Source organism: Haliotis rubra, unplaced genomic scaffold, assembly GCF_003918875.1.
Source record: "Haliotis rubra isolate DU_JTF1 unplaced genomic scaffold, ASM391887v1 Scf80, whole genome shotgun sequence".
Taxonomy (NCBI): Eukaryota; Metazoa; Mollusca; class Gastropoda; order Lepetellida; family Haliotidae; genus Haliotis; species Haliotis rubra.
The window spans coordinates 510265-582353 of NW_025767524.1; the positions used below are offsets into that span (position 1 = coordinate 510265).

Consider the following 72089-nt stretch of genomic DNA (forward strand, 5'->3'; position numbering starts at 1 on the left):
CATCGTATCCCAATTGCGTAGTTCGATACTCATGCTGTTGATCCCTGGATTGTCTGGTCCAGACTCGATTATTTACAGACCACCGCCATATAGCTGGAACATTGCGGAGTGCGGCATAAAACTAAACTCACTCACTCACACTTATATTATTCCATCATTCAGTAAACCATATACATGTATATGTTTTTTGCTGGGAGGACAGCTTTAAACACTGACAAATTTTGAATTGATGACTATCATTAACAAACACTTTAAATGTATACATTTACAACAAAGATCAGTAGATCAATTATCAACTTTGAACAACAATGTAAGAATGTTTTTAATTGGTTGATGATCTTCCAGCTTTTGATCCAGTCGTTTAGCCTAGGACATCTCAACTCAGTCGCCCATGCTAAATGACTTGTACATCCCAAGGAAAATATAAGACAGTTTTATGCATGAACACTATATTAAGTTGATGTGAACATGGACGTGTGAATTCACGTTTTTATCGTTTCGTCAAACCTGAATTGTGTTGTCTATACGGAGCCTTTTGGCGCAAAATATCAAGTATATCTTAATAACGGTTTGAATGTCTGCATTATGCATAATTCCATCATAGCAAGTTCTGAACACAGTTACTTCATGGAAGAAAGTTTACGTACGCTTCAGAAGACTCCTGAAGAAATAACTGAAATGCTTCCCTACCCACCCGATCCAGGAAATATTACCTACTACTAGCAGGTCTTTGTTAGCAACTGTTAGCTGCTACTAGCAGTTTCAAAGACAGCCGTTCCGCCCCTGGAGACTAATCCTACCCCACCGCCCGGGGACACCACAAAACGGCTTCACAAACTGAACCCTTGTCGGGAAACGAACCCGGGACTTCGGCGTATGGAGCGAAAGCCTTACCACTGTGCCACCCCACCTCCCTGTAACTTGTACATGTGGTTACCTGGTGGCGAGGGGATGGTTGATTACGGCTAAAAAGATCCTAATATTAAGTGATAAAATGCTGTGCTGGACAATGACGGGACAAATGATCGCTGATGCACATTGATTACATACAGCATGTGGGGCAGTCGGGCAGCCTTGTGGTTAAAGCATTCACTCGTCACGCCGAATACCAGGGTTCGATTCCCTACATTGGTACAATATATGTGTGAAGCCCATTACATTTCTGGTGATATTGCTGGAATATTGCTAAAAGCGGTGTAAAACTAAACTCATTCACTCACATACAGCATGTGAACTAGTCTGGGTTTCCCATGCAACTCAACAATGTGTACTGACATGAAGTAGTCCAAAGGCTATAATTCATAAATAAGATGATACATTGTCATTAGAGACTGCTCTTGGTCCTTTATAGAAGGTAGTCTTTGTTTTGTATGTATGGGTTTTTTTCACTATTTTTTCAAGTGTCTTATCGCTGTTCAGCTGTTTTTAAAGGTATAGGCCTACTAAGTCAGACTTATGTGGAAATGAAGATTCTCATGATTCATTAGCTATCGCTTACGAAGTTTTGCACCAGACAAAAGCCCAACCGATGTCCTATAGTTTGCGTTTTCTACATATTTCGATGGTGCAAAATGCAAATTATTTTAAGCATTGATGTCGTGTTCTAATAAAAAGCTTTAGTCATGCCAACGTTTATGTGTTTATGACACAGATCTTTGAATATTAATCTTAACAGTTACAGTTACTTAGCTGTACGATTTTTGTCAAATTCTTGAAGATACTTTAATCCACATTTACCTACTCGTGACCATGCTTGTTTGCTAGGTATGTAATACGATACGTTGTTGTGCTATCGCTAGCATCATATTTGTGAAAAAAGCCTGATCATTTTGGATACGGAAGTTGTAATGGTATTTTTATAAAAAAAATAGTTTTAAATTATAAATTTGAACATTATTTAGTTTGGGCATGAAAATATATTACATAATTCAGAGACCTTATACCTGTAATAAATTTCAGTGGGTGTGGCGCATCAGTATTTTCGTCTTGGAAGTTTAAATAGTTTAGATATAATGTGAAGAGCTACACAAAGTCGTGCAAAAAGTATTCGGACACTTGAACTAATTTCCATAGACTTACATGTTAATTTAGTTTAGCATAAATAATTTTCATGAATTTAATTTTTGTAAGATCCAAGTCAAATTTTGCACATTGTGAGGAATCATCTTACCTACAATCACGGCCTGTGGGATTGTGCATTGTGGAACCGTACGTAAGTTGATAAATGTGATGTCATTAGTTAAATAGTAGTCGTAACATTTTACTGAAATTATGCGCGCAGAGCAGAGATGATTTCAAATTTGCCTGTCAAATTTGTACAAAGATCCACCCTAAACTCACCTTATGCAAATTATTGATGCTACACTGAAATAACATGTAGGTCTATGGAAATTGTGTCCGAATACTTTTTGCACGGGTCTGTAAATTATCAGCTTCGTTTTTACCAAATGCTGACATGATCCAAATGAAAAAACCTTCAATAATGGACACGCATTGGTTTATCGGTGCTTACGCGTTGTTTCATCATGGCATCGTGGGAAAACATGAGTTGATGACGAAATGAACGCGCAATGAACAACAATATCTTTCTCCACATGCAACAGCAGTCGCCGGCATGCAAGGATATCGACAGCGCTGTTTACGGAAATACCCGAACTTGTCAAATGTTTTCATCACTTCCGGTGCCTGTAACTTTAAGAAGGTTGTGTCTGATTCTGCTCTGACAAATCCCGCTGATTGGTGCATGATGACACTCAAGGTGGTCATAAGCAAAGACAAGCCAGCTGCAGGTAACACACATACTCAATTCGGTTAAATTATTGAATAGCTCTGTATGAACCGGCGAGATGTCATCCGAATGGGCACGTGGTCTTTCATGTCAACCTATTGTTCGGTTTTCGATCACAATGTTTTTACAGTTAAAGAGGCTAATAAACACCCGCGATTTGTATTTGTAAGACTTCCATTCTGTTGTGTGTCCTCATTCTCTAAAATAAAGACGTATATCAGACGGGTAAATGAGCGGAGATAGCAAACAGGACGATATTTTCAAGTTGTAGGCTAGTGTGAGGTTGATTGGTTTTGGCGTTGTTTATGCCCTGCCAGCCAGCAATCTCGAAGATGAGTAGACATTTGCCAAATATGGACTACATTAGTTTAGCTGGCTGAACTAGGACTACACATGCTGCCTGCAGTTGTCATATAATGTCTTATCATCATAAAAACAATGCAGGGATGTTTGAGCAGCCAAAATATCTACCTACCAGTTACAGCATGGTCGATCAAACTACAGAATGGCGAATGGCATTTATGCCACAATAGCTGAATCTTACCTGTACAACAGCCCTGTTGAGAATGTTGCTGCTGCACTTACAGTTTTGAATCAGATAATGATATGTGACCTGGTCTCTGGTTACTTATTCTGGTGCAAGGTGAGGTGATGGAGGGGGAGGAAAGATTGGTATTACCTACTGTATCATGGATCATGCACAGCTACCTTATTTATTATTTCATAAACAAATACATGTATTGCTACAGCTTTAATAAAACTGCACTCATTCCATGCCCTTTACCATGAAGCTGATGAAGTATATACTTATAAGTAGTAGTTTAGTGGTTAAGGCTATTGCTCATTATGCTGAAAACCATGGGCACAATGAGTGAAGCACATTTCTGGTTCCCCTTTTGTAATGATGCTCGAATAATGCTTAAAGTGACATAAAACCCAACTCACTCACTAAATCACTCACTAAATCACATCAGGCTTTCCTCCCACATTAAGGTGACCGCCTCCGTGGTGTAGTGGTTAGAGCGTCTGCCCGGAGAGCGGAAGGTCGCGGGTTCGATCCCCCACCGCGTCATACCAAAAGACATTAAAATATGGTACTTGTTGGTCCCTGCCTGGCGCACAACAAGGACTGGTCGGCTCGGAGTCAGTATAATGTGTCTGAGTGGGGTATTCATGCTTCACTGTGGCATGGTATCTCAGTGAGCTAGCACTATAAAACCAGCTTCAGTCTGGGCTAGTACAAGCAGCCGCGCATACACATACACACACATGCATGTCGTCATATGAGCGAAATATTCTCAAGCACGACGTTAAACCCAATTTCACCTCGCCTCACCCCACATTAAGGTGATTAAAGGGACACTGATCCAGAGCACTTCCCCGGGAATCGTCCCCCGCGACTACCCAGATGATATCCCAGAATTCTTGACTGGGTTGCGATCTCTGCTGCACCACCTGCAAGCTCAATTTGTAGTTAATGTGTAATATGTATATCCTTACATTGATCAATAAAGATGAAATAGTTTCATTTTGGAATTAATCTGAAAATGTAGTCATCTTTTTTACTCATTAATGTTTCCATCTTCATTAGTAAGATAACAAATGAAAACATTTTGAATTTTAACTTTATCTACTAGTGATAAAAAAATTTAGGACTGAAAAAATTCCCAAAGTCAATGTATATCTAGTGAATCTATAACCTGTCTGTAATATCTAGACATTTTATAGATTGCCAAGGTGAATCATATTTCACAGACATGCCCTAAATGCGACCTAGTGTATGTTATAACTAGTGATAGTTTCACAACTGGTCACATGACTGTTATAGGTTTTTCACATTGGCGTATAGTCTCATTGGTCACCCAAGATAGCACACCTGACAACTGTTTGTATGATGTCCACGTTTCTTTAAAAATATAATTTAGTTAGACAGCAGACAATCAACGTTTTGGTGGTTAAACCTTTGAAGGAAGGACATTGTTGTCACACAGGCACTTTACGACAGAATATGGGTGTATTCAGGGTATGTTAGTAAATATACATACATAAATGCTACCTTTTGACAAATCTGACTGTGCAAGAAAAAAAGTAAATTGATCAATCAGCATGTTACCAATTAATCCTTTGAACAATGTTTTTTTTTTAACTGAGCTGATAATTCCTCTCGCTGCACTTCCATGCACATATTACATAATATGTAATGCATTTGCCACATCAGACCTCAATTTATATACCTGTGAAGGTCCGGGTTAGAATCGATCTTCAGCAACCCATGCTTGTCGTAAAGGCGACTAATGGGATCGGGTGGTCAGGCTCGCTGACTTGGTTGACACATGTCATTGTATCCCCATTGCGTAGATCGATGCTCATGTTGTTGGTCACTGGATTGTCTGGTCCAGACTTGATTAAATACAGACCGGCGTCATATGGCTGGAATATTGCTGAGTGCGACGTAAAACTAAACTCACTCACTCACTCAATTTATAATATTGAGTATTTACTCCAGACACGAGAAATGCTAAGTGGGAACCTTTGTTGGGTAATAATATTAGTGGTGACCATAGCTTTACTGTTATGGAGAATGGAGAGGAGAAGGTCCATGGTTCAATCCCCAGCTATACCAAATGAAGGTCCAGGTTAGAATTGATTTTCAGTAACCCATGCTTGTTGTTTGAGGCGACTAACCGGGATTGGGTGGTCAGACTCGCTGACTAAGTTTACACATGTCATAGTATACAAATTGCGAAGATCGATGCTCATGCTGTTGATCACTGGATTGTGTTGTCCAGACTTGATTATTTACAGACCACCACCATATAGCTGGAATACTGCTGAGTGCAGCGTTAAACAACAAACCAAGCAATTATATTGTCAGTCCTTAGTCAGCACAAACCCTTCGTTAGCACTGGGTCATCAAGGTCATTTTTAGCACTATGCAGTAAATGAGCCGAGTCAGCAAGTCTGATATTGTGACCAGCCCCATGATGCTGGGATCAGGTCATCATTCAGCTGTTTCACTGACACCAGGGCACCTGTTTGACAGGGTGCAACTGCACTGTAGCAGGTTTAAAGTTTGTATGTGCCTCCAAAGTTTGAGCTGACTACTCTTGAGTGCAGTAGGTGAAATATTCCACCTTCGCTTCAAATTCATACCATAAATACAACATCTAAACATAAAAATTACTTTCATTTTGCAGCATGTCCTCTTTGTATACATTATCATTGTTACAGATCATCCATCTTTGCAATATAAACATAGAATTTCAAGTTAACTATGTGCAGCCAGTTTACCTGTTGTGCAGTCAGTTAGCCACCCCCACATACTAGGTGCAGTGAAATCAAAGCACATACACACGCGCGCATGCACGCACACACACAATATTAATGTCCGATCATCAGTCACTGTAAATTGAATGAATCAACTGGTAACTACAAATATTCAGATTCTACTCTCATTATTGTTTTCACTGACCGTTTTACTCTTGTATTTTATTTTAGAATTCTAAGAGTTCTTTGCTATTTGCGGTGGGGTAGCCTAGTGGTTAAAGTGGTGGCTCATCACGCCAAAGACCCGGGTTCGATTCCCCACATTGGTAGAATGTGTGAAGCCCATTTCTGATATTACTGGAACATTGCTAAAAGCGGCGTTAAACCATACATACTCACTCACTCACTCACTCACTCACTCTAATTTACCGTTTTAAAGTTGGTCCAATAGTCAAAGGTTTCATATCGATGGATTTTTGTACTTCGTCCAAGTCAGATGTACTAACTGACATATTGCATACAGGGCAAATATTTTAACTCAAGCCTAATTTAGAAGATATGTAATGTTAGAAGAGCCCAATGCAACATGTGGTTTACTTATCATGTTTATCGTTAGATTTCAATCACAAATAACTTCCTCACTCATGCATTGTAGGGCTGGTTGTTATCAAACATATGGGGAGAAATAGCTGGAAATTATCAGACATGTATCAAGATTGATGCAGAAATAAGTGTCATCAACAGCATCTGTCACATGCATTAGTCATCAGTTATATTTATGGTCACTGTCATTATCATACTGGAATGTAAGTTTTTGGTGTAAAACTTGAAAATGACATGCAAATGTGTGTCCAGTGGGCACAAATGTAGAAAATCGACGCAGAAAAAAATTCACTGTGTCCTGGAAATGCACAATATTATTCATTGTACCTATAACACATCCATGACTTTGATAAGTGTTTAGCTGTTATTTTCAGAGCAGTTGCTTGCATCATTTCACCCATCAGTCCATATGATCAGCGATTTATTCCAGGGCCTAAAGAAATTCACAGGACCCTCACATTGCCTGCAAGGACCCCTAAAATGTATAATTGGGGGTTCCTGGGACCCCCATGTTTGTGAGTCAAGGTAAATCCCTGAACTATGCTTTCTGTAATTTCAGCTGCAATCCTTGCTGTTGAGTATTTGAAGGCAAAGGGTGAAGACGTAAACTGGGAGTTCGGTTCATCCAACAGCCTCGCAGTCAACAAGTAAGTAGTACTGTCTAGTCGCTTGTGTAAGTGTTAATTTAAAGGCATTTGATTGGTTTAAATTTTGTGACATAAACATGGTAATGTTAGAAGAAATATGCGAGTCAGTCGTTTCTTATGCTGTCAACCTCTAGTCTCTCTGACCCAAATTTAACTGTTTTCCATCAACTGGCAATTCAGTGATTGATATTATGAACAATGATCTATGTAATTGGTTCTATATGACGTGCATCAAGAGTCAGCAAGCCTGTTTGTCTCCTTATAATAAGCATGGGTTGCTGATGATCCTGATTTTCGGATATACTGGTAGCTTTGATAATGCTGTGGCATAAAGCCACAATCACTCACTCACTCACTCGCTCACCCACTCACCCATCCACCCACACAGCATTATTTGTATTGGTCCTAGTCTTAATAGTTCTCGCAGAAAAATGTGAAGTGAAATATTGCAAAATGTCTTCATTTTGTTTTCAGAGATGTGAATTTCACTTTCTGCCCCTCCATTTGTCGCTATCTGGCCAGGGCTTTCCCCGCAGCTGGACTCCATGGGGCAGCTGTTCTGGAGAAAACTGAGGTAGAATTTCTTTTGAATTCATAATTTTGTATGTATTATCAGCGTTCAAAATGCCTGCCTGAAAGACCGTTCAGGATGGGTTATTTTCAACACGGACTGCCAGATTTTCCAATTCACCTGCCCGACTGTCGATTAAACTTGATACTGTAGGATGTATATGAAGATATTTTGTGGGCAGGTACGTTTTGGTCAGGGATGGCAAGTTTTACATCTAACCAGCCCTGTGGTCTTGCTGAAATTTTTGGGAGTTTCATACCCTGCAGGGTGGAGGTGTACTGAGAATTTTGAAGGAGTACTGACATGTTTTTGTGTGAGGGAGTTGGTGATGTGGTTTGTCTGGACGATTCATCGATCACTATTTCCAACCATGTATTTGTATTTGAAGACGCGTGAGAAATAACTGAGCGACCGTGTGATGCGCGAAATATCAGGTCCGACTGGATATAAATAGGAACAGTGTAGTTTTTAGCCAATCGAAAAATAGTGACGCATATCGTTGCAAGGCAACGCAAGTGATTCCTACTGTCGGGGTTTCCTCATGTGTCAAATCGTGTTACGCAAAAGAAACTTGACAAGTATTTATCCAAAATACATTTCCATTTGCACGATACGCACAGAAATTAAATGTTAGACGTACAAAGGTATTTATGTGCGTACACAATACGCTTGAAATCTTATATTATGTCGTACTTAATTGATTTTGAGGCATACATTACGCCTGTACGCCCCTTATCTGTAGCCCTGCCCTGGTATTATAGTGAGTGATTTAACATTTTATTGGCATTATTTTAGTTGTATTGCCACAGTGTAATAATCCTAGTGATCATGATTCACCAACATGTAGTGATTACTCAACTCACAATACAATGCTCCTATTAATATTATCAATTCTACACATAATGTGTTGGAAGGTTTGCAATAACTCAGGACTGATAACAGCTCAGACTTGAGTATAGCAATCTAAGTAGAAATGCTAACGTCTTGATTAACAGGGTTTCACAGCACTGTTGTAACTGATGACATTGTTCGTATTGTCCAGGTTGACCACTGGATACAGTTTGCTGGAGGTCAGCTGTCATGTGCGTCAGATTTCGCTGATGCCATCCAGTACCTTGACAACGTCCTTGGCTCCATCACCTTCCTGGTTGGCCATGACTTCACCATCGCTGACTTCATTGTATGGGAGGCCCTGCAGAGTAAGAAGATTTTCTTGCACTTAGATGTCTTTGGTTGTGTGTGATTGATCAACTTTTCACATTACAAAACATAACTATTTTAATTATCTGCTCTATGACTGCCTGACTGACTGAGTTTAGATTTACGCCGCTTTTAGCAATATTCCAGCAATATCACGGCGGGGGACACCAGAAATGGGCTTCACACATTGTGCCCATGTGGGGAATCGAACCCGGGTCTTTGGCGTGACGAGCCAACGCTTTAACTACTAGGCTACCCCACCGCCCCCTGCTCTATGACAAATTGATAATCATCTGGGGTATCATTTTGGACTCAGACCCGTGAAGATCCGGGTTAGAATCGGTCTTCAGCAATCCATGCTTGTCGTAAGAGGCGACTAACGGGATCGGGTGGTCAGGCTTGCTGACTAGGTTGACACATGTCATCGGTGCCCATTTGCGTAGATCGATGCTCATGCTGTTGATCACTGGATTGTCTGGTCCAGACTTCATTATTTACAGACCGCAGCCATATAGCTGGAATATCGCTGAGTGTGTCATTAAACAACCAACAAACCAATTTTGGACTCACCTCTGACAAAGCGGCCATGTAGTCTGTATTCCATGATCTGTTTTCTTCATTTCTCACAGCTGATCCAACCAAAGATGTCATGCACTTACTGCCTAGACAATCCACTCAGTTACAAATGGTGGTGGGGTAGCCTAGTGGTTAAAGCATTTGCTTGTCACGCCGAAGATCTGGGTTCATTTCCCAGCATGGGTACAATGTAGGAAGCCTATTTGGGGTGCTCCCCACGTGATATACCTGGAATATTGCTAAAAGTGGAAAAAGCCTTGCTCACTCATAGGCTAAAAGTGGAAAAAGCCTTGCTCACTCATAGATTTGGGCAGGGGGTCAGTCTTCTTATGTGCATTAATTTGCAGTGCAGAGTTACATCCCCATGAATGATGTTGAAACATGTGATCATGGGTTTGAATCCCAGTTTGTCCCAGTTATGTTTCCAGGTTTGTCAGTATCAAACCGTCTCAAAAGTGGTAGTTGTCAGAGACCTGCATCATGTTGGACGGACCGCCTCCGTTGGTGTAGTGGTTAGACCGATCCCCAACTGCGTCATACCAAAAGGCGTTAAAATATGGTACTTGTTGGTCCCTGCCTGGCGCCGGTATAATGGGTACAACAAAGGACTGGTCAGCTTCGAGTCAGTATGATGTGTCTGAGTGGGTAGTCATGCTTCACTATCACAGTGGGCTAGCACTATAAAACCAGCTTCAGTCTGGGCTAGTACAAGCAACCGCGACATACACATACACATGCATGCATCGGCCATATGAGCGAAATATTCTCAAGCATGGCGTTAAACCCAATTCCACCACCACCACCACATGTTGGACGCTTAAGTTTATGGAAGTTGTTATAACAGCATTAAACCCAGCTAAACCTCTACCTTTAGCGGGTGGGGTAGCCTAGTGGTTAAAGCATTGTGTTCACTGGTCACACCGAAGACCTGGGTTCGATTCCACACATGGGTACATTGTGTGAAGTCCATTTTGGTGTCCGTCGCTGTGATATTACTGGAATATTGCTAGAAAAGGCGTGAAACTAAACTCACTCATTCTATCACTCTACCTTTAACAATTTACCTTTGTACTTAAGGGTTATATAATTTTGATTCAGCTAATGGCCAGTGGCTGTCTATGCTGGAGAAAGGGAATGCTCCTCCTCATATCAAGCTGCTACTCAACTTCCTGTCATCAGAGGCCATATTTGCATTGACAATTAGCAAGCTTCCAAAGGTGGAGATCAAGGGAGATAAAGCGAGGAGAGACGGAGTTGTAAGTTTTCTGCCATTACAATGATATAGCACTCTCCAGAGCTTTATCAGTGTGTTAAATTAGCAGAGGGGTAAATCTGTTGCCAAAATATCAGAAAGTCAGATTTGAGCTATCAAATCGTGTCAGTTTTAGTGTTGATTTCTAAGTTACTATGACATTAATGCCAATGTTATCTTTGTGACAATAATGCACTAATTGTTGTCTCACTATGGTGCCACTCAGTTACATTTCGACAATAATGCCATTGTTGTCTCCAGGAATGCGATGGTGAAATGGTGCTGTTACCTGAGCAATAATGCCATTGTTGTCTCAATCCTATGAGGCCACTGTTACCCTGACAATAATGCCACTGTTGTCTCACATTAAAGTCATGGTGCCACTGATACCTGACAATAATGCCATTGTTGTCTCACTATGGTGCCACTGTTACCTGACAATAATGCCATTGTTGTCTCACAATGATGCCACTGTTACCTGACAATAATGCCACTGTTGTCTCACTATGATGCCACTGTTACCTGACAATAATGCCTCTTGTTGTCTCCACAATGATGAGCCACTGTTACCTACACAATAATGCCATTGTTGTCTGACAATGATGCCTCTGTTACCTGACAATGATGCCTCTGTTACCTGACAATGATGCCTCTGTTACCTGACAATGATGCCTCTGTTACCTGACAATGATGCATCTGTTACCTGGCAATGATGCATCTGTTACCTGACAATGATGCCTCTGTTACCTGACATTGATGCCTCTGTTACCTGACAATGATGCATCTGTTACCTGTTCACTGGGTGTTCCCAACAATGACTTCTGTTACCTAACAATGGTTTGATTTATTATCCCCCGCATTACATGCCGGGGATATAGTCGACGCCATCCGCCTGTCCGGTCTCAGACCACGAGCTCGAGCATAACATCGGAAACAGTTCAATATCTTCGCAAGACTTGGTAGATATATCATCTCGAACCTTTTAGTTAGTTTAGCCATTGTTCAAAAATGCATTTGAATTCATTGATGGATTAGAGTGCTCTTTGTTCCATGGCTTGTAATAAGTTTTGATATATTTCATATCAGCCCTATTTCAGTGTGAAAGAAGCACTAATTGTACCTGCTGTATGGGTTTCAGATGAAGAAAGAGGAGGGAAAGTATGTTGATCTGCCAGGGGCTGAGTTGGGGAAAGTGGTCGTCAGATTCCCCCCAGAGGCCAGTGGGTATGTTGAAGCAATCCTCTTTCAGATGTTTCTAAAAATCTGTCAATAATGTTGCTGTGTACTGTTACCTGACATTAAAGTCATGGTATTTCACAATGATGCCACCAATTACTAACAAAAATGTCTCTTTGTCTCACTATGGTGCCACTGTTACCTTACAATAATGCCATTGTTGTCTCACAATGATGTCACTGTTACCTAACAATAATGCCATTGTTGTCTCACTATGGTGCCACTGTTACCTGACAATAATGCCATTGTTGTCTCACTATGGTGCCACTGTTACCTGACAATAATGCCATTGTTGTCTCACAATGGTGCCACTGTTACCTGACAATAATGCCTCTGTTACCTAACAATAATGCCATCGTTGTCTCACTATGGTGCCACTGTTACCTTACAATAATGCCACTGTTGCCTATCAATGAGGCCACTGTTACCTGACAATGGTACGATTTATTTGACAAAAATGTACCCTGACAATGAGGCTTTGGAACCAAACATTGAAGTAACCTGGCAATGATGTTAGCATTGATAATAAGGCTGTTTTCTTTACAGCTCCATCTAAGAAAACTGTTCCCTCCTGTAGGCATGATTGAGATGTCTGTGTGTTTCAGGTACCTGCATATCGGTCACGCCAAGGCAGCACTACTCAACCAGTACTACGCCGAGGCCTTCAAGGGTAAACTCATCATGAGATTTGACGACACAAACCCAGCCAAAGAGAATAAAGAGTATGAAAAGGTATGACCCATAGAAATAACTGTTGGTATCCTTGGCTTCAAGCATACACTGATCCCAGATTGCCCTCGAATAATATCATGATACTGATAACGTTATGGCAATATCTTGCAATGTGATCATTCTGCAAATTCATAGCCATGGTCAGTTAGCAAGCTATTTTTAGGTGGTGGCCTAATGGTTAAAGCATCAGCTTGATATGCTGAAGGCCCAGGTTCGATTCCCCACATGGGTACATTGTGTGAAGCCCATTTCTGGTGTACATTGCTGTGATATTGCTGGAATATTGCTAAAAGCGGCATCTAAGACAGCTCACTCACTCACCATATCTTGACATGCAGGATGCACCAGATTTGTGGACATATGGCCTGAATGACTTTTATCAAAATATCTGTGACCATTGTTGTTGACATGCTGTTTAAAACTGGTTAAACCCAACCTTCTGTATACGATGATGACAATAACTCTCTGGTTTCTGTGTCATCAGGTTATTCTAGAGGACCTGAAAATGCTGGGGGTCAAGTACGACATCTTCAGTCACTCTTCTGACCACTTTGACCGTCTGATGGGCCTTTGTGAGAAGCTGATCCGTGACCAGAAGGCATACGTGGATGACACAGACCCCGAGACCATGAAGAAGGAGAGAGAAGAGAGGAAGGAGTCCAAGAACAGAAAAAACAGTAAGTACTGAAGATGTTGGGAAGATGGTGACTGAATATGGTGTTACGTTGCTTTTAGCACTATACCAGCCATATTGAGGCGAGAACACCGGAAATGAGCTTCACACCTGAGCTTCAAACCCGGGTCTTTGGTGTGATGAGCAAACACTGTAACCATTGGGCTACCCCACTTCTGCTTGGGAAGATCTTGGTATTGCTGGGGTTTGACATTGTGGCAATATGGCCTCCTAAGACCATGATAATCTGGAAAATGAAAAATTGAATCAAATGTTTGGCCTTTGGAAAAACCCTTTCAGATCAAGGATGATGTTATTGATGTTTACACTGGATTAGATTCAGTTAATGTCCAATAGTGTTAGTCTTCTCAGTTCTATGCACTCATTCAAGAATAGCCCAATAATTCACTTGAATCCTTCATTTTTCAACACCATTCCCACGATCCAAGGTTGCACCAAAGCAGTAAGCTTCTATTATGTGTGTCATTTTTTATTTTCCTCCAACATAAATTCGATATATCTGAAACACTGTTCACATAGGATCAAACCATGCAGACTTAATTGCCATGTAAATGTGTCTGTCTGTGGCCAGGTGTGGACAAGAACCTCAGCATGTGGCAGGAGATGGTCAATGCCACCCCATTCGGCCAGCGCTGTGCTGTTCGTGCCAAGATCAGCATGGCATCAGACAACGGGTGTATGCGAGACCCAACCATCTACCGGTGCAAGAATGAGCCTCATGTCCGGACAGGGACTAAATACAAGTGAGTTTCACAGGGGAACAATATTTGCTGTATTAAATGCTCTGCTGCAATAAGTGTCACTAACGTCAAGGCTGTAAGTAGGCCATTAAGTGCCCAATAAGTCCAATTTTCCAACAGATATTCCATATTTTACAGTTCTTTTAAAATGGAAGAGCAGTTCTAAAGGGTATATTATTCCTAAGTGCTCATTGGCTTCACCAGAAAGGTAATAACAATCATTTTCAACCAGGATTATGCAATCTTCATCTGCCCCTCAGGTCCATAACATAAGCACAGTTTCAGCCGGTGTTTCTCCAAAGTCACTCACACTGTCACTGCATGTGGTTTCTGTACGTCTGCTTCCAGGGTGTACCCGACTTATGACTTTGCCTGTCCAGTGGTAGACAGTGTTGAGGGTGTGACCCATGCCTTGAGGACCACCGAGTACCACGACCGAGATGAGCAGTACTTCTGGTTCATTGAACAGCTGGGTAGGCGTCAATACTTGTCATACTTTCCATATATTAGTGGATCGGATAAATATATCTGTTGACAATTAATGTAACAATGCACATTTCTAATCTCTGAGTTTGAAGACTTGCCATGTGGGACAAAATGTGTGTGTAATTTGGATATTCTGTAACAGTTATCCTTTTGTTATGGATTGTTGGATGCTGTAGAACTCCATTGTTTTCTCAATTGTCACATGAACAATTATTGTAAAGTATATCACAAGCATATTTAAGACAACTTCTTTTTAAACAGAAGCCATCATCCAAGTATTTACTATGCCTAAGTGACACAACCCGTCTCATTATAGCGAAGATAAACACTGCTGATTAAAAACACGATCATGTCCGAAAACAAATAATCCAGAGATATATTTAAGTACACATTGCATGTAAGTATTTGATGTTCCTTCAGGCCTATACAGGCTGTTGTACTTCTGTGTCTTTCTACAGGTTTGAGGAAGCCACACATCTATGAGTACAGCAGGCTGAATCTACAGAATATTGTCATGTCCAAGAGGAAACTCACCTGGTTTGTCAACGAGGGCATCGTCGAGGGCTGGTAGGTACTGACAACACTGACTCCAGGTGTAGCTAAACCTGTTATTGTTGTGTGTTACACACAGAGCATCATTCACTGCTTCATGCATACTTGTGTCTGTACACTGCAAGATTATTTTGAAATATCTTTAGGACCTTGCTGGTATGAATATCGATGAGATGGTATATTGCTTACGTGATGTAATATGACTGACAGTGACCATATATGGCCAACACTGATGGAATATGATTGACAGTGACCATATATGGCCAACACTGATGGAATATGATTGACAGTGACCATATATGGCCAACACTGATGAGATGTGAACACAGTGTTTAGATGTGACCGATACTGACGAGATGTGACCAAGAGCAAGAACATATGACCGATACTGATGACATGGGCAGATGTGACATGTGACCAAGGGCAACAAGATATGACTGATACTGATGCAGTGGAACCAATACTGATGAGATGAGACCTTTATAATGAATTTGTCATTTTGTCTTTAACACAGGAATGATCCTCGCTTCCCAACAGTTCGAGGTGTGTTGAGGAGAGGAATGACAGTTGAGGGTCTGAGGCAGTTTATCGTCTCACAGGTAAGTTGGAGGAATATTGGAGGAAATGGAGAACAATGTGTCTGATTGACTAACATTAATATAACATTATGCATTCAATGAGTGAAAGCCTGTAGTCCAGTCGACATTACAACGTGTGTCCAAAGCTTGGGACCTTTAATTATGATCTTTGAACTCTCAACTCCACCCTTGGCTCACTGACTTGGTAGATCTATCTATCTGAAGCTGCTCATGTTTACTTTGTCAGGTCCAGATTTCATTATTCACACTACTATTATACAGCTGGAATAATGTTAGTGTGCATTACTTACTGAGACTCTTCGAACGGGGACATAGCAGTATCAACTTGATGCTTCCATTTAGTCCCCACTTCGCTACTTTCATCCCACTGATGTTATCATGACAACCAGTGGAATTCTATAGTAGCTAGATGAAAGCTGCTGAATCAAGCTGTTCCATCAATACTGTGATTGGATGGTTCAAAACAGTAGTGACAATTATAACAAATAACAGTGTCGATCATTGTTCATAATAAAAGTCACTAGACTGCCAGGTCCAGACTAATTTTTTCAAGCCACCTGGAATTTCACAGAGGGCACAAATGTTTCCTGTTCCAGGGCTCCTCTCGGTCGGTTGTTATGATGGAGTGGGACAAGATCTGGGCCTGCAATAAGAAGGTCATAGACCCGGTTGTCCCACGCTTCACAGCACTGGAGAAGGGGGATGTCGTCCCTGTGTCTGTGGCAGGAGCGAAGGATCTGTCTGACGAAGTTGCCAGACATCCCAAGGTCAGTCAAAACAGTTTAAATTTTATTGATTTTCTGTGTCTCTACGGCTCTCACCCAAAATTTCCTCAAAGCTATTTTCCAATGGAAGAATATCCTGCCATTCTGTGTGAGACAGAACTGCAGAAATATCTTTTGAATCTGCAGCTGATGTTTTATTTCATCTTCAGAACAAGGATGTCGGCATGAAGACTGTGTGGTACGGCCCCAAGTTGTACATAGAGGGCGCTGATGCTCAGGTCATCAAGGAAGGCGAGATTGTCACGTTCATCAACTGGGGAAATCTCAAAATCAAATCCATCAAGAAGTAGGTCGAGTTAAAGTTTAATGATATGACCTGGTATCATTTTACATATATTGACTGAGTGGCTTAACAGTTAATGTTGCATCAAAGTGGTAATAGCCGTAGAGTAATGAGAATAAGTTTGGAATTATATATTGTCATTGGTATGTCAGAATTATATGAGGCAGCAATGAGATATATTGGGAGAAGGTGACAGTTGTTCGACTGAAGGGCATTCTTGTAGTTATGGGGGCGTTGGGGTGCCCTAGCGGTTAAAGAGTTTGTCACTCCAAAGACCATGGTTCTATTCCCCACATGGGTACAATGTGTGAGCCCGTTTCTAGTGAAACTGATACCCAATCTGATGAACCAACTGTGTGACTTACACCCTCACTCTTTTCTGCTGTTGTAGGGATGGAGACAAGGTGGTATCTGTTGATGCTGAGCTCAACCTCGACAACAAAGTAAGTATGAAGAAATCAGATGACCATGGATGGGTGCCACTGTTGTCGGACATAGAGATGTTGTCAACTTAAACCTTTCTAAATTCTTGTGTAGAGATTCATAACTTGATGAAATTCAGAACCATTTCAGTATTGGAGGTTGTTTCTACCAATAAGTATTTGCCTGAAGTGTTTATAAATAAACAGAGCTGATGCCCCCAGTTAAATGCACTGCACTTTTCAAGTAGAAAATATTTCACACAAATACTCAACAAGCAGCTCTAAATGGTGTAGTGAGAAAAACATGTGGTCATCAATTTCAAGGAAGAATGGTGGAGTAGCTAAGTGGTTGAAGCCCTAGCTTGTCACTGCAATTCCGGGTTTAGATTCTCATTGTGAGTACAGTTTGTGAAGCCCCTTTCTGGTGTTCCCTTGCCTGAGATGGCTGGAATATCGCTGAAATGGTTGTAAAACATACTGAAAATGGAGCAAACTGTTGGGAAAACTGATTTACTTAGGACAGGGGACCCTACTGCATTGACAAGTCTATACTGTCTGTTATTCATCAAAACCCCTATGTGAGTGATACTGTTGCCTTCTCCAGGACTACAAGAAGACCCAGAAGATCACGTGGCTGACTGTTACGGACAAGGCGCCACTGGTCCCAGCTGTGTGTGTCCAGCTCGACTACCTCATCAGTAAGGCTGTTCTAGGCAAGGAGGAGGACTTCAAGGACTATGTCAACAAGGACTCCAGAGTAAGTGTACTCTAACATCTGTCCATTCGAATTAAAGAATTTTCGTTCTTAGAAATATATTGTGCTAAGGCTTGTGTGTAGAAAACTAATAAGATATATAAATGTATCCTATTTATAAAATAACCAGACACAATTATCAGGTGTATATAAATTGGAGCCTAGTGGCCCTCAGAAATCGTTCATCTTGGTTTGTGTTTGTTTTTACCAGAAAGAAACCGAGATGCTGGGTGATCCTTGTCTAGCGACCTTAAAGAAAGGGGAGATAATCCAGCTCCAAAGACGAGGTTATTTCATCTGTGACCAACCTTATGAACCAGTCAGGTACAAAGGATACAGATTGTGGTTTGGGGATAGTTACTTGAAATCACGATTGACTTATTGATTATATTTTCCTGTGTTTCCATGGTTACCTGTATTTCAAGGCAGCATTTTCAGTAGACTTTCTAGTTCCACTGTAAAGTAACAGATCAATATCTGTCTCCATCACCAGCTTCTGAAAATGGCCACTTTATGATGAACGTTACTCTCACCGTTTAATTTGTTCACTTTTGATGAATTCATGGGTATCTTTTGTGTTAGTTCATATCCTATACCACCCCATTAAAGGTTTGTGGTATTCATCCAACCAGTAGTAACTGTTGTGTTTCACTAGTGCTTTTAAGATGAAACTATCTTTATCATGGCTCTGTTTTCCAAAGCAATTGCACCTTTACAGCTACCCTAAAGCATGTGTTTAATATTACCTTACAACAGTGATTATTGAAAACTGTTAGCAAGACTCTTCTTGACAGCTGAGACTATTAAGGACCTACCCTCATACAGGTTGTTGCTTTGCAGCCGATACTCTGGGCGAGCTAGTCCCTGTGTGTTGCTGAACATCCCCGATGGCCATCAGAAGGAAATGCCAACTACAGGGTCCAAACACAAACAGGAGAGCGCAAAGGAGGTAAGTCACATGGCCTTGATACACTTAGATCATAAGGACATTCTCCCTGTTTTGAATCCTGGGAAGACAATCTCCCCAGTGTCCTGTGCTTGTGAAAAGAGTTGATTCATGGGGATTGGCGTTAAGCAGTGTTAAGCCTCTCACTCACTCACTCACTCACTCACTCACTCACTCTCACTCACTCTCACTCACTCACTCTCACTCACTCACCCACCCTCACTCACTATATCACTCAAACCCACCCACTCACTCACTCACTCTCACTCACTTGGTGTTTATCTGTTACAGAAGGCTCAGAGCAAGAAGGGTAAGATGGCCGAGAAATCCCCACAGGATGAGATGCCACCTTCGGAGATGAGTCCAGTCAGTGTGGTCGACCTTGACAACAACATCCGTGCTCAGGGAGAACTGGTCAGGAAGCTCAAGACAGAGAAAGCTCCCAAGGTGCCTTTCCTTACTTGTTACTACTGTGCTGATTCCATGTCAGGATATATCCCTGTACCTCATACCTGTTTTAACACTTCTTGTAATTCCAAAAAACAATAATGGGAGTCAGAGCGTAGGTCTCTGAGCAACAGGTAAAATTGTAACTTCAGTTACAATGTTAAGCTATTGATGGACCACGGTGAGGCAATTTTCCCCACAAATCTGAAATTAATCATTGAAAACACTTTATGGGAAAACATTTATGTGGTTTTGTTTGGTACTTTTAAAGATTGATAGCTCCATATAACACAATTAATTCGCAATAGATACAATTATCAGAGCTGGCCAATCAGAATTTGAGAATGTTCCCCCATTCCTGCAATGAAGTTCTGGCGTACATTTTAGCAAGTTTGACAAATGACACACAGCTAAACATTGAGGGATGTGATGATGTATTTCAGGACCAGGTAGATGCTGCTGTGAAAACTCTGCTAAGCCTGAAGGCAGACTTCAAGGCAGCAGCTGGGAAGGATTGGAAGGCAGACGTCAAACTCCCAGAACCTGCTGCAGCTAGCAAGAAGGTCGGAGCTGCTGATGTCAATGTCAATGATCTTAACAACAAGGTCACAGCTCAAGGCAATCAAGTTAGAGAGCTCAAGTCCAAGAAGGCACCAAAGGTGTGTTATGTCACTTTTATTCAGTATTTGACCACCATAATCTATGGCATATATTGGCATTTCAAGAGAGAAAGTGAAGAAAAACCTGAAATACCCAACCTACTGACACAGAAGGCCTATTGCATGTGACGATGAATGACATCATGTCATATTTTCCTCAACAACGAAACTCTGATATATAATGGCTCCACTGCAGCAACCTGCATTGAGAATCTCTAAAATATACCTCAGGGAAATATTGTATACAATTAATGTATCTCAAGGGTAATATCACATGTGAATACTAAACTTAGATTTCAATCTTCTATGAAGTATCCAGTACATTTGTGTTGTTTGTCTTCTTAGGACCAGACTGACGCAGCTGTGAAACTGTTACTGAGTCTGAAAGCAGACTTCAAGGCAGCGACAGGGTTAGACTGGAAGCCCGACATGAAGCTCCCAACAGGGTCAGGTACCCCGGTTAATCAGGCATCGAGTGGCAATGTGGATGACCTTAACACCAAGATTACCACCCAGGGCAATACAGTGCGGGATCTCAAGTCCAAGAAGGCTCCAAAGGTAAATATGTTCAATTTCTGTTTCTGTTTCAGTTATCTATTGTTGGATATCATACTGTCACATTCTTTCTGAATCGACCCGTGAATTGGTCTTCAGCAACCCATGCTTGCCGTGAGAGGCAACTAACAGGATGGGGTGGTCAGGCTCACTAATTTGGTCCCTGCCTGGCGCTCGGCTTCAATGGGTACAACAATGACTGGTCGGCTGGGAGTCAGTATAATGTGTCTGAGTGGGGTATTCATGCTTCACTGCGGCATGGTATCTCAGTGGGCTAGCACTATAAAACCAGCTTCAGTCTGGGCTAGTACAAGCAGCCGCACATACACCTACACACGCATGCACGTCATCATATGAGCGAAATATTCTCAAGCACGAAGTAACCCAATTTCACCTCACCTCACTAATTTGGTTGACACATGACATCGTATCCCAACTGTGTAGGTTGATGCTCATGCTGTAGATCACTGAATGCTCGGGTCATATAGCTGGAATATTGCTGAGTGTGGCGTAGAACAACCAACCAACCCAAACCTTTCTGAATCACATTTTTTTCTGATATTTTACAAGGTATGTCTTCATCGGCAGCGTGTTTAGTACTGTATTATAACTACATGTATTCTAATATTCAGTTGGATTTCATGAGCACATGTGCCTTATGCACGCAACTGAACAAAAATGCCAGGATGTATGCATGTTATCTGCTGTTCTTGGGGGCTTTTAGTACAGGGTGAAAGTTGTTTGACTAGTTTACACTCTAAAATATGTATTAGCAGAGATTGGACATTAAAATTGTTAGCTGGGTGGAGTGAAAGTTAACTCTGTTTAGAAAATGACATATAAGCAGCATCTAATTTGCATGTTGTTACTTGTCATTTTCTCAAAACCTCGAACTCAACCTATTGAATTGTTTTGAGTGCAAATGGCCTCATATTTCTGCTAATCAATATCTTGTGATATTGCCCATGACCTCAACCAACCAGTCACTGTTCATAGAGATATCAAGATAGTTTTATACTCTTGCTTTTGAGTGATTTAGCTTTTAGCAATATCACGGCGGGGAACAACAGAAATGGGCTTCACACATTGTGCAAATGTGGGGAATCTAAACAAACTTTGGTCGTAGCCAATGTGTTAAGAATGACTTAAGAAGTTCGTAGGACTTAAGAAGTTTCGAGAATAGCTAACCCGGTTTATCAACTCCATCAGCATGAATGCTCCCTTTTGAGAGTAGTTAATTTGTTCTTTATCAAAATAGCAAACCTTCTGTCTGATGTCCATCTCTCCAGTTATCAAATCTAAAAATGGAACTGATGAACTGCCACATTGTATTCCATTGGGACAGCTTAATGAAACTTACCTGTTTGCAAGTACTTCAAAGTATTGTCAGAATGTCATTAAATAGTTTGTATTAAGTTGACAATGTCGGATGACATCAAAATCTGCTGTGTTTACCTCCATGCTGCATGCTACAATCATATCACTGTCTGCTACCATCACTTCAGAAATCCTTGTCTCATTGATTCATTGTCTCGAAGCTACTATCACCCTACTGTCTGCCACTATGGCCGCCGGTACAGGGCAACTGTAGCTATATAAAAGCTGCAGAGTAAAGCCATCTGAGTTGTCTCCCTTGACCAGGTGGACCGAAACTGCGGCCACATCATTGAACATGTTTAGTGATTTAACGTTAAGTTGTTTGTACAAATTAATGTGGTACAACCATACTGATTTGCACTCTATGTATAGCTAGGCTCATCAACAACCTCATACATGTTGACAATAAAACATATGTTCAAAAAGGTTCAGTTCATAATGACACTACACACCTTTTTTTTCAAAGTCTATTGGTTGAAGTTTTAAGTCATCACAAAGCACTACATTTCTGGTCATCTGGTTCAAGTCCCCAAACGGATATAATGTGTGAAGCAAATTGAATATTGTCTAAAGTGGCATAAAACTCATCTAAAGGACCATGGTCCCCTCCTTGGTGTGGGTTAAAACACCTTGTCACCACCATCCTGATTTCATGATTGTGCAAGTGTACAATGATGTAAAAATATTCAACATTTCAGGTCACGTCAACTAAAACACGTCTGGGTCTGAGCCACAAAGCGTTTGTAGCTTTACAACCCATCGTAACAATAGTATATCATTGGCTAACGAATAACATAGTGCTACATACACTTCATGGTTAGAGTTCCTGTACTTTTAAGATTTGGTCACCAGCATCAACTGCTCAGTACTTAACCATGTGTATTTCGGCCTTGCATAGCTACTTTTATCACACTTCTGTTACTATGACAACAAGTGGATTTCTATGGTAGCTAAATCAATGCTGCTGAATCAAGCCATTCCATCTGTGCTGTGATTGGATGGTTCAAAACAGTAGTAACAGTTATTTGTAAAGCAGTCATCAAGCTTTTTTCTCTTGATGTGATCATTTGTGGTAACCCACAGCCTAAAGTGTTTAGTATTTACACTGTCACTGGTACAGTAGGGGTCACTGTACACCAGAACAATTAGCATGATTAGCTGGCCAATGTATTTTAAAGTTTGATTAAAAACAACAACCTGGTTTATCAACTACATCAGCAAGAATGCTCCCTTTTGAGAGTAGTTCTTTATCAAAATAGCATTTAATGAAAATAGTCTGTGATGTCACACTTTTGACATGCTCCAGTAATAAAATCTATACAATAGAATCTGTATGTCCTTGATGGAGTATTTGTACATTTGTTTTACTTTTTGTAACCAAATATTATATCATCAATGTTAGCATATTATCGATGTCCCTTGGATTGTTAAAAGTGTTATCTGCAATACAATAATCTGTGTTTATTATGGTCTAAAAGTCATGCCCTTCATTCTGTGATATTTGATATTCCCAAATTGTTTGAGTGATTGTCTCGAAGCTACTATCATCCTACTGTCTGCTACTTTGGCCGCCAGTACATTGCAACTGTAGCTACTTAAAAGCTGCTGAGTAAAGCCATCTGAGTTGTCTCCCTTAAACAGGTGGATCGAAACTGCGGCAACATCATTTATCATCATTTAAACTTGTGATTTTTGGTAATCATGCAGGATATTACCAAGTTGATTTTCCTCTCTGAAGCACAAACCCAAACAAAGTGATGTTGTACAGTTATTTCTGTGGCAAATATGTTGATACAGTCCTTGTCCCCAGTGTACTGAAAGATGTGTAGATTTGTTACCTGGCAGGGTTCGAAATACCCCATATATTAGTGTGCCATGGCACGGTAAATATTGAAATGGCACGGCTAAAAAATGTTTTCGGTGCCCTTTTGACACGCCTGATTTTTCAGAGACATAACTCTTTAATTTAATCCCAATTTTTTTTTTTTTTTTCCAAATTAAATAATACCATACATATTTGAATGCTCATAAACCCATTTCTTTATTTAACAATAAATTTCAAATGATCATCATCATTGTCATTTATTGTAAAAACATGTGGGCATACTTGATTTCTGAAAGGCACACCTAAAATATTTGTCTGGTGCCCTAAGGCACACTTAGAAAAAAAAGTATTTCTATCCCTGCCTGGTCTGGGTAGCCATTTAGGGATATATAAAGGCCTGGTTGGCATGGAGTCAGTATGGTGTGTCTGAGTGGGGTATCCACTGTTGAACTGCCACATTGTATGCCATTGGGCCAGCATAATGAATTTGGCATTAATCTGAGATGGTACAAGCTGACGTTCCATACATATGCATGCACAAATTGTGAGTGCAATAATTCTTAACAAAGGGTTAGACCCCCATTCACTTAAACTTACCTGTTAGCCAGTACTTCAAAGTATTGTCAGAATGTCATCAAATAGATTGTGTTAAGTTGACAATGTCGGATGACATCAAAGTCTGCTGCGTTTACCTCCATGCTGCATGCTACAATCATCCCACTGTCTGCTACCATCACTTCAGAAATCCTTGTCCCATTGTCTCGGAGCTACTATCATCCTACTGTCTGCTACTTTGGCCGCCATACATTGCAACTGTAGCTACTTAAAAGCTGCTGAGTAAAGCCATCTGAGTTGTCTCCCTTAAACAGGTGGATCGAAACTGCGGCAACATCATTTATCATCATTTAAACTTGTGATTTTTGGTAATCATGCAGGATATTACCAAGTTGATTTTCCTCTCTGAAGCACAAACCCAAACAAAGTGATGTTGTACAGTTATTTCTGTGGCAAATATGTTGATACAGTCCTTGTCCCCAGTGTACTGAAAGATGTGTAGATTTGTTACCTGGCAGGGTTCGAAATACCCCATATATTAGTGTGCCATGGCACGGTAAATATTGAAATGGCACGGCTAAAAAATGTTTTCGGTGCCCTTTTGACACGCCTGATTTTTCAGAGACATAACTCTTTAATTTAATCCCAATTTTTTTTTTTTTTTTTTTTAAGATTGGTCAAATTAAATAATACCATACATATTTGAATGCTCATAAACCCATTTCTTTATTTAACAATAAATTTCAAATGATCATCATCATTGTCATTTATTGTAAAAACATGTGGGCATACTTGATTTCTGAAAGGCACACCTAAAATATTTGTCTGGTGCCCTAAGGCACACTTAGAAAAAAAAGTATTTCTATCCCTGCCTGGTCTGGGTAGCCATTTAGGGATATATAAAGGCCTGGTTGGCATGGAGTCAGTATGGTGTGTCTGAGTGGGGTATCCACTGTTGAACTGCCACATTGTATGCCATTGGGCCAGCATAATGAATTTGGCATTAATCTGAGATGGTACAAGCTGACGTTCCATACATATGCATGCACAAATTGTGAGTGCAATAATTCTTAACAAAGGGTTAGACCCCCATTCACTTAAACTTACCTGTTAGCCAGTACTTCAAAGTATTGTCAGAATGTCATCAAATAGATTGTGTTAAGTTGACAATGTCGGATGACATCAAAGTCTGCTGCGTTTACCTCCATGCTGCATGCTACAATCATCCCACTGTCTGCTACCATCACTTCAGAAATCCTTGTCCCATTGTCTCGAAGCTACTATCATCCTACTGTCTGCTACTTTGGCCGCCAGTACAATCCAACTGTAGCTACACAAAAGCTGCAGAGTAAAGCCATCTGAGTTGTCTCCCTTGACCAGGTGGACCGAAACTGCGGCCACATCATTGATCATGTTTACTGATTTAATGTTAGACATGTTTGCACAAGCTAATCTGGAACTTCTAAATTGATATGTGTCTTAATATATACTACTCACACTTTGCTAAAGATAAAAAAAATTCCCATCTTTACTTAAACATTGATTTACAGAGGCCCAGATAAGCTGCGTATCCGGGTAAAATACGCATAGAAAATTTCCAATTACGCATTGAAAAATAATTGTTGCGTACCAATTACGCATTTAAAATGTAAGATACGCGAAAAGTTTAAAACAAATGCGTACGGAATATATTTTTAACATCACTTGCGTAATGAAAAAGACATCGATTGCTATCAAGTTGTACTGTTAGTATAGGACTAGTGTTGTACTGTCAGTATAGGATGAGTGATTTTTTATAAAATCATTTCCATTATATTTAACTTGGTTTTGATTAGGTATGACATAAGGCAAAACTATCTGCTTAGTAAACTTACTAAAAGACATTATACTTAGGTGAGTAAAATGACTGAAATACGCACATATTTGAAAGCAGTGGGTAACGGAAAATAAAATACCCACTCAACATTCATAATACCCACTCCAAAAAAATACAGTGGGTACAGTACCCACATGAGCTAAATCTTATCTGGAGCTCTGATTTAAAATTTGAAATTGTATCCATTTAAAACTAGATAAATAATGATATGGTTACCCCTCTTTAGGCAAACAGCCACTTTAATCTAACCTTATGCACTTGACATGAGTAACCATAAAAATGGTGTTTATGGCACCAATCAACCATTTTGCAAATCATGGAACAAGTCATTGACAAGTACACAACACCTGTCAATAGCAGGTATGGGATCCACAAGATGCAGTGACATACTGAAACCTAGGATCCATGCTTGCAATAAGGTTAGATATTTAAACCAGACCCCACATCATAGTTTTCTGTTGAATCAATGGTTTGATCCTTAGCAAAGTGAGTATAGTATAGCTCATCAACCGCTTTGATGACAATAAACCGCATATAAAGAACAAAGTACAGTTTATAATGACACTACACTACAACTTGTAGGACATGTTGAAGTTTTACCCAAAACATAACATCAGCGTTCTTTGCATTTGTTAGAAATGTTCCTGAAAGAGTTAAAAGTGTTATTCATTTACTATAAATTGCAGTTGGTATGGTCTACAATTCATGCTCTTCATTCTGTGATGTTATTCCTGAATCCTTTGTGCGATTGTCTCGAAGCTACTATCATCCTACTGTCTGCTACTATGGCCGCCAGTACAATGCAACTGTAGCTACATAAAAGCTGCTGAGTAAAGCCATCTGAGTTGTCTCCCTTGACCAGGTGGACCGAAACTGCGGCGACATCACTGATCATTCCGAGATAAACATGTGATTGTGGTAATCATTCAGGAACTGTGCAGTCGTTAGTATGGTCTAAAATTCATGCACTTCATTTTGTGATATCATTCCTGAATCCTTTGTGTGATTGTCTCGAAGCTACTATCATTCTACTGTCTGCTACTTCGGCCGCCAGTACAGTGCAACTGTAGCTAAATAAAAGCTGCTGAGTAAAGCCATCTGAGTTGTCTCCCTTGACCAGGTGGATCGAAACTGCGGCAACATACATCTCAATTAAAAATTGTCTGTGATATGGAAGGGGGAAAGATGGGGAAGTAATGGACGTCAGAGTCAATTTTATAAGGGGCCCAACATTTCAGAGTGCTTAAAAGCTGTAGATAACATAGGTAGGCACTTCACAAAGGTAATCAGTAGTTTATTAGAGCTGATTGGTCATAACAAGGAACAAATGGCAGTTAATTAGTAATGATGAATCGTAAGCGATGACTGGTAATGGATAAAAATAGGGCAAGGGTATCAACATATAGCGACGTTTAAAGTGACCCCAGGTATAAAACTGTAAAATCCTTGCTAATGTATATACCCTGTCTATTAAGTGGGGGACGGTGGGATGGCCTCGTGGTTAAAGTATTGGCTCGTTATGCCGAAGAACCGGGTTCGATTCCCCACATTAGTACAATGTGTGAAGCCCATTCTGGTGTCCCCTGTTGGGATGTTGCTGGAATGTTGCTACAAGCAGTGTAAAACTAACTCACTCACCCACTCACTGTACAGTGGCCCTGAACAAAAGCCATCATCAGCGCATTTGCAATAAGAACATATTTGTCTTCTGTTATTGATTTGATATGATGCTTGGGCGTGTAGAACTCTAGCACTTGGTGCCATGTTGTGTCTTCATGTGGTGTGTCACAAAATTGGTGACGATTAAGAAATCCAGTCATTTTAAGTACTGAAGTAAGTTAGATGATGAAAGTCTGTTACTTGTATTTTAATCACAAGATATCTTAATTTCAATTTACTAGGCTTAGTTTTGTTGAGCCATGTATTTGGTCACCAGTCACCTATCATGTGTTAGGGGGCGGTGGGGTAGCCTAGTGGTTAAAGCGTTGGCTCGTCACGCAGAAGACACGGGTTCGAATCCCCACATGGGTACAATGTGTGAAGCCCATTTCTGGTGTTCCCCGCCGTGATGTTGCTGGAATATTGCTAAAAGCGGCGTAAAACCAAACTCAGTCAGTCATGTGTTAGGTCACATGGGCAGCTGATCTGGGACATCTTGCAGCTTCCTTTGTTGGTGGTGAATGCTACTTTGGTAGCTTCCCATGTGATAGTAAGGTTCTTGTGCTCGCTCATATGTTGGAAGTTGCAGATTTTTTGTCAGTGTTTTTTTGACAACTCTCTGATGTTCTTTGGGTTCGGTGTTGAGGGGTCTGAGGGTTCGCCAATGTATTGGTCACCGCTGTTACAGGACATGTGGTATATACTTCCTCCTTGGCGAAGATATGTGCTGCTGTGGCCTCTGCTATTGGCCTGCAGATGGGTCTTGATGGACAAGGTGGGCAGGGTAACCATTCAGGGTAGTAAGTAGTGTTGGGAATTGCTTGAAATCTCATAATTGATGATTGCTTCATTACCAACGAACAATCATCGAAAAAATTGGTTAGCGTCATTTTTCAGATTTTCCAATCCAGGTTGTTATTGCAGATATGTATAACATGATGCAACTTGCTACTTTAAAGTGATGACTTATATATCATGAACATAAACTTCCTGGAGTCTTCAAGAAATATTCAGTCATTGCTTTTCAGTTAGTGAAGTGAGTTTTCTATGAATTAAACACGTTTTCAGGCACTGACAACTTCAACGATATGTTCCATTGTCAAGTATTTCAAAGACTAAAAAGTAGTTAAAAAATCGTTTATGTTCGATTATGAGAAAATGTGATCGATTGCTTGGTCGTTTGGTCACTGTGACCAATCTTCGATTATTTCAATTAATTGGAACACCACTAGTAGTAAGGGGCATTAAAAACAAAAGGTTATTGCCATAAATATTTCTTACCGGTACTCCCATGTCAAGAATTCCTGTGTTGTAACAACAATAGAGAGACGCCATGTAATGGGTGTATTTTCTGGGTGTTGGCAGGGGGAAGTGGATGCTGCTGTGAAGGTCCTCATGGCTCTCAAGGCAGACTACAAGTCCGCTACTGGGAAAGACTGGAAGCCTGGAGCAGACGGCGGGAAGAAAGCAGCAGCGCCATCTGGTGGCAGCAATGGAGGGAATCAGGAACTTGAGCAGAAAATAGCAGACCAAGGAAGCAAGGTTCGGGATCTCAAAAGCAAGAAGGCACCAAAGGTAGGCAATCAGTTTAGTGTGAGTTTACCTTCCCACAAGCTCTGAAGGAAGACATAGTCTGCTTGTTGCAGCATTCATATATCCGAGAACAACTCATCCCTGTTATGTCCCCACCTCTCCCTCAGGCATATGAATGTTGCTATTTTCTGGTCTATATCCCTTCAACATGTTAAATCAATAGTTTTGGTTAACTGATCTCTATGTATGTCTGCTCTGCAATGAATCCTATTTTCAGCACAAATTAGTTTACGTGATATTTTGGATTAAATATGTGTGCTTTTTGTTGTTTTTTGTTTGATACTCTTACTGTCAGCCATCTTAAGAAAATATATGAGAAAAGTCATTTTAATTTTATTATTAGATTGATCGTGCTATATTGTGTTATGATGTGACATGAGCTGTGACAAGGTTAGATCTACTTATGGTGTCATCTCCTTCAATATACATGATACATAGTTGTTATGAGTGAAGAACCCATGAAGATCCGGGTTAGAAGTGGTCTTCAGCAACCCATGCTTGTTGTAAGAGGCAACTACTGTCCGTTTGAGACAAAATGATACCGATGAATTGCAATCTAACACAAAAACAAATAGACATAAAAGAATCAAACCAACGCGGACTGCAATAAAAACAACAGACCAACTCTAGAAAAAAAATGCATAATTTGTGTCACAAAAATAAAAAAGTTGTTAAAGAAACTGTCATCATTTATTTGTGCGTTTTCCCAGTTTGTTACAAGGGCGCATTGGCAACTAAAGGAACAGCGCGAAAAGTGAGATGCACGTGCATTAACGGATTCTCAACAAATTTTTGAGCTGGCAAGATGACACGTACCCCAGCTGCACATGCAGTGTGCTGTATGTACTTAGTAATTGCATACTTGGGTCACCCCGTCATTTTCATCCTTGAAAAAATCATAGACTTTTATTTTCTCTCACTTTGTCAAGCAGCAGTAATCACATGTCTCTGACGTCGCTTATGCACATGCATCTCGCTTTTTGCGCGCTGTTCCTTTAGTTGCCAGTGCACCCTTGATCACTAGTATGTTAGGAACATAAATTTCCTTTGTGATAAATTTGATCATGACATGGAACAAGCTTGTGCTTATAAAATGTAACAGACAAAACCAACATTGTGAAAAATATTGTTAATGCAATCAAGTGTTATAAAATTGTTTGTGTTCGATTATGAGAAAACATGATCGATTGCTTGGTTAATCGGAACACCAATAATGGGTGCCAGCATTTGAAATTAAGGTGAACCTTGAGGTCCTTGACGTTTGGACCTGTATAATTTGAAGTCTAGGTACTCCATGAATCTGACAGTTTGAACGACAGAGTCCCTTATTCTTAATTTCAAACACAGGGTACCTACTGCAGTGCTATCTTAATAATCTCACATCATGTAGTCCCATAGTCTTAGGCAACACAAAATATGTTTACTGTGCAGAGTTGCATCCCATTGTTGTTACAGGATATGCTTATTACAGATTTCCATCAGCAGCTCACTTCAGCTTCAATCTTTGGTCTGTCAGCTGAAAAAACATGTTATTTATTGCACCAAGTTGTAAATTTCTGCATCCGAATGTTTTCAGAACAGAGTAACCCAACACTATATATTAGGTTGTAATGGGTTTTTGTTTTAGATTAGATAGTTTTAAACTTTAATTTATACTAAATATGTTATGTTTTGCATTAAAGTGCATCATAATGACATTATGTTTTAAGATTTAGGTGAATATTTGCATTATTAGAGCCATTGTGTATACAGTGGAAGCTCTCTAAACCAGCAGCCCTCTAATCCGGCATGCTCTCAATATCAGCACTAGAATTTGGTCCCGACAGAAGCTAGTTAATTTATGATCATTTACACGCCCTCTACTCCGGCGTCAGTCTATTCCATATTTCAGCAAAGACCACCTGATTGACTGTTTTCACAGTAAATAACGCCCTCTATACCGGCATTTCTGGCCGGTCCCAACGAATGTCGGTTTAGAGGGCTTACACTGTAGATGCTGTTCACTTGATGGAATTTCAAGACGGGATCTTTTTATGTCAGTACATGAGTACAAAGCACAAGGTCAAGAAAACTTTGTGTGTTTTAAAGGATGTGCAGACTTGACTCTTGACAAGTCATATTTTATACAAACTTGCTATCTTATTCCCACTGCTGTTACCATGACAACCAGTGGAATTCTTTTGTAGCTAGATGAAAGCTGCTGAATCAAGCCATTCCATCAGTGCTGTGATTGGATGGTTCAAAACAGTAGTGACACCTAACATTTCAAGATTGTATTGTTTTAGTGAGTGAGTTTAGTTTTACGCCGCAATAATCTTGTCTAGACCAGACAATTCAGTGATCAACAGCATGAGCATCGATCTGCGAAATTGGGAACCGATGACATGTGTCAACCAAGTCAGTGAGCCTGACCAACCGATCCCGTTAGTCGCCTCTTACAACAAGCATAGTCGCCTTTTGTTGCAAGCATGGGTTGCTGAAGACCTATTCTACCCCAGATCTTCACGGGTTGTATTGTTATCCCCACAACGCATTTTGCGGGGGGTATTAAAATGGACTCTGTCCGTGGTGCGTGCGTCCGTCCGTCCGTGCACATTTGTCTTTTCCGGATCAGAACTCTAAAACCGTTCACTATTTCTTCACCAAATTTGGCACATAGATAGATCTGGTGATGTACTCGTGCCTTTTGGTAGTTTTGGAATTCTGAATAAAATATTTTTGGCATTTCCATGGCAACAAGTTTGACTTAGCCTGAAATTGGTGGTTGTGCTCTTTTCCGGAGCTGAACTCTAAAACCGCTGGCAATAGATAGATCTGGTGGTGGTGTAATTTTGGTAGTTTTGGAATTCTGAATAAAATATTTTTGGCATTTCCATGGCAACAAGTTTGACTTAGCCTGAAATTGGTGGTTGTGCTCTTTTTCGGAGCTGAACTCTAAAACCGTTCACTATTTCTTCACCAAACTTGGCACATAGATAGATCTGGTGGTGGTGTACTGGTTCATTTTGGTAGTTTTGGAATTCTGAATAAAATATTTTTGGCAACAAGTTTGACATAGACTGAAATTGGTGATAGTGTTCCTTTCTTGAGCAGAACTTTAAAAACCTTTCAATACTCTCCTTCCACTTTTCTATATACACACCTAAATATTTGACATAATCATAACTCGTAGACATAATCATGAAGAGTATTTTCCCATTGCGGGGGATATTGATGAGTTTGTCTTCTTGTTTTAGCTTGTAAGTAACAGCCCTGTGAGGTAGGGCAGGTTTACTTTTGTTGGTGTATGACCACATTGGTTGTTTTTCTCATGACTACTACACAAAGATTATTATCCCCCTCAACGTGTTTTGCGGGGGGTATTAAAATGGACACCGTCCGTGCGTGTACATTTGTCTTTTCCGGAGCAGAACTCTAAAACCGTTCACTATTTCTTCACCAAACTTGGCACATAGATAGATCTGGTGGTGTACTGGTGCCTTTGGTAGTTTTGGAATTCTGAATAAAATATTTTTGGCGTTTCCATGGCAACAAGTTTGACTTAGACTGAAATTGGTGGTTGTGCTCTTTTCCAGAGCAGAACTCTAAAACGGTTCAAAATTCCTTCTCCAAACTTGGCACATAGATTGGTCTGGTGGTGTACTGGTGCCTTTTGGTAGTTTTGGAATTCTGAATAAAATATTTTTGGCATTTCCATGGCACCAGAAATTGGCCTTGCCCATATGGGGAATTGAACCCAGGGCTTCGGTGTGACAAGCAGACAGTTTAATCACAAGGCTATCCCCAAATGTTAGATCATTTCAACATGGCAGCCAGCCACTCCATCCTGAATTAATCCTGTTATTACCCTAGCTGGTTCAATAGACATGATAGATTGTTGAGTGTGTCCGTCTGGCTTGATGTGTTTAGTCTGATTTAGTATCTGAATACAACATTTTGGTAAATATCATTATCCCCGGCCATGAAGTGGAAGGGGATATACATTTGAGCTCCATCCATCCTTCTGTCCGAGATGATGGTGATCAGATTTTCTCAGAAACCATTATAGATAAGGAAATCATATTTGGTATGTGTTTTCAGGACATGAATACCTTGATAATGGTATTAGTAGCTACACCGAAACGTCGCTCATATTATATTAAAGAAGTTGTATATCAATAAAACTCTCCTTCTTGTACCTTGAGAGAGTTCGAAAATGGAAACAGTGTTACAATTTGTTACAGAGTTATGGCCCTTGTCATGTGTTTCTTGACTTAGTGCATGGTATCCCCAATGTGGACAGATTTTCTCAGTAACTGTTATAGATAGGGAAACCAAATGTGTTTTTAGGACATGAATGTCGTGGTGGAGTTAAAAATCAGGAACCAAATAGGAACAGAATAATGTGTTCAGAGAAAGTGGTTTTAGCTTATTCACTTGTGCCTGGGGAAGTGGATATTAAACAACAACAAAAAAATAACCTCTTAGTTATAAACTTGGTTATTAAGACAATGATATTTGGCTTTAGTTCAGTGTTATCAGCATGTAATTATCTTTGTTATTGATTGAACTGTTCGCATATTTAATGGAGTTATGCATAATGTCAGGACTCTGGTTGAGGTTGAGTGAGCTAGTTAAAATTTATTGTCACATGGGCAATATTTCAGCCATTTTGTGCTGATGGGATTAGAGGATGACAGTGTAGATGATTTGTCGTATGTTGACTGCAGAGTTTATTACTCTTTCTGCCCTGAGGTGTGTGTGTGTGTGTGGGGGGGGGATATCTATTGCAGTTCTGTCAGACCCTATTGAGAATAATGAACAAACTTACGGATAACATTTTCATTTTATGTCATGAGAGAATCGTTTCGATACAGATTCTTGTACCATTGTCAAGTGCTTATTGAGAATGTTGAGGGTAAGGAAAAGAATTAGTGTATGTGTTTTGTTGCCACCAAACTACCTTTGTATGTTTTCATCATTTTACTTCTTGTAAATAACTGCCTCCCTGGTGTAGTGGGTAGAGCATCTGCCCAGAGAACAGAAGATCACAGGGTTCTATTCTATTAAAAATGGTACTTGTTGGTCCCTGCCTGGTGCTCGGCATTAATGGGTACAACAAGGACTGGTCGGCTCGGTGTCAGTATTAAGTGCCTGAGTGGGGTATTCATGCTTAACTGCGGCATGGTATCTCAGTGAGCTAGCACTGTAAAACCTTCTAAAGTCTGGGATAGTACAAGCAGCCACACATACACACTAATGCACATTGTCATATGAACGAAATATTCTTAAGTACGACGTTAAATCCTATTTCACCTCACTTCTTGTAAATTGAAGGAATGGAAAAGTATTTTCTTGTTTGATATCAGCATTGTTGACATGTCAAAATTTTAACTGGATACATTTCTATTGAAATGATTCTCCACATAGGTACACTGTGTGAGGCCTATAACTGGTGCTCCCCACCATGATATTGCAGGAATAGTGCTAACTGCAGCATGAAACTAAATTCACTCACTCACTCTGAAAAGAATAATAAATAATCAATATTTTGTGGTCTTGTGAACAGGTTGTAATGTCTATTTTTGACGCATTGTTTGGGAATACTGTGGGACCTTGGTAATCCAGACTCCGTTGAGAGGACAACACTTGATTTATTACTAGTAAATACAATACAGTGCTGGACACTTCTGAATCAGTTGCACTGTCAACTTTCACAAATGATTATGTGACACCTGAACAATGATGAGTTGTCTGAAGTCCATCCGTCAGGGTTTGTGTGATGACTGTTCCTTACTCATAGTTAAGTAGAAATCACACCCCAGGCAGAACCACTGAAGCATGGGACAAACACACAACGCCTCCTTTCAGTGTCCTCAACTCCAGTGCTATAGGTGGCTCAAGCAACTAGCTTAGCTCTGCGTGTGGGGCTATTTTTAGCACGAGTGGGTTGTGTTCATGTGCACACGTGGAGCACTTTGTTTTGAGACAGGGGGATAATAACTGGCTGCATTCAGAATCCCAACCCGGGTACAAGGTATAGTAGATACAGCAGTAGATATGAGCGTTGTGTTGTGGGAGGCAGATAGGTGGTTCTGTCCTGGCCACATGGTATTGGGGTTGCGTCATCTGTCAACATCTAGGTCAATCACAGCCATAACAAACAACAGCATACACTTGGAAAACTGAAACAGAATTATTATTGTTTTTGATTATAAATTAAAGCTTTGCTTTGCTTTTGATTGTATGTTGTCAGTATGATTGTTGAGCTTTGTAGGACAGTGTACCTAGTGGCCCTTTCAAGAAAGCATCATTATTGACAGGGATATCAGATTTAGGGTGAATGTACTTTCAGGCATATGCCCTTATATTTGCAACCGTAAAACCATACTCACTCGCTCACTGAAGTCAACTGAAATTTCCTGTCATTTCAGTTTCCCAGTTGTGTCATAGTTCATATGCAAACTATAATTATAAGGAATGTATTTGATAGTCAAGACTGGTATTTATCTAAGATATCATTTTTGCTTTCATTTTGTGACCAGTGGGTGTCAAATTCTCCAACTGTTCCATTTGTAAATTGGTTTTTACATGTGGAAAATGTAGTTAAAGAATTATATGGTTAAAGTATTGGTAACATTTTCAATATTTTGTGTTTAATAGCAATGTAGCTGAGTGGGAGAGTCATGATGAAAAGGCCAAGCATTTCAATGGATGACAGTTTGTTGTGTTGTATTTCAACTTTTTTCACAAACTTCCAGACTAGTTTAGCTGACTGTTGTAAGCTTCTGTACACATAGTATTAGACAGTGATAAGAATTATGATGCAAGGGTTTGTCAGGTTAGGCTGTCCATTGCTCTGAGGTTTCATCATACATGTTGCAGATAGTGTCATAGATGTTTGTGACCAAAGCAAACCGTGTATCTAATTCATAAGTAAGGGTAGTGTCTTCTGAAGTTCTATTTGTGTTTAAATATTATTAGGTAAGTCTTGAACTGCTATGAAATCAGGATTAGAAAATTTTTTTTAAATTTTTTTAATTCATTATCAGGAATGTTTTTCTGTTATTTATGATTTTTTATCCCCCGCAACGCGTTTTGCGGGGGGTATTAAAATGGACTCCGTCCGTGCGTCCGTCCATCCGTCCGTCCGTCCGTGCACATTTGTCTTTTCCGGAGCAGAACTCTAAAACCGTTCAATATTTCTTCACCAAACTTGGCACATACATGGATCTGGTGGTGTACTGGTGCCTTTTGGTAGTTTTGGAATTCTGAATTAAATGTTTTTGGCATTTCCATGGCAACAAGTTCGACTTTGACTGAAATTAGTGGTAGTGCTCTTTTCCGGAGCAGAACTCTGAAACCGTTCTATATTTCTTCACCAAACTTGGTACATGGATAGATCTGGTGGTGTACTGGTGCCTTTTGGTAGTTTTGGAATTCTGAATAAAATATTTTTGGCATTTCCATGGCAACAAGTTTGACTGAAATTGGTAATAGTGCTGCTTTCTGGAGCAGAACTTTAAAAACCTTTCAATGCTCTCCTTCCACTTTTCTATATACACACCTAAATATTTCTATATACACACCTAAATATTTGACATAATCATAACTCGTAGACATAATCATGAAGAGTATTTTGCCATTGCGGGGGATATTGATGACTTTGTCTTCTTGTTAGACTATATGTTGGTTGTGTTTTCTTGTCAGTACTTAAGTAATTCTGAAAATGTTTACTTGAAACTTGGCCTATGTTCATTTCAGTTTTCCACATTCATGATGTTAATCTCGCACTGGTTCATATCATTGTATATATGCATTGTATTAAACCTCAAACTCAGAACTCTTCAGGATTGTTTCAGTAATCTTTATTAGTGCCCATTAATAATACCCAATATTTAAATGACAGTTTTTATGAGAATTTTACAGATGTGTTACAGAGAACAACACTGAAGAAGGCATATTGGATTGTCTTGTAATTTTATAAGAGCAACTTTTGAATAATATTATTTATTGCTTGATCTGAGACACTAAACGTTAGTTTTTGAATATGGTTTATATGTACATTCACCCTTGTCAATTTTCTGAAAGCCTTAGACGCATATTACTGCAGATGCATTGAGGTGCACAAATCAGGCAACTCATGTGAGAAACTCATGTTCTCTGAAAACAGATTTCTACCTAATCTTATCAGTATGAATTATATCTATGCTTATTTGTTTAAAACAATGTAACAGGAAGTCTAAAAAATCTGCCAAAACATATGTATAGTCTCCATTTACTGTCCCCTCAACGGGATAGACACACAATTCTGACTGGGACAGCTGGACAAAATATTGATTTTTCTATCCTAAGTTAATAAGGATAACTTATTTTCAGCTAATTAAATAATTGTCCTTTAAAACGTCTACAGCTGGCGACCTTTGGTACATGTATATTCACTTCCTACAAATATACTTGTATTGATTTCAAGGTAATAGTGTAATATCATCCAGTGTCTTGCTGATGGTAGTAGGCTAACTGTGTGAGTGTCAGCAGGTGAAGATCTGAAAGTATTCTACTGTGTGTCACTGTATTACATCAGAATGTAAGTGATAGCTGATGACCTAGTTTTGGTCCCAGTCTGGCAGACAATTAGGGTAGCCTTGATGATAAAGTGTTCACTGGTCCTACTGAATACTAAGGTTTGATTCTCTTATGCATTGTTTGAAGCCCAGTTTTCCCGTATCTTGTCTGATATTAATAGAATACTTCTGAAAATTTGTATATATGTTTGTGTTCTTTAGCAGAGTTAAATCTCAGTCAATATTAAGTCTGCTGTCATCATTTGTCTGGTCCAGATTGTTTTTACATGTAGAACATGAATATTTATCATTCAAACATGCAAGAAGTTGTTGTGGTCAGAACTGTGTGTATTGGGTAATGTTCCAATACACTAACAATTAGAGACATCACACAGATATTGTTTATGATACACAAACACAAGATGAATGTACTTATAAACCTAATATACTACTGCAGGAGTATGTGAAGCATGACTTCATGACTGTACTTTCTCAAAAAAGATTAAAACTACCAGATATAGATTGTTTATGGTGCTGTAATTTTCAGTTTATAATCACAGAGCTGCTATAGAAACTTGTATTTGACTGATAGTCAGTGTGCAAAATTTACGCTGGTCCTGTGGTCCCTGGCTAGTAAAAATTCATCAGGACCACTAAATGTTTGCAGTGGTCCTGGTGGCCAGTGAATTTGTATTGATAGTTAAGTAAATCTATGAATGTTATTTTTAGACCATTGAAGTACAGACAGGACCACTAATTATTGTCAACTCACTGGTCCTGTGGACTAGTGGGATATTTTGAAAGGTTTCTTACACTTGATAGTGTATACAGAACATTCTGTTTGTGATCTTCAGAGTGACATTGATGCAGAAGTGAAGATATTGCAGAGTTTGAAGGCAGAGTACAAGGCAGCTACTGGCAACGACTGGAAGCCGCCACAAGAGGGAGCCACCAAGCCACCGAAGTCAGCACCTGAGATGTCAGTTGCAACAGACTCGGCAGAAGCGCTAGCGCTCAAAGCAAAAATCGATGCTCAGGGTGAAAAAGTTAGACAGCTCAAAACTACAGGAGGAGAAAAGGTTTAGAATTATTATCGATCAATTAGTTATTTAGCTTTGATGTTAGATCAAGTTTGTCTGTAAAACCTGTGACAACTGTGAATTCAGCATTTAATTAAAATTAACCCTTTGTGAAACTTTGAGAATTGGCTGTATTTATAGAGTGTTCTACTTTACAAATTGATGTCCATTTCCTGGCTGGGACAAGACATAATTGGTAATACTTGACTATTGGTCATCAGCATTGTTTAATGGAAATACCTTTATACTTAGTGATATGGTAGACCTGTTCCAGGTTAGAATAGGTCCACACCAACCCTTGTCTGTTGTAACTAATAAGATTTAGTGGTGAGGCTTGATGACACTTCATTATCCCTGCCACAAAGTGGGAGGGGGATAATGATTTGAGCTCCTTCCGTCCAAGATGATGGGGACAGGTTTTCTCAAAAACCGTTATAGATAGCGAAACCAAATTTGGTATGTGTTTTCAGGACATGAATGCTTTGAAGGAGTTCGAAAATGGAAACTGCATTACAATTTGTTACAGGGTTATGGCCCTTGTCATGCGTTTCTTGACTTAGTGCACAGTATCCACAATGGGGACAGATTTTCTCAGAAACTGTTATAGATTGGGAAACCAAATTTGATGTGTGTTTTCAGGGCATGAATCCCCCTGGCTCAGTTCGAAAACTGAAACCGTGTTACAATTTGTTGTGGCTGGGATATTGATAACCATGTCTCCTTGTTTCTTTATCTCTTGTTTCATGTGTAAAACTCACTATTGGCTTGTGAACAAATTTGTATAGTATGTCAAGTTTCTTTTGATTTATATGTTTTCAAAGATGTTTTTTTTACGAAATACTGTGTGTGTTAAAAAAATGAATGATTGTGTGCCTACAGGCTGCTTTAGATGTTGAGGTGAAGGCCCTGCTTGAGCTGAAGGGGCAGTACAAGGCCCTGACGGGCGAGGACCTGGCTGGTGGAGGACGCAAGCAGGACAAGAAGGAGAAGAAGCAGGACAAGAAACAGGAGAAGAAGCAGGACAAGAAACAGGAGAAGAAACAAGAAAAGGTTGAACCAAAGTCAGCTGAAGATGGAGCCGCAGGGGGACCCAAGAAAGTCACAAGGTACAGGAGATGGCAGAACTCAAACCATCATCGGAACATATAATTACATCAATAATAACTTCTTTCATTTTGTTAGTGGGGCGGGGGTAGCCTAGTGGTTAAAGCGTTGGCTCGTCACGCCGAAGACCCGGGTTCGATTCCCCACATGGGCACAATGTGTGAAGTCCATTTTTGGTGTCCCCCGCCGTGATATTGCTGGAACATTGCTAAAAGCGGCATAAAACTAAACTCAGTCAGTCAGTCAGTCAGTCATCATTTTGTTAGTGCTATCTTTTGATACAGATTCTTGTACCGTTGTCAAGCAGGGTTTCCTGACAACGGTACAGGAATTGTTGCAGTGACAAAATAAAAGAAGTTGTTATCCATAATGTTAGTCACTATTGTACTTCCCACCTTCTAAATGCCACTCAAAGAGGAAAACATCTAATTAGCTTTCTTTGAATGATCAGGGAGATAAAATATCAACCATCGCTTGTTGTCTATTTAACATTTGATTGTTTAGCGACTGCAGTCAAATAGCTGGAGGGGCAGTGGGGTAGCCTAGTGGTTAAAGCGTTTGCTCGTCATGCCGAAGACCCGGGTTCCATTCCCCACATGGGGAAAATGTTTGAAGCCCATTTCTGGTGTTCCATGCCGTGATATTGCTGGAATATTGCTAAAAGCTGGCGTAAAACCATACTCACTCACTCACTCACTCACTCCAGGCTGGGACTAGAAGCGAGGAAGGAGGAGGCTCTCTCTGACTGGTACTCCCAGGTGATCACCAAGGCGGAGCTGATTGAGTACTACGATGTGAGTGGCTGCTACATCCTGCGACCCTGGTCCTACTCCATCTGGGAGATGATCAAGGAATTCTTTGACAAGGAGATCAAGAAGCTGGGTGTGGAAAACTGCTACTTCCCTATATTTGTGTCCCAGGGGGCTCTGGAGAAGGAGAAGACGCATATAGAAGACTTTGCCCCAGAGGTTAGTTCATGTATTATGTCAGTTATGTCTCAAGATTGGAGGGGCGGGGGTGTAGCCTATGTTGTGTGGTATGTAGCTTAGCACTAGCGGTTACAGCTGTTCAATTCACACCTCAAGAACCGGGTTAGATTCCGCACATGGGTACAATGTGTGAAGCCCATTTCTGGTGTTTCCTTCCCCTTTGGTCTTAGTCTAAAAATATCAAGTTGGACTTCAAGTAACTGTCAGATGATTTGTTCTTTCAAATAATATGTGGGGCCAGGGGGGATTTGTCATCTTGTAATGACTCTTGTTTGAAAATTGTTTCAGTGTGACTGTTTTCAATTCATTTGCTATCTTCTTTTTCATCAGGTCGCCTGGGTAACAAAGTCTGGCCAATCAGAGCTAGCTGAACCCATCGCCATTCGTCCAACCAGTGAAACAGTGATGTACCCATCCTACTCAAAGTGGATCAAGTCTCACCGTGATCTCCCTCTTAGGCTCAACCAGTGGTGTAATGTTGTGGTCAGTAAAATTATCTGGATCTGTAATACATATTTGTAGCCAGAATATAGATTACCTCTTTTGTTATGGTGGACAATTACTTTAGTGGTGAAGGTGTTGCCAGCCATTATCAGTGGTGTATAAGACAGTGATAAGATTTGGCTCTGGCACTGTTAAATGTGCCAGTTTGAACAAAACTTCATGTTTGTGATCATTATGAATATTTTCTTTCACAGAGATGGGAATTTAAACACCCACAACCATTCCTCAGGACGAGAGAGTTCTTGTGGCAAGAGGGCCATACAGCATTTGCAGACAAGGACGAGGCCTGTACAGAGGTATGGGAGACAACTCTTGTGAACATATTGCAATAAACACTGGTGGGATCATGTGTGCACCATTTGTGTAAGCCACAGTTCTCTGTGAAGAGCTATGTGACGCAAGGGTGTACGAGGACCTATGTTATATTGTCAGGTCCACCAGATCATGGAATTATATGCAAGGGTGTACGAGGACCTATGTTATATTGTCAGGTCCACCAGATCATGGAATTATATGCAAGGGTGTACGATTAAGTCTATGTAGTGCGAGAATGTGCTACTTTGGTTGTGATTAGTACACAGCTGAGTGTTTGATCGTAATGTAGAAGTATCTTGTCCATCTCTCCAGGGTGCCACCTCACATCATTTGGGGCAGAACTTCTCCAAGATGTTCGACATAACATACGAAGACCCTGAGACGCATGAGAAGAAATACGTGTTCCAGAACTCCTGGGGTATCACGACAAGAACAATTGGTGTTCTATGTATGGTTCATGGAGACAACACTGGTCTTGTGCTGCCACCAAGGATTGCCTGCTATCAGGTAAGGGGGACAACTCTTCTGCATGTCGGAACATGTCATTCTCACTCAATGGTAGCCTGGAAGTGAAAACTAATAATCTGATGCATTCAGTGAAAAGAATTACAGCACATACATCAATGTTGCATAGTGAACTAATACCTCAACACTTGCTGTTGCTTAGATATTAGGGTAATGTCAATAGAAGATTTTTCTTTGCTATTATGATTCTTGGTCCGCCAGCAGCACAAAGGGATTTATCAAGGATTCCAGACTAAATGCCCTTATCAGAATGGGGAAAATGAGATATTGTTAATAATTTTGGAGTTTTGTTCTGTTAATATTTTCATAAGTTCGGAGGAATTGGGAAATTTGAAGTTCAGATTCAGATTGTGATTTGCAAGTGACCTATAGCTTAATACTGGCCTCTGATATTAGCCGCTGGTCATATCTGCTCCAGGAAAATCTGGATCAGAACTTCAGTTATGAATATCACTGATATGTTAAACATCTACAGCCTGCATCTCTACAACTGGAGGCCTACATATCAGCTAGCTGCCTTCCTCGCACAGTAAACTGAAACACAGTGAATCGATGGAATTGTTCCATGGAGTGTCCACTCAATCAAGTTTAGATTGCCTTCATGGTAGGGGGGGTTGATGTTGTAGCCTAGGGGTTAAAGCGTTCGTTCGTCACACTGAAGACCCAGGATCGATTCCCCACATAGATATAATGTGTGAAGCCCATTTCTGGTTTCCCCAACATGATATTGCTGGCATATTGCTAAAAGTGGTGTAAAACCATACTCACTCACTCATGCTAGGGATGTAGTAATTACCACACTCTCTCTGTGACTGTAGATTGTGATCTTGCCATGTGGCGTGACGGCCAGCATGCTAGGGATGTAGTAACTATCCACACTCTCTGTAACTTTAGATTGTGATTGTGCCATGTGGCTCGGCCAGCATGCTAGGGATGTAGTAACTATCCACACTCTCTGTGACTGTAGATTGTGATCGCGTGCCATGGTGTGTGACGGCCAGCATGCTAGGGATGTAGTAACTATCCACTCTCTGTGACTGTAGATTGTGATCGCGCCATGTGGTGTGACGGCCAGCATGCTAGGGATGTAGTAACTATCCACACTCTTTGTGACTGTAGATTGTGATCGGTGCCATGTAGCGTGGCGGCCAGCATGCTAGGGATGTAGTAACTATCCACACTCTTTGTGACTGTAGATTGTGATGGTGTGCCATGTACGTGGACGGCCAGCATGCTAGGGATGTAGTAATTACCACACTCTTTGTGACTGTAGATTGTGATCGGAGTGCCATGTGAAGTGACAGCCAGCATGCTAGGGATGTAGTAACTATCCACACTCTCTGTGACTGTAGATTGTGATCGCGTGCCATGTGGTGTGGCGGCCAGCATGCTAGGGATGTAGTAACTATCCACACTCTCTGTGACTGTAGATTGTGATGGAGTGCCATGTGGCGTGACGGCCAGCATGCTAGGGATGTAGTAATTACCACACTCTTTGTGACTGTAGATTGTGATCATGCCATGTGGCGTGGCGGCCAGCATGCTAGGGATGTAGTAACTATCCACACTCTCTGTAACTGTAGATTGTGATCGTGCCATGTGGCGTGACGGCCAGCATGCTAGGGATGTAGTAACTATCCACACTCTCTGTAACTTTAGATTGTGATCGTGCCATGTGGTGTGACGGCCAGCATGCAGCCAGGTGATGAGAAGAACCTGATGGATAAGTGTGATGAGCTAGCCAAGATGCTGGAGGCTGGAGGGATCCGATGTAAGGCTGATCTCAGAGACAACTACTCTCCAGGCTGGAAGTTCAACCACTGGGAACTGAAGGTAGGTCACATTATCACACTCTCAGTTGTAGCCACAGTGTCAGGCCGACATCACAGTATCAGGTCCACATCACAGTATCGGCCCACATCACAGTATCAGACCCACAGTTGTAGCCACAGTATCAGGTCCACAGTTGTAGCCACAGTATCAGGTCCACATCACAGTATCAGGTCCACAGTTGTAGCCACAGTATCAGGTCCACATCACAGTATCAGGTCCACATCACAGTATCAGGTCCACAGTTGTAGCCACAGTATCAGGCCCACATCACAGTATCAGGCCCACATCACAGTATCAGGCCCACATCACAGTATCAGGTCCACATCACAGTATCAGGTCCATATCACAGTATCAGGCCCACATCACAGTATCAGGTCCACATCACAGTATCAGGCCCACATCACAGTATCAGGCCCACATCACAGTATCAGGTCCACATCACAGTATCAGGTCCACATCACAGTATCAGGTCCACATCACAGTATCAGGCCCACATCACAGTATCAGGTCCACATCACAGTATCAGGCCCACATCACAGTATCAGGCCCACATCACAGTATCAGGTCCACATCACAGTATCAGGCCCACATCACATTATCAGTATCAGGCCCACATCACATCACAGTATCAGGCCCACATCACAGTATCAGGCCCACATCACGGTATCAGGCCACATCACAGTATCAGGTCCACATCACAGTATCAGGCCCACATCACAGTATCAGGCCCACATCACAGTATCAGGCCCCACATCACAGTATCAGGCCCACATCACAGTATCAGGCCCACATCACAGTATCAGGCCCACATCACAGTATCAGGCCCACATCACAGTATCAGGCCACATCACAGTATCAGGGCCACATCACAGTATCAGGCCCACATCACAGTATCAGGTCCACATCACAGGTATCAGGCCCACAGGCCACAGTATCAGGCCCACATCACAGTATCAGGCCCACATCACAGTATCAGGCCCACATCACAGTATCAGGCCCACATCACAGTATCAGGCCCACATCACAGTATCAGGCCCACATCACAGTATCAGGTCCACATCACAGTATCAGGTCCACATCACAGTATCAGGCCCACATCACAGTATCAGGCCCACATCACAGTATCAGGCCCACATCACAGTATCAGGTCCACATCACAGTATCAGGTCCACAGTTGTAGCCACAGTATCAGGTCCACATCACAGTATCAGGTCCACATCACAGTATCAGGCCCACATCACAGTCAGGCCCCCATTACAGTATCAGGCCCACATCACAGTATCAGGTCCACATCACAGTTCAGGCCCACATCACAGTATCAGGTCCACATCACAGTATCAGGTCCACATCACAGTATCAGGTCCACATCACAGTATCAGGTCCACAGTTGTAGCCACAGTATCAGGTCCACATCACAGTATCAGGTCCACATCACAGTATCAGGTCCACATCACAGTATCAGGCCCACATCACAGTATCAGGCCCACATCACAGTATCAGGCCCACATCACAGTATCAGGTCCACATCACAGTATCAGGTCCACATCACAGTATCAGGCCCACATCACATCACAGTATCAGGCCCACATCACAGTATCAGGGCCCACATCACAGTATCAGGCCCACATCACAGTATCAGGCCCACATCACAGTATCAGGCCCACATCACAGTATCAGGCCCACAGTATCAGGCCCACATCACAGTATCAGGTCCACATCACAGTATCAGGCCCACATCACAGTATCAGGCCCACATCACAGTATCAGTATCAGGTCCACATCACAGTATCAGGCCCACATCACAGTATCAGGCCCACATCACAGTATCAGGCCCACATCACAGTATCAGGTCCACATCACAGTATCAGGTCCACATCACAGTATCAGGCCCACATCACAGTATCAGGCCCACATATCACAGTATCAGGCCCACATCACAGTATCAGGTCCACATTATAGCCACACAGTATCAGGTCCACATCAGGGCCCACATCAAGTATCAGGCCCACATCACAGTATCAGGCCCACATCACAGTATCAGGCCCACAGTATCAGAGTATATCAGGCCCACATCACAGTTTTAGGTCAACACCATTACAGGTGAATCATTTGTATCAGAGCCCCATTCCACAAAGCGATGTTAGCACTAAGTTGATCATAACTCCCATACTCTGACATTAGCCTACGATAGTAGTAGCACTAAGATTGCTTCATGGAACAGAACCCAGGTCTACATCACAGTGTGAAGTTCACAGATATTCGTTGACACAGTTTCAGGTTGCACACTGATTGTGTCTATAGTCATGAACACATCTGTTACTATGTTGTTTATCTGTGCATTGTTTGATTCATGAAAACTTGTAAACACCTGATCACGTGCAAGTAAATACCTTTTAGAACACAGAAGCATGTACCCAAGGTACAAAGGAAGGTAATTTGTCATAAGTGATTGTGTGTATATTCATAAACACATCTGTTAAGAGTATCTGATCGTTGTTAGATGATTTGTGTTTTAACTGCACGTCTGTCCTGACCCTATGTATATGTGTTTGTGTGCAGGGTGTCCCAATCAGGGTGGAGCTGGGTCCCAGGGACTTGAAGCAGAATCAGTTGGTTGCAGTGAGGCGTGACACAGGGGACAAGATCACACTGAAGAATGACAACATTGTCAAACAGCTCAACGATTTACTAAACACAATACAAGATGCCCTATATTCAAAGTAAGTTCTTCACTTTTGTTTAAATTGAATAAATTGTTTTCCTGATGTGTCATTTCTTGAACAGTGACTGGGGAGATATTTCTTTCTTGTTTCTATTTCTATCAAATAGTAATGCAGTAGAAAATAGAAAGCGTTACTGCAGCAGCATTTTGTTAGTCTAGTGTGAAGGGTTCTGAATATACAACTACAGATCCGTTTGAGTCAGAAGCGGACCGATGAATTGCAAATTTTATCATTGTACAAAATTGCCACATCAATATAATTAGTACACATGTTTATCATTTACTAATACCCAACAGCTTTCTTATATTTGAAAATTTTCGGACTCCACCAAAAGAAAGTTCTTTAAGAAACTATCATTTTAAATTTTGACACATTTCACTATTTGTTACGAGGGAGGAGTGCAGAGAAGGGACAGCCAGGTGTTAGAGAAGCATGTGCACAAGTGCCCACCAAGTTATTGATTCATTAGCCTGTGCTGTGCTGTCTCCATCCTTTCTCGCACACCTGGCTGTCCCTTTCTCTGCACTCCTCCCTCGTAACAAATGGTGAACTGTGTCAAAATTTTAATGATAGTTTCTTAAAGAACTTTTTGGTGGAGTCTGGAAAATTTTCAAATATAAAAAAGCTGTTGGGTATTAGTAAATGATAAACGTGTACTATTTATATTTATGTGGCAATTTTGTACAATGATAAAATTTGCAATTCATCGATCCGTTTCTGACTCAAGCGGACTGTAGATATGTGATAGAGATAATTAGTTGTGTCAGATGTATTTAAATATACACTGGACAAATAGTGAAAATTAGTTACATGTATCATGGAATGATAAAAATATCTCTATGAAAGACAGAGCAGTTCAACTAAGCAAGTCTAGAGATGATAAAATTAAAACTAAATTGAAAGGGTGGCAATTAAGTGTTCTGGCATTTGTAGCTCTGTGTCTGAGACAGCATGTACACTAAGACCTGCCAGGATCTATAGATTTGCCCTATATGCAATTCCTTGCTTCTGAGTTTAGCCAAAGTGAATGTCCACAATCTACATCACTATTTGCTGTCCTCACACATAGGATACTTGCAGTAGATGATATCTCAAGTACTGTTAAAAACAGCATTAATCCCATCTCACTTGAATCTGAGCATTGAGATGATTGATTCAGCTTTGATGTCCAGATTGAACAGTATTCTAATATTACTTTCTTTCTTGTCCTCAGGGCAAAGAAAGATATGGACCAATTCGTGACAGTGTCCCATGACTGGACTGAGTTCTGCAACAGCCTTGACCAGAAGAAACTCATCCAGGCTCCATTCTGTGGGGAGATCCCCTGTGAGGACAAGATCAAGAAGGACAGTGCCAGGTGAGAGCAGACGCTGGGAACACTGTCCTGTATGTATCTCTGGATGGTGTGGGGTAGCCTAGTGGTTAAAGCGTTCACTGACCTGTGTCGTCACATGTGTGAAACGAAGACCGTGTTCAATTCCGTCTTGATGGGTACAATGTATGAAACCCATTTCTGGTGTCTTGATATTGCTGGAATATTGCTGAAATATTGCTAAAAGCAAAGTAAAACTAAACTCACTAATTCACTCCAACTCTGGTGCAGATGGATCAGGATATCTCAATGTTGGAATCAGACACCAATTGGCAGGACAGGCCTGGATTCTTCAGTTCCATGACATATCTCTAGTATTGGTCTACTGTTGCTTGAAAAAAACATTCACTCGCAGAACTCTTCCAGAGCGTCAATTTTTAAAAATCCAAGGAGTTTTTAGATTTGGATGTATTTAACAATTACACTTGACTTAATGATGTATTGACACTTCTACCCTAAATCTCTGATCCTGTACTTCTTCCATTCGTCAGTCCTTCAAAAATGTTTGTATTAACAAATCATTCACTGAACATGTAACTTGTCTTAATATCACATAAAAGATTTCCTTTTTCGCCTGATTGTAATATGAACAATAGATGCACAGTTTATAGTTGTTGTGTCAATATCTTGTGTTGCAGGGACGCTGTTGTGGAGGAAGGGGCACCTGCTATGGGGGCCAAGGGACTATGTATCCCCTTCAAACAACCACAGGAGCTCAAGTCAGGGGCCAAGTGTATTTACCCAGGGTGTGGCAAACCAGCAAAATATTTCACACTGTTTGGCAGAAGCTACTAGAGAGCAACAATTCATCAATGGAGTAGTTTTTTAAGAAACATTAAGCTGTATTAGAAGGTTTTCCTCAAGGAAATCAGTTACAAATTACTCATACAATTTTCTTCATTAACTAAACATTGATGCCTAATAGAGAGACTGTCTTAAGTTCACCCAGAGCATGACTCAGAGACTTTGGACCACATGTCCATTAAACAGCTGTTTACAAAACAAGCAAATATCGGAGCCAATCAGTTTAATGATGAGCCTACCTTTATTGCTTTATGACAGGTCTATGTTAAGCTGTTAGATATTTAACTGATGGTCTTCATATGAAATGTAAATTATCAGAATTGGTTTTTTTGTTTTTTTATTATCAATGATACCCTACTTTGATTATTCGATAGATACATACAATAGTGCATGAATAGAATCTCTTCATCTATGCTATGAAATATGAAGGTAGATGGAGTATAGTCATTCTCTGAAGTGCTTCATTTAAACGTTTTAACTACCTAACAAATGCTACTGTGACTTGTTAATGGACATGTCTAACTTTTAATTGAACAGTTAATTGGGAACAGTTAATCGGAAAGGAAACCTCAAATTTTTAATTAATGTACACATCAGACTGTGATATTAAATAATGTGTCATTGTTAATGAATTGTATATTTACAGGGTACTGTAAGTTAAGAGAAATTAATATATTTCCCAACTTGACTAACAAATGTAGATGTATGTTGATTTAGTTCATAATTTGTCAATGCAATTTCCATTAACCCCAGCTGAGGAACATAATTTCATATCTCCTTCCAATGGATTGTCTCCCCTTTCAGTTTCATATGTACATTTTCCACCTCAAGTTTTGTGCCTTCTTGTGTTGGCGAAGGCAGGCATTTGAATCTTCTTGTCACCAATGTACATATGTACATGAATAAAACCCTTCCACCTCAACATACTGAAGTGTTTGGTTTTAGTCTCTAGCTGACAAGTTGTGTTGGGCTAGAAGGCCACAGGCCATGCAATGTTTGAAGCTTGTCTTCCCTTTTCACCACCCTTTTCACAGACATTTCTAAATAGACTCAAAACCAGTAAAATGCATTCCACATGCTTGACACAGTCACCAGCCTAAGATGATAATTATCTCAACTGGAGGGTCAAGCATTGAGTAGATGTTCATATTACATACATAAGAGGTGACTAACGGAATCAGGCTCGCTGAGTTGGTTGACATGTCATCGTATCCCAGTTGCTTTGATTGATGCTCAAGGTGTTCATCACTGGATTATCTGGTCCAAACAGGGGGGCTGTGGGGTAGCCTAGTGGTTAAAGCGTTGGCTCATCATGCCGAAGACCCGGGTTCTAATCCCCACATGGGTACAATGTGTGAAGCCCATTTCTGGTGTCCCCCGCCGTGATGTTGCTGGAACATTGCTAAAAGCGGCGTAAAACTAAACTCAGTCAGTCAGTGGTCCAGACAGACTGCGGACATGTAGCTGGAATATTGCTGAGTGTGGTGTTAAACAACACACATAACAAGATAATATTACATACTGGTCTAGGTTTCAATGGTGGAGGTACCAACATGTCTGACAGAACACTGAATGCTGACCCAGCTGAACCATTGTGCAATATGATTGTTCTCTGGAGTGACGTGGCATCTATGTTAACATGAGATTTGTTCCACTGCCTGAGATAGGTTTTCAGGTCAATTAATATGTTTAACCTTTCAAGCAACCTGATATTTTAATGAGTGCCAAAGACAAGATGAGATAACATTTTATTCCCGTTGAAAAGCCAAGTGTTGTACTGATCACCCATCTGTTGTCTTAACAGTGAGTTTAGTTTTATGCCGCTTTTAGCAATATTCCAGCAATATCACGGCGGGGGACACCAGAAATGGGCTTCACACATAATACCAATGTGGGGAATTGAACCTGGGTTTTCAGTGTGACAAGCTAACGCTTTAACCACTAGACTACCCCACCACCCCGCTGTTTTAACAGTATGGTGGTCAGACTGAAAATTCTGTAAAATGGTAATTAATCTCTGAGTACACATACACATGAGCATTAATTAAGCACGACCCATTATTTCTAGTGTGTGCTTCAAATGACTCTGGTGATTCATTGTTGGGGAAACAGCTAAAGTACTCAACTGAGACATAGGACACCTGCCACCACTGCCACACACACACAGAAGCTGACACTAGAAAACTGTACAAATCGACTACTACACTTCTGTTGAAATGACTGGTAACAGATTAAATGTGTCAATGAAAAACGATAATTGTTTCCTCTCACAGTTGACATTCTTCACGATTTGTTGTTTAATGCAGCATTATTCCAGCTATGTAGACAGTAACATTAAATATCAGTTCATAACTTGGCTCCAGCTGACTCCTATAAATGTAGTGTTAGATATGTATTTGGAGGTGCCAACTGAACAGGAATGATACAAAATGCGTGTCCTTCCTATGGTATCTGACCGAGCGAAAATTGACCATGTGGGTAATAAATACATGGACCTTGATTTTCAAGCATACACTACATATAGTTTTAATACTCATTTAAAAAAGTGGATGGTGCCTGATTAATGCTCATGTGTGTTCGAAGCTTATTCAAACAATATCTTTCCATTTCTTTTTTTCATGAGATAATGACCCTACAATTTCTTGACCTCAAAGATGATTATTAGACTCCCTTGCTTAATTGCAAGAGTGTAGGATCATGATGTTCACAAATTCAAACTGGGAATCTGTTACAGACATTTGCAAAGAACAGATGGGGTCCCCAACGCCAGCCTCTGTGCATGTCAAATCCCTCGTCTGTTCTTCATTCCTCACCATAATGGTCTTGGGGTCCATGGATGATCCCCTGTGTCACAACATGTACGCCAGCTAATAGATTGGTTGTGTGCATAGTATAACTGTTATTTCAGGTAATAGACACTGTCAAAATTGTCGGAGGTGAACAAACAATAGAGACTTTATACATATCACTGCAGTTAACATGGATAACCATCTCCGACACATACTGAGTGAGTTTAGTTATATTATGCTGCTTTAGCAATATTCCAGCAATAACACGGCAGGAGACACCAGAAATAGGCTTCACACATTGTACCCATGTAGGGAATCAAACCCGGGTCTTCAGCGTGACAAGCGAACGCTATAACAACTAGGCCACCTTGCCACCCCAACACACTGAATCACCTTAATGGAGAGTGCAAGGGCTGAATCAAGTGACATCTTTCGTATCATCCGAGATCCACACTAACATTGTTGTTACACTGGTAGATTAAATCTGGACCAGACAAAACCTGTGGTCCGTGCATGAACCCTTTTCACAAAGAACAAAACATGCAACATAGAAGGACAATGGCTTTTAATTCACAGGTGCTACACAAATTACATTCTCTTCAACAAGAAATGTTCATTGTACATGTCACTTCACATGGGTCACAGATATAGGTCCTGCCAAAAAAGCCACCCTGTCCTCCACCACACTCAGTCCAGCTGAAAACAAATACACATACTTTAAATGTACATATATCCCTACAAAAATGGAGTAATATGAACAATTTGAGTTTGAGCATAATGAAATCTACTTTCTTCAGAGTTCAGACACTGAGAATATGTAGGTGTAATTGGCAGTTACCATTTCACATTTCTGGTAAAAAAAAGTATACCTTGGTTTACCTAAACAAACAGAATGAATTCAAGGGGAATGGTCTTTAACATTTTAAAGAAGGGAATGTTTTCAATGCAAGTCTGAAATATTTTGCCATATCACAGGAGCCTGCATATTATCCAGGCAAACAAGCAACGGACATTAGCAATTAGGGGTGGGTATTGCAGAATATTCATATTGCGATGCGAAAGCATATATTGAGATATGTATTGCAATATATTGCAAGAATTTTTAAAACAAAAAACTACTTATGATCGAGTTCAAACACAACAAAATCACTATGCTTGATTAAGCTTTAATAAAAACGGGTAATCATGAGGAAACAAGGAAAAGAACGATTTAACATCAACACAGTGGTTACCAGTTTGAACTTGTTTCTCCACTCTCAAAAAAGCACTGAGATTTAAAACATTCAGATCCAAAACATTGCGAAACATTTGAACAAAAATTAAGAACACAACTTCAAACCGAACTTAACTTCCAGATGTTACGATGTTTTCCGAATGCATGTCGAAATACCGGTTTTCGATCAGCGTATCGCAATACGTATCGATTTCATGTCTGGACCGGTAAATACCGGTAAACCGGTTGTATTGCGCAGCCCTATTAGCAATGCAGATGCTTTCACTTGTTTCAGGGTAAAAAGACATGTCAGACATTGTATCTGCTGTATCTTATAAAGTAAATCCATAAGCAAGAAGACATGGGACACTTGAGGATTAGGTGAGAATAGTTAATTCTACTGTTGAAAACAATTTTACCTTTTTGAAGCCAATATCATCAGCATACTGTCTGAAGCATCGTCTGCATATATTTAGACCATATTTCCTGATGAGTCCGTGAGAATTATTGCACACACGGCTGAAATGAAAGAAGTCTATCTTACTAAAGCACTGATGAAACATTAACATTTCACATGTTCTTTCAAGAAATTGTTATAATATATTGTTTCTACTAATTCAAGATGTATACATAGAAACTCGCACCTTTGGTTAGAGACTCCGCCATCACAACAAAACTAATAAATCTAAACCAAGACACATGAAAAATATTTTAAGTAACCACTTATCACACCCGTCTCACAAATAGGTCTGAATACATTGTTTGCAGTGAATTTTCTGATATAGGGAATTTGCAATTATGCGTTGGCCTCGGTGGACGAACCTTCCACCTCGGACTATTGGACCCTGCCATCTCAAGCAGAGATGTCACATATAACAAGTACATCCTCCAAACTTAAGCTCAAATTTTGCTGCCTTGGGGTATTCTAGATATGCAACATATAGCAACAAAATGCAGGAAGTAACTTTGAGTCCAGTTCTTAACTTCCTAATTATTAAAGTAACATCACTTTTAAGATATTATTTGAACTTTGTCAAGCCGCTTAAGCTTCAACTAATGACAGCCCAGATGAATCTCCTAACTGTTAAAAAGCTACTTTCTGAGTTATAAAATTCTGTTTGCTCTCATTAGTTCATCTAATAATAGACCATATGAAAACTCTAAACACTACTGAAAATGAGGGTTTGAGCAATGAAAAGTACTATATTTTTAATTAATCGCTTACTAATAAACTGGATGTCTAGTAAATTATTATGAAACAATCACATTTATCTCCTTATTAAAAACATATTAACCGAAGTATGAGATAAACTGTGTTGTGTATGAGCAAATATAATGACTAAGACGGTGTGCATCTGGTCTTAGGTTAAAAATAACTCTCTAATTAATCTGGTATACAATTCCGCCCGTATCCCCCTTAAATTTCATTCTGAAATGAAACAGAAATGGTAGAGATACAAACATCAGATATCATCTATTACTGTGAAAATATATGTCACAACGGCCCATCACAACAATCAGTTGTTAGGCGAATGAAGATTCGCATATTCGGGTGTTTTTAAGACCATTTCTTACTTATATTCTGCAGATTTTGTAGTTTGCAGTTCCTTGAAAATTTACGTGAAATCCTAAATATAGCAAACACTCCGCGTGATATCGAACATAATGCAAGTGCGTGTCCCATAACCGCGAACCATGTGGAACACGTGAAACTAGGAGTATCCTCACATAAATGGGGTTAAAACTACACAAATAGAGAGTGAAAATCATATAATTTGGTCTAAATCAATGCACTAATCCATTCTGTTTTATTGGACTAAAAAATCGAGGTGTACCAGTATCTTGAGCCAGGCCCATAGCGTCTTGGGTGAGAGTGCCAGATATTCTGAAAACCCATGATGGCGACTTGAGTCAGAAAGGCCGCATGGAGGTTACCTTAGTCCTAACGTGAAGGAAATTACCCACAATTCCCCGCCGTATCCTTGTTCTTACCAACTAAGGTAAACTAGACTTGCTGTTCAATATATTGCTAGTTCTGCGCCTTGCCGCGGGTAATATATTAACTTTCTATAACCCAAACAAATCTAGATTGTTAAAACGCTAGTCCAGCCAGTTATGTTAAATAAGAAACCAGCATCAGAATCTATTGTTTGTAGTAGAGAGAATGTGTACCGAATTGTTTTTTTACCGGTAGGCCTACTTTTTCACCGAGGATTTTTTACCGAACAGCTTATTTTCAACTATATCGAAACATATACTTGAATGTTTTCAGTTGAAACCAGCCTTAAGGTTTGATGGTCATATTATCATTGACATAGAAATGAAGAACATACCGCTGACAATGTCAAAGATGGCCATTTTCCTAATCTAAATTTAAGTTATCAGAATAGTTGCTTATCCGCACGCGTCTAAAACTCTAAATTGACACATTAAGCTTTTTATGTAACTAAGCGCGGCATTGGAAACTCGATTCTCATGCATGATATCAGAGATGCTATCTTAATTATATGGTCTCTGATGCTATCTAAATACCAATGACGTTTTTAACTTCCTTTTGATTTGCTAAAACTGTATAGTTAAATACATGCAGTTTACGTATACTTTTCTTGCAAACACTGACAAATATTTAGCCTAAATAAATATGCCATCTCAGTATACAACCCAACAATTTCAGAGCAGATGCAGCCAAGATACACGATATATTCAATAAACATTTCACTCTGAGTGCTAATTTCAATACTTTCGCTTTTGAATGCAATTTCCGTATTTATGACAATGGCTAAGGTTCAACAGAAATAAAATAATTTCATATGAATCTTCGTAAACAGAAATACACATTAACATCACTCAAAATACGCATAGGAAAGTATGGTTATGGACTTGCATTTATTCACTGGTAGGGCATTTCTGACTGCTTACCGTGGGGCAAATAACCCCTCTTTCAGAGGATGAGTGTTGAATATGGTGGAGCTATCTCTCATTTATATTAATACGCAGTTGTATTGACATTAAAGACATGTTGTATGTGTCACAAGGAGTGAAGCATGAAATACACCTTATGAGTCATGTGATCATGTGCCAGGCCAGTGAACCAGTCAAGTAAAGACAACGAGGACTGGATTAGAACACTGAAAAGGGCACCAAGAGATAAGGAAATGTATTACTGTGTGAATACATGAATCCAATATGACTGTAACATTGTGAACATATTCATTACTGTTAGCCACTGTTTCCCACTCAGCCGCAAGGGAAACCAATCAATATTTTTTCAATCTTAAGGGATGATTACAAAGGTCTGCGTTCTGCGAGTGGCGTTTTTCTCGCCGGCTGTCGTCAACTCGTTTCATAAGATGGCTACTGTATCGTTCGTTCACTTTAGGCATCCCAATGTATTTTTAATCTTTCTGGTGTTTTCACACTTCGATGGCTAACAAGCTGATTGGAACATACCTATTAATTATTAATTGAAAATGAAACACTCTCAGTTCGGGACATGCCCATGCACTCGGATTTTTCCCTCGCTTGCGGTTTAACCTTTTAAACCCAAACGAGGAGTACATACGCAATATTCCACTAGCAATATACAATCGGTACTTTGTTTTGTTTAGTTTGTTTGTTGTTTACCGCCGCACTCGGCAATATTCCAACTACAGTGGCGGCGGTCTGCAAATAATCGAGTCTGGACCAGATAATCCAGTGATCAACAGCATGAGCATCGATCTACGCAATTGGGATACGATGACGTGTCAATCAAGTTATAGCAATCCCGACCACCCGATCCCGTTAGTTGTCTCTTACGACAAGCATGGGTTGTTGAAGATCAATTCTATCCCGGATCTTCCCGTTATACCAACAGTACCGCCTCGAATTGTTTAAGTAATAGAATTGGCAATGAGAAAATAATTTACATTGTGATCTTTCTAGGCAGACTTCAATCATACAGTTACTGTCCTGTGAAATGAGTAATGAGTTAAGTTTTACGCCGCTTTTAGCAATATTCCAGCAATATCACAGCTCGGGGTGGGTTGTCTTCGGCGTGACGAGCGAACCCTTTAACCGCTAGACTACCCCACCGCCCCAACCTGTATAATGAAATGAATAATGTTGGGTATATTTAATATTTTATCACTTAGTGACAGGCAATACTTAAAATACCACGTGGTTATTTTAAACCTCAACCTAAAATCGATTGACCGCCTCCGTAGTGTAGTGGTTAGAGCGTCTGCCCGGAGAGCGGAAGGTCGCGGGTTCGATCCCCGACCCCGTCATACCAAAAGACGTTAAAATATGGTACTTGTTGGTCCCTGCCTGGCGCTCGGCATTAATGGGTACAACAAAGACTGGTCGGTTCGGAGTCAGTATAATGTGTCTGAGCTGGGTATTCATGCTTCACTGCGGCATGGTATCTCAGTGGGCTAGCACTATATAAAGAACAAAAACCAGCTTCAGTCTGGGCTAGTACAAGCAACTGCACATACACATACACACGCATGCACCTCGTCATATGAGCGAAATATTCTCAAGCACGACGTTAAACCCAATTTCACCTCACCTCACCTAAAATCGATTACAGCTAGGTCAGAACAGTCTCAAGGTGGTTGTCATGAAAAGGGGATTCTAGACAGGCATCTCATGTCAACTGATACCATTGTTGGTTGGTCAAAGGTAACATTCTGTCATTGTCCCTGACAACTGATGACTATGCCCCAGACTCCAGTACTGAAAGACTGCAAGGATACAGCCAGAAAACAGGTGACTGCAGTGTTATAAACGAATAAACATATAAACCAGTTGAGACACATTTGCTTTGGTAGTTACAAAAATATACTCAAAGGACTTAATTAAGCACCCCCTGTATTTTGCAATGAGGGCGGTGGGGTAGCCCAATGGTTAAAGCGTTGGCTCGTCACGCCGACGCGGGTTCGAATCCCCACATGGGCACAATGTGTGAAGCCCATTTCTGGTGTCCCCTGCCGTGATGTTGCTGGAATATTGCTAAAAGCAGCGTAAAACCAAACTCAGTCAGTCAGTCAGTGCAATGATATGTTTTCAACACGTACATAAACCTTCTCGTGGTGACCATGAGTTTTCCTGACGGGTATGATCCTTTGACTCATAAAAAACGACATAATGATTGGAATCTTTGTTGATTTTATGCTGATAATTACTCATTTTTATGAACACACACTGATTTTCATACAAAACCATGTCTGTACAAGTATGGCCCTGGAATGTTTAATGTTGAATTTATTGGTGAATGTGAACATTCAAAATGTCATTTTGCGTGTCTTACACGATTCAAGGTGAGTGTAACCTCCATGTGACTGTATGACAGCCAGCACTCTCTTCCTCATACCCCCTGTCAGCCTCCTGATCCTCTGAAGGGGCAGCCTAGGCCATTCCTCTCGTGAAGCAGCTTCCAATTGGGCCAGGTTCTGTACAAGAGGATCCCTTTGTTGTACACCACAGCCAATCATGTTCCAGAAATTCTCCAAAGGATTAAGATAGGGGCTCATTCAATCATGAGATATGTCAGGGGGTGCTTAACTAAGTTCTTTGTGTATATAAATACAACACAAGTAAAATTGTGCAAATTTATTTTATTTTCAAAATCTTTCTTTCTAACTTCAACACATGACCATGAAAGATGAGTTAACAAATTAGCCAGTGATATTGACCAGCGTGCAGTTGTACAAAACAATCTTAGCGCTAAGGTGATCATAACTCCCACCCCATAACATAGACTTACGACAGTCTTAGCGATAAGGTTGTTTTGTACAAGGGCACCCAGGCAATGTAGTGGATAGTAAGGCAGGTCAGGCTACATCAGAAATAACAGAGACAGTAAACTGTAACCATTTTCCAAAATACTATGATTGGTATGAGGAATATATCCTCCCTCTTTGAATAACTATGAGATTAACTGTTCTAGCAAACTTTTATCCATATACACAATAGTGATTTAACTGACTAGGGTTTAGATATATAGAATAGTTACAGGCATTCATCTTGAAGTTCACACTTGCCTTTAACAAGCGGGATGGCAGAGGGGTGAAATTACATTGACCAACATTGGGATTTGGGGAAATTGTTTATTTTCTAATCGAGATATATGGTAACATTGCTTTCAATACAATAATGTAAAATTAACCATGAAAGCCCTCTTTCTTTATTGAAGCTGTTGTCTATGAAATACAAGTAAACTGATACATATTCTACACAAACGAAATTAAAGATCACCAGATTCTTCTATATCACTATAGTTAATCTGTCATATATTATATGTCATCATATCAATATCAATTTTACTAACATTTGCTGTAAACTTGGGGCTCAGTAACTGACCCTCAGAATGCCTGGGTAAATCCTGGTAGTACTAGGATCGCAAAAAACAATTATTCATAAAAAGTATACCATATTTGATGTCATAAGCATCCTCACAACTTAAAAAAGTGACAGAGTAGGGAGTGTATTAAAACCATACATAACACATCAATTCTGATTTTAGAGATCAAGCTGTAGTGAACAAACTTAGTTAAAAGTTTTACTGAAAATACAACTTTTTGATCTTTACAAGCCAATCAGATACCCCTTCTCCACTGATGTTTTCAGTATGAAAAAAGTGGCAAAATGCATAACAAAATAGATACTTCCATGTAATTTTTTCAGTCATTGTGAGGGGCAGAAATAAATACTGCAAAACAGGTCCTGGAGTTGATCTAGGGAACTCTCATTGGAGCAGGGCACTTAATAAGGCAAATAAGGTACCTGCTGTGACATGTTGAAATACAAAGATTTGCTTACGAAAGAGAAAAATGATGTTGATATAAACCAGTTTGCAAACATTCTAAACATTCTACATACAAGCTGACAATTATTGTTTTAGTACCGCACACTCTCTGTACTAATATTAGTTTCTTTCTCAGCATCTGCAGCATATAAACATCTGTTTAGTACAAGCTGTAGTTCCCATTTAGAACACACATAAATATTGCATATAACACAAATACTTCAATATATCACAAGGATGCTGCACAGAGCAGCAAGTCAGCAGATACACATGAGACTGGTTAATAATGTGTAGAAGACAGCAAGGCACATCATCACCAAGGCATCACATACAGCCTTAAGGCTCTCCTTAGATAAGTAGACAGTCTCTCCACATCAGCCTTAAAGCTCTCCTTAGATAAGTAGACAGTCTCTCCACATCAGCCTTAAGGCTCTCCTTAGATAAGTAGACAGTCTCTCTACATCGGCTTTAAGGCTCTCCTTAGATAACTAGACAGTCTCTCTACATCAGCCTTAAGGCTCTCCTTAGATAAGTGGACAGTCTCTCTACATCAGCCTTAAGGCTCTCCTTAGATAACTAGACAGTCTCTCTACATCAGCCTTAAGGCTCTCCTTAGATAACTAGACAGTCTCTCTACATCAGCCTTAAGGCTCTCCTTAGATAAGTGGACAGTCTCTCTACATCAGCCTTAAGGCTCTCCTTAGATAACTAGACAGTCTCTCTACATCAGCCTTAAGGCTTTCCATAGACAAATAGACAGTCTCTCTATATCAGTAAACACACTGTCTCTGGGTTAGCTGACAAACACATTTAATTAGTATTTCAGTATGGCATGTTCCAATGACTAAAATCATTGTCATATTTTCAATTGTTAACATACAACATCATATTTGAGAAACATAATTAAATTAAACAAATGCTTGTGGTTATCAAACTGTAAGGAAAATCATGAAGGTGAGACCACAATAAATTGACAATTCATCAATAATATTTCCATATGAAAATGGATAAATTCTTTGTTTGGATGAAGATACCTTACTCATAAATATACAATCAAAATGTCTGCCTGGTGTCTGTAAAACATACCAGGGCTCCTTTTCCTTCCACGTACAATTATTTTACATCTGAATACCAGTTATTTTAATCTTTATCAAAGAAAAACTGCCAACTCAACAATAAGATATTTTTGTATTTGATGAACAAGTAAACAATTTACTGTGTCTTTCATAGATTCATTGTCATTAAATGCTATGTTCATTTCACCACAATCACCTGTCACTTCTCCAATGATTCCCATGCCTGGAATTAGTTACTGTGTCATTTCCCTCTCACTGAATGAAGGAAACTGGGTATTTTAATAACAAGTCTCTATTTGGCAGATGCATATACTCAAATCTGTCAAAGATTGGTTCCTTTAATTTGCTAACATCTACAGCAATCTAATAATTCATCATTGAGGAATACATGTACCTCTCATCCTGTTTTATTTAACATTCAAGCATTTTGTAAACTGGGAAGAACACCAGTGGACAATAAATAGAATTTGTATATCACACGCTGTTTACAGTTTATAAAATAAGACCAGCAAGAGTAGGTTCAACAGTTGTATATAATAAATAGTGGATATTATAAGGGAGGCACAATGGAACATCAACATTACACTGGACGGATGACAACATAATCACCACTACACAAACTGGTGTGAATTAGATCACATACTGTAATATATAAATAGCTACTGATTTGAGATCTTGTACTCACAGAGGAAAACTATAACAGACCAATCTAAGGTTTTTCTTGTTTACCAATGCAGATACTCTAAATTTTGCCATACAACAGTAAAATGCAAAAACGTTTTTAACTGAAAATATGCTAATCTAAGACAGTTACATGTCTTAAACTTTTACTTTTAAGTTAAGAGCTCACTACAGGAATATGAAACAAGCTGCCTCATAATCTCTATCAAAATAATACAACATCTAACATTTCAACAAGTTATATACTTGTATGAACATGTTCTTCTCTCAAGCATCTCAACAGATTGGCCTTGAATACAAGAAGTACAAGAAGTATACAGGTCTAGATTAAATATATGTCAAGGTAAAAGCCCATATTTGTATTTAAACAATTTCAAAATATTCTAAAATATTGTGAAATAGTTCTGACATAAACTTGTAAAATTCAACAGTGGCATACTGGCTGGGTAACGAGGCATAGCTTGCTGCAGCAGCACATCACAGAGGTCAGCAGAGGAGGGATAAGATATATAACAGTACAATAAAATATCATACATCAACATAAATACAGTGGATACAGTGGATACAGTTCATAGAGACAGAAGCTCCTTCTTGGTGTAAACCGTTTATGCTGAGAAATACACAATGCCATTAGAAAGTGGTCAAATGTAACATATGTTATATTTGGGATTACACTTTCTTTGTAAAGTACAGATTCTAGTACTTTTGTTGGGTTGAGTCCCATGGGGACTCATGTGGAAGCCGCGGTGGCTCAGCGGTCTAGGCGGCTGACTTTGTGTGCTGGCGATTAGGTGCCTGACTCTGAGGGTGTGGGTTCAAATCTCGCATGGGACTCAACCCAACAAAAGTACTAGAATCTGTACTTTACAAAGAGAGTGTAATCCCAAATATAACATATGTTACATTTATGCTGAGGCAAGCTAATCTCTCTGTTCCCTAGCAGCACATAGAAGCCCTCCATCTCAGTTATAGAGTGAGTGAGGCGTTTTACACCACTTTTAGCAATATCATGGGCTTCACACATTGTAGGCATGCAGAATTGAACCCGGGTCTTCAGCGTAACAAGCAAATGCTTTAACCACTAGACTAACACACCACCCCTTCAGCTACAGAAGCAGCATCGGTCAGTATCAGATAGACTTGGGGGAAGCGCATGCACAACCACCTGGGTGATGGTTCGCTGCATAATCATTAAACATAATTTATGAAATCAGACAGATACCATTACTGGGTGCATCAACAACTGTGTATGTTCCTTCTAATGCACCAAGTGATGTCAAGGCAACCTTTTACTTACAATGTACCACGTGATGTCAAGGCAACCTTTTACTTACAATGTACCAATGTAGAAGGATGAAAATGCAAAATCATCAGTTTCTCTACCCTTTGCCAATCTCATATTGCATATTTATACAGAAATAGTAATATTTGGCTGTATTTTGTCCTTGACATTTGTGGATTTACATTGACATTGTTGTGCTACATTCAAGGTTAAGGTTGATGTTTAAGGCCTTCAAACATTATAAGGCGTTTCTATTTATCTGTTGATATGGTTACAGAAGCTGCTAGATCAGCATATCAATGTAAGTAAGAAATGGTGCTGTGATAATATCAAATGTTTATATACCAATGACCTGAATTTACATAACACTCAAAACACGGCTGCATATTTCATGGGGCTTAAGAATTCAATATACTGTATGATTAAGATTTTCAGTTGGAACATAGACTCTGTATTCTGATATTACAACCCAATTTTCAATGATGTAAAATATAAACCTTCAATTGAATTGACTGAGACTCTTTTAATCTGTCATTGTTACGCCTTGAGCATATCTGCTGACGTGGAAAAGGCATGAAGAAATCTGAATGAAGAAGAAGATGAATTATATGTGGTCAACCCCAAAGATAGGGAGTCATGCTACAGCATAGTATTTATAGCACAGAATATCATTGCTAAGTTTGGTCTCTTTACAATAAAATGTGCCCTGAAAAATGTCCAATCTGAAGGTTTAACAATAAGGATTTATGGTAATAATACTACATCTTGAAATAAGCAAAACTGAATAGGACCTCTGCATACTACTTCACGTAAAGGAGCAAAATGACTGAAATTTTATACAAAAACATCTTGAAAACAGGTCTTCATATGCAGGGATGGCAAAAGGAAACTCTATTTTCAGCAGAAAACTTAATATTGCGTCATCAAAGGGGTGGGGGGGTGTTTCAGGGGATTCACAGAGTTTATCAATTTGAAATAAATTCGGCAGATCAGAGGAAAATTGCCATAACTGCACATGCAGAGCAAACATGGGATAATTAATATTTTGGGGTATACTTTAACAAAATTATATTCTTGGTCTTTACTCCATGACTTATTTTGTTCTATATAGGCAACTAACATGGGGAGCCCTTACTACTAACAATCTCCCATACTGCCATGTTAACTGTGTGCTTATATCTCCTAGTCTCTGCTTGAGGTATTCTGCCAATTGCACTATATTTATCTGAGGTCTTCTTTTAAATTGCTTTCATAAATTTCAAACTGTAAAAATGCATATTTGCACCAATCACCATAGGTTTTCAAGTGAATAGCATGTTAAGATAAATACATCTAGTACAAAATATCTAAAAAACAGAAACAGTTGAACAAGCCTCTTGCCAGTGAAAGCAACTTGCATACTATTAAAAACACAACTAAATTATATGAGTTAACACACCCAGTTAAACCATGTAAACACAACTTCCTTAATAAAGTGTAAAGACATTAATATATCCATAGTATAAAACATGTGAAGGATTGATGGTGCTGTTGTGGATGCCGCTGGGACAAAACATATATTGTCATGAACAAAATATGACAAACCCCCCGAAATTTAAGGTTTCACAGTAGTATATCGATGTCTGAACAAGACTTGAACAGGGAACACATGTCACCTTATCCATAATATTTTGGCACAAACTTTGCAACGCGTTTATTATGTTTGTTTTTTCTCCCTTCACATTCAAACCATACTTATGAAATGTGTTAGAACAACAGTTGGCTTTTGCGACAGATGTTCATAGATAGTGACACTAATTAATATCACAGGTCGGGAAAGATCAATACAATCCATCTGACAGAGACACCTATAGTTCCACGAGACACACCTACATTCACCATGCTGTAAGGTAAGCATGGTAAGGTTAACATATAAGAACAACTGATTCTCATACCAAGGTCTTTCAAAGGTTGAAGGCTTCTCTTTGTGCATGAAAAGCAGAGTGACACAAAGCAGAGATGAATTCAGGATAATGAATAACCCTACCAAAGTCATGATGGGGCTCACACAGGATAAAATTAGAGGTGCCTGAATAAGTATGATGCCCAACCCTTATCTGAGGGTTAGAACTTGTACTAGCTGTCTTAATGTTGATTCAAAATGTACAAGTCCACAATTTCAGCCAGTTATCAGTAGTTCAACCCTTACATAATTTCATTCAATATAGTAACATTTGCTACAAAAAGCTCCATATATTTACTCTGAGATCTACTGAAAATAATCTTAAGTGACAAGTCTGGGCTATTAACTCCAAAGATTTTGCACATTGCACAAGAACCAACACTTATTTTTTAAAAGTCTTCAAATATATAGAACAAAGTACTAACAATGATAGCATAAAATGTACAATATATATCATTCAGAAATATTCTCTGAAAGATAAAAAATCTGGTATAATATCGTCTGCATAAAAGATATATCTATCAATGTGTGTGTGTCCAAATACAGCACACAAAAGGCAACGAATCCATTTATCACAGTTAGGGCGTAGCAGTTGTAGTACACTAAAATACTACATGGGATCTATGGTCTATATATCTATTCAACATATTGCATGTATGGTCACTCTAAAAATCTTCATCTGATGTTCTGTGAGTTGTACCTCCCTGACCGTCATCATCATCAGCATCATAATCATCTTCATAATCATCATCGTAGTCTTCCACTACTTCTTCAGCAGGAGTTTTGTCATCCAGTTTTGCTTTAAAGGAATTGTTGATGGCAATGGATTCTTCATTCTTTAGGTCAACGCCTGTATTGGCATTAGCCTTTATTGCTTCATCCACAGTTATCTCCCCTTTTCACCTTGGCTTGCACTCTCAAGAACCTTGGCCTTGTGAAGCTCTGGCAAGTGCTTCTCCTCATGTTGAGGATTGCGGCGACGTCGAGCTGGTACTGGGGCTTGGCTGGAGTGAGATGGCGATGAGAAAAGTGATGAATCCGGTTCTGACAGCTGCTCACCTCGTGATATGATTCCATCATTCTGCTCACCTCGTGATGACATCCTTTCACTCATATCCATCTCACTGACAGACCTACTTGCTCCTTCCATGTCTTGGGTGGTTATTGTCTTCTGATATTGCTCCAGCACCTGGGTGGCAGTCATTTCACCAGTCTCGCCCAAACCCACATCTGACTGTTTACCTTCAGGTTTCAAGTCACTCACTATCGATCTTACTTCACCAGACTGTGATATAGTTTCCCCAAACTCTGACCTTTTCTCCCCAATAGTTGACCTTGATTCACTGGCCAGTGACCTTCTGTCACTAACTTCCGATCTTGCCTCTGATTTTGTGTCCCCAAGCTGGGATCTGGTTTCTGATCTTTTCTCCCTAATAGTTGACCTTGACGCACTGGCCAGTGACCTTCTGTCAGCAATGTCGGATCTTGCCTCTGATCTTGTGTCCCCAAGCTGGGATCTGGTTTCTGATCTTTTCTCCCCAATAGTTGACCTTGATGCACTGGCCAGTGACCTTCTGTCAGCAATGTCGGATCTTGCCTCACTAGCTTGTGACCCTCTCCTGTGTTGGGACCTCACAGTACTGAATGCCTCTCCTGTACTGTCAAAGTTCAATGTATTTGTTGAGGTAAGAGTACCATCAATATTCTCAGTAGGTTTATTCTGACTGGCCAGTCGAGCTGCTCTCACATCAGGGTCTGGCTCCAACATGCTCACAGTCCTCACACACTCATCTTCCTCATCAAAGGGGTCAGGGTCATCTGATATGCCAAAATCTGTGCGTAGTTTATCCAGGATAGCTCTCATTCGAGACTGAAAACATAACAAGCATATTGCATAAGTTTCTTTGTCAACAGTGAAGTAACCTAGGGACTTTATTAACTGTTCATTTTCTATGGTTTACTGTTTTGTTTCTCTTGTCAATCGAGCCGCCTCCGTGCTGTAGTGGTTAGAGCATCCACCTGGAGAGCAGTATGTCGCGGGTTTCATCCCCAGCTGCGTCATACCAAAAGATGTTAAAATATGGTACTTGTTGTTCCCTGCCTGGCACTCATGGGTACAACAAGGACTGGTCAGCCTGGAGTCAGTATATATGTGTCTGAGTGGGGTATTCATGCTTCACTGCGACATGGTATCTCAGTGAGCTAGCACTATAAAACCAGCTTAAGTCTGGGTTAGTACAAGCAGCCACACATACACACGCATAAACGTCGTCATATGAGCGAAATATAAGCATGACGTTAAACCCCATTTCACCTCACCTCTTGTCATTCAGATTATTGTAACCAATTATTTAAAGATTCTATGAGACTAGAGGCACTCACAATCTTCAGCTTTCCTTTGTGCTTCTCCACATGTCTGTCAAACACCTTCTTCAATACCCTGTAAGAGAAAACAGGATACAATGAATTACAGTGACAATTATATCTATCATCAACACACAGGAAAGGTTCATCTTCCAAATTGTCATCTACCTTGGTGTCTGTTCTGTAGAGGCTCAACCCTGAACCATTTGTTATATTATCCCTGCTCAATACACCGGCCACTCTGAACACAATTGTGGGTATAGATACCCGTCTTGTACACCTGTAACTCTTAATCCACCTGTTAGTGTTCATATCCCTGCTCAATACACCTGGCACTCTGAACACAATTGTGGGTATAGATACCCGTCTTGTACACCTGTAACTCTTAATCCACCTGTTAGTGTACACCTGTAACTCTTAATCCTTGTACCTGCTAGTGTTCATATCCCTGCTCAATACACCTGGCACTCTGAACACAATTGTGGGTATAGATACCCGTCTTGTACACCTGTAACTCTTAATCCACCTGCTAGTGTTCATATCCCTGCTCAATACACCTGGCACTCTGAACACAATTGTGGGTATAGATACCCGTCTTGTACACCTGTAACTCTTAATCCACCTGCTAGTGTTCATATCCCTGCTCAATACACCTGGCACTCTGAACACAATTGTGGGTATAGATACCCGTCTTGTACACCTGTAACTCTTAATCCACCTGCTAGTGTTCATATCCCTGCTCAGTACACCTATAACATCTGTTTGTGTAGATACCCCTGTTCACTACACCTGTAACTATGAACCCACCTGTCAGAGTAGATACCCTCTTTAGTACATCTGTAACTCTGAACCCACCTGTCAGAGTAGATACCCTCTTTAGTACACCTGTAACTCTGAACCCACCTGTCAGTGTAGATACTCCTGTTCACTACACCTGTAACTGAACCCACCTGTCAGTGTAGATACCCCTGTTCAGAACCTCCTCTGTGACCTGTTTAGCAAACATCACATACTGTTGTTCTTCGTCCCTGTAGAAAAAACAGAAGTCATCACGATCACATTTCTCACAATTCCTTACAAAATTATCCTCTTTTTGGAAGCTGAACCTTAGCAATGAGTGAGGGTATTTTTTGAGACTTTACAAGAGACTAGAAAATAGGCCTGTTTTGTTTACATTTGAATATAATCCGTATTTTAAAATCTTCCAAACAAAAGAATAGTTGCAAATGAAAAGGCAGAATTACATTCTTTGTGCATGATGTGAGGCAAGTAGGTACCTGATAAACTTACAGGCAAATGGATGACATTTTAAATGCCTGGAATTTACATTGAGCTTTTTGTTAACAAATCTGTACGTGAGTCAGGGAATTTACTTTACGCCACTTTTAGCAATATTCCATCAATATCATGTGGGGGCACACCAGAAATGGGCTTCACACATTGTACCCATGTGGGCAATCGAACCCAGGTTTTCAGGGTGACGAGCGAACGTTTTGACCACTAGGCTACCCCACCGTCCCAAGAAATCTGGGCCAGATGACAGCCATGTCTGGCATAAACATGTCTTTTCTCTTGCCTTCTGATTTTCTGCATTACCAGTCTGCTTGTTTTCTTATAGATATCAAGTATTACAGTCAAGTGGCATAAGTGTAAAGAAGCCAATCAGGTTGTACCATGTATTGAAGCCAATCAGATGAGAGATGTATAATTATTGCAGCCAATCAGGTGACAGGTAGTTGAATCAAATATTGCAACCAAATGTTTTAATTATCAAAGCCTATCAAGTGACAGCTGACCAAGCTATTATAAAAAGAATTAACCAGTTTTTGTAGCTTGTGGTATCAATGCTGAGAATGATATTAGAGTTCAGACAGTTAGTGATATTCAACTTCCTGAGCTTTCCTCCAGCTTGAGCCCTACTTCCTGAGAGAGGGTGCTTTTATGCCACAGCACTAACATTCCAAACATTACCATTGATTACCCTCCAACGGTTCACAGGGGTTTCCACGTGTACGTAAAACTGCTGTTGGTTAATAGTCATAGAAAACAATTGATGAATGGAAATAATATGAAAGTATTTATTCAGTCTATTTCTGAGTGAAGATTATTACAATATACATAATTATAATGCAAACTATTTCATAGTTCCAAGGGAAACATTCCTGCATGTTAACATTTGTTTCTGCTTGGACTGACTGACTGACTGAGTTTGGTTTTACGCCGCTTTTAGCAATATTCCAGCAACATCACGGCGGGGGACACCAGAAATGGGCTTGACACATTGTACCCATGTGGGGATTCGAACCCAGGTCTTTGGCGTGACGAGCCAACACTTTAACCAGTAGGCTACCCCACCGCCCCTGTTTCTGCTTGGAGACATCAAGTCCATTGTGACATCAGGCAACCTTACTGCCACATGTATCAAACATCTGGTTAAAAGTGTCATGTGCTCATTGGATAAGTAAGTGACACAATGGATTACAAGTGGAAGGAATGCAATACAACCAAGGTCTATCAAAAATTCCGGAAAAAAACTACCTTACTGACAAATATCAACTGAGATTGGAAGCAAACTGTCAACATTTTACAAAATCCAATTTCTGACTTAAATATTGTAATCTCTACAAGGAAGACCAAGATATAGACTTCTAACTATCCTGTTTCAGATAAACTGGCATTAATATCAAACTTATGAGGAAGATCAATATAATTTCACTATTCAAAATGGATTTCGATTTCATGGAACAAATACTGCTTGGTATAGAATGGTGATGAAATGATACACAGTTGATGTTGAGGTCATAATACAAGATACATGAAACCTTGACATACACTGTATTTCATGCTTGTACTTGTCTTTCAAGGGCTATTAATGGCTAAAGCATGTAAAGATGGGACAAACACATATTAGCAATTTTCCATCAAATAAACTAGAAATAGTGTGCTACTACTGTATATACCACTCGAACTTCTGGAATTCCTGTCCACTTTCAGCACATGTTTAATTCCGTACTTCACTATTTGACCTCATAAAAGTATACCGTATATTACCGTCTATAAGCTGAATTTAGAGGACCAAAAAAAGCAGTCTGTAGAAGGGGGTCGTCTTATCCATGGGTTACCCTTTCGTCAAACTTTTTTCCAGGGCTAAGAGAACAACATTGTATCACTTCGCGCAACATACATGATTGTGAATTCTTTGAATAATGTGGAAGAAAGTTATAATTATTGGTAACTGCCAGTTGTCTGTGTTTGCCGCGATTAGGACCCCATCGCGGGGGATCGACTTATGCACGAAACATACCATTTTGACACTGATTTTAATGGTCAAGTTTGGGGGTCGTCTTATCCATGGGGTCGTCTTATAGACGGTAATATACGGTACTTGCAATGAAGCAAAACTTCATCACAGCCCTTCTGTTGGGAAAACTAAAACATTATAGAATTAAAATATTTACAGAAAAAATAGTGCTATATGAAACACTGAAGGTAACAAACACCCTGCATATAACTTAGTCACACAGAAAAAAACAACATCTGAAGTTGGTTCATCGACATCGTTTGCAAATGACAAACACATATTCAGAGTTTGTAAGCATTTGCAGGGTTTTGAAATCTATTTCAAATTAATTTAGTTTTCTCCTGAATTATAATCAAGGCACTTTGTTTCCTGTGTTTTTCAGTAAGAGTCTTACAAAATCTGAATTTTATCCTACAACCACAAAAAGCAGACAAGCAGCTGGTGAGACAACAGTGACTATAGAAGCAGGTTGCTCTCTTGTATCTTCACATAAGAGATGCTTTAAACATTTTGGATAAAAACTAAACTGACATCGAACAGACAACAATGCGACCACACTATAGCTCTCATTTAGATGAGGTAAGCTAAAAACAGAATAGAAAGTAGATAAATACTAACTGACTTGCATACCAATAATCTCTTTTAATCTATTATACATTGATCAAACGAGATACACCATCTGTACAGAATATGTACTTCCCTCAGAATGCTGTAAGCTAAAGGTTTGAGTGTTTATGTGTTAAGAATTGAATAGCAACAGATAAGTAATTGATTACAATATTGTTCACACATTGTGTGTGTCTTATTCAGTAAGTAAAATTCACTTCAAAGATGCTGACTTTACTTTGATAATGATAAATGTAATATGAATTTTCCAAAATTTAAGAATGTCTTATTTGTTTTCTGTAGCATATCATCACTGAGTATTTCAAGGTATAAATTGTGTACACAGTAGAAAATGTAAAATATTAATGTAACAGAAAATATTCTCCTCGACACATATCATCATGACTGCATCAGTGCATGTAACAAGGCTTCATAACACGTTGGATCATATCAACCCTGACTTTTATATTCACATACATGAGTTTCAGCATTTTCAAGCAGAAAGTATAAATGCATGAAAAATGTATTTTTTTATGATAAAATTGATATTTTATACTTATCCTGACTCATGATTT

General features: G+C 39.9%; 2 protein-coding genes across 2 annotated transcripts in view; one reads left to right on the forward strand and one right to left on the reverse strand.

The window, feature by feature from the left end:
* Positions 1 to 2671: 2671 nt before the first annotated feature.
* Positions 2672 to 50032, forward strand: LOC124261568 (bifunctional glutamate/proline--tRNA ligase-like). The gene is made up of 33 exons (XM_046695899.1): positions 2672 to 2789; positions 7218 to 7305; positions 7780 to 7879; positions 8919 to 9075; positions 10751 to 10908; positions 12043 to 12128; positions 12746 to 12872; positions 13357 to 13549; positions 14138 to 14309; positions 14655 to 14779; positions 15251 to 15359; positions 15859 to 15943; positions 16540 to 16710; positions 16878 to 17014; positions 17403 to 17454; positions 18038 to 18190; positions 18399 to 18511; positions 19028 to 19136; positions 19425 to 19580; positions 20024 to 20239; positions 20585 to 20797; positions 29452 to 29661; positions 39077 to 39301; positions 40181 to 40407; positions 41112 to 41373; positions 41725 to 41877; positions 42093 to 42194; positions 42331 to 42421; positions 42485 to 42720; positions 44398 to 44571; positions 47131 to 47291; positions 48508 to 48651; positions 49305 to 50032. The coding sequence occupies exons 1-33, from the start codon at positions 2744 to 2746 to the stop codon at positions 49459 to 49461; spliced, it is 4908 nt and encodes a 1635-aa protein (XP_046551855.1). The 5' UTR covers positions 2672 to 2743; the 3' UTR covers positions 49462 to 50032.
* Positions 50033 to 64133: 14101 nt separating this feature from the next.
* Positions 64134 to 72089, reverse strand: part of LOC124261569 (spermatogenesis-associated protein 7-like) — a 12924-nt gene continuing 4968 nt past the window's right edge. The window contains 4 exon segments of the mRNA XM_046695900.1: positions 64134 to 66135; positions 66138 to 67113; positions 67626 to 67683; positions 68558 to 68635. Coding sequence (XP_046551856.1) covers positions 65909 to 66135; positions 66138 to 67113; positions 67626 to 67683; positions 68558 to 68635 — 1339 coding nt within the window. The 3' untranslated portion in view covers positions 64134 to 65908.

Excerpts from the sequence above, each read along its gene's own strand:
- LOC124261568 (XM_046695899.1), top strand. The coding sequence starts at position 2,744 with ATGATGACACTCAAGGTGGTCATAAGCAAAGACAAGCCAGCTGCAG. Across the intron at positions 15,944-16,539 it reads GGCAGTTTATCGTCTCACAG|GGCTCCTCTCGGTCGGTTGT; the intron begins GTAAGTTGGAGG and ends TTCCTGTTCCAG. Across the intron at positions 18,512-19,027 it reads CAACCTTATGAACCAGTCAG|CCGATACTCTGGGCGAGCTA; the intron begins GTACAAAGGATA and ends GTTGCTTTGCAG.